Here is a 62,109-nt window from a genome sequence, read left to right on the forward strand (position 1 = left end):
TTGACAAAAACAGTCTTACATCTTAATGTCTAAAGCTGACATATCCTGTCCAATAAATCCATCTGCTGAGAGCGGCTTGCTAGGAAAAATTTAAATAACATTAGGTCAGCCGCTGAAGTGTGTGAGACAGTTCTATCCAATTGGTGGCCTCTTATCGAGTTCTCACGCATCCCGGATTGTGTGCTCAAATGCGTGTCAAATATTATTCAACGTGCCAGTTGAGACACACAGGACAAATAAGAAGCTGTTGAATATTTATCTTTGGCGTTTGTATTCTCCCGACAGAAGCAGGGCCACTCCTGAACTCCTAAACCAGATTTTAGACTCTTTACAAATGTTACTTGTGCACTACACAAATATTATAATCATCCATAAAAATCTGATCATTTTTGGAGCAGGCTACAGTCAATGTGACATTACCATCGAAATATACCATCTGTTTCCTGACCCATTTACTCCTTTATCAGAAAACTAAGCGTGATTTGGTATATTATCACTTAAAGCTATCAATGAGGTTTCAGCACTGACTTGGAAAGGCTTGAATGCACCTGGATAAATGTTTGATTTCTAATCAGTGAATGTTAACCAATTTTACAGAGAATAATGAACAGAAACTAAGTACAGACATCATACTCATGAATACATTGTCAGCTGTGTAGTAGACAGAAGTCGATCCTGTGATATTAAACCCAGAACAACAAACACATTTTTAACCAATAGTATTTAATGGTTTATGCAACTGTCTGCTAAGGCCCAATCTCCCCCACAGTACTTTAAGGTAAACCAGTCGCTTGCATTTCATTGGCCAAAAATAAATTCAAAACATACCTAAATAAATATGTGTTTATGGTAGGGAATATCAATCAAAATGAGAACAGCTCTAGTGAAAGGCAACTTGAAAAAACAACAGTTTTGTCCATAAAACTGGTTGCATTGAAAAGTGTTCTTTGAAAAAAAAAAAAAAAAAATGTAAAAAGGGGTCATTCCTCAACAGCTTCCACTCCAGATCACGTAACACGACTCTAAAACCATTCATTATAAAAACTGAGGTGGAACACTGCCACCAACTGGAAGTTAAAAGCTTTGGTCACAGGAGTCTGACGAGGAGAGGGGGGGGGCGAGCGTGGAGATGGGATAGTAGCTTCTGTCCCTCCTCGTCAAAAACTGGGTCTGGAATTTATGTGGGGCAGAGGATCCCAGAAACAGCGAGTTGGATAAAACGGAGCAGTAGATATTTAGGGTCCGATACAATAACAGGGCAGACTGGTTCTCTCAGCCGGGTTCAGGGAAATGAGAACAAACTAAATGTTTGAGCTGGGGGAGTTCAGACTACCTTGGAGCAGAATGGCTCATGCATGGTGTATGTGTGTGAGTGCGTACAGGTATGAGGCCTCCCGCAGTCCTTTTCATCTGGACGAGCTGAAGCAGTTCTGTTCTTCTTTGTATTTTCTTTTTTTCGAGCGGAGGGGAAAAATCCAAAACACTGAATCCCCCTTTTAACCAACATAGTGCCAAACCTCGCCCCTTGCTGTGTGAGTCGTCCAGGGCTTTGACCCCCAGAACTATGCCAGCCTTCTTTGAGAAAGGAGGACAGGTGAGTCGGGGTGGGTGGACATGAGAGGGCTGAAGGGTGACGTCTGTCTCCCCTGCCAACCCAACCAGGACTTCTCACGCACCCGCTGCTGTCGTCCGACCTCTTCTCTTGGACTCTTCCTGGCAAGGTGGGATGCTAATGGGAAGGTGGACACAGGTCGGTGCTGCCCCCACCCACTCGACTCTTTCACGTGGTTCAGGCAGTCAGTTCAGTTTGAGGCGCTGCTGTTGGAGGAGCTGGATGTGGAGGCCACGGCCGTGCCCGAAGTGCCCGACGATGCCACCGACTTGCGGATGTGGGGCATGAGGAAGGGGTCACTGGCCAGCTGGTGCACATCGATGCGGTCCTCCTTACGGTACACTAAACAGCGCCTTACAAAGGCCTGGAGGGAGAAAGAACAAAAGATTGCTCTAACTGATAAGCTACAAATACCAACTATTACAGTGTTTGAATGAAAATATAATAACTCATCATTAACTATAGTAGAAAGGGAGAATTAATGGAGGTTATTGTGCCAGTTGCAGAAGAGATGTGAGGGAGTCCATTACCTTAGCTTCAGGTGTGACTACTGGTTTAGGAGGAAACTGCACATCTGTTGCCTTCAGTATGGTGTTCTCCTGCAGGATGTCCTGCTGGGACTGGTTGTGACCGAATGGCTAGAAGGCAAAGAGAGGTAAAAAAGAAGTGTCATTGAAAACACGTTCAAAAAGTGGATGAAGCATGAATTAAATAAAGGATAGGAATAGGAACAATTCAATTCATGATACATACAATTAAAATGTAACTATGAATAATTTAACATAACATTTTTTTCTGTATGGCAATATAAATATAAGCTTATAGGTCAATAATAGCTCAAATGTTTATATTGTTTCTAGTTTGGGTCTCCTACCTTTCGGCCATACAAACACTGGTAGAAAATGACTCCCACAGACCACACATCCACCTTGTTGGAGATTTTGGGGGGTTCCTTCCCAACAACAAAGCACTCAGGAGGCAGGTACCTAAAGGAGAAGGGAATAGCAACATTCAGATTAGTGAAATTGTACATGACTTAAAGTACCATCTATAGAGTGTATTTAATTGTTTGTGTGCCTGGCAGTATGTTATATTTAGGGGACCTCAGGGTGTGCACCTCTACATTTCATTTTTTTCGAATAGATAATGTTTAAGCCCTGTAGGTTCATATCTCAAGACAAACATCAGTAATATTATATTTGCTCTGAGCAAACCAGCACATTGATCATCACAAAATGATCGATACTGTTTATTAATGAGTTAAATCTCTTTCTTCAGAGCAGTGCATTCATCAGCCGCATTCGCCCATCTGCCCCGGTTTCGGTGGTGCTGTGGCCGGACTGTGCACCTTCTCCCGGCTGTGAAGTAATCAGTGGTCTCTGCGTCTGTAGCCAGAGACTGTTTTTTTTAAGTCATATCGTAGTAGAGGGAATTCATTGTTAGTGTTTATTTAGTCCCTAAAATTGGAGACTAGTATCAACAATGTGTCAGAGAACTTAACTTGCAGACCATATTACATTGTGTGTGAACAATCTTTTGCTAAGAAAGGCTGAGGTATGCAGTGTACTGCAGTGTAATGGTTTTCATTTGTTATTAATAGCCCATTACTACTATCTGCAGATATAATCGCACTACACTATACACTCTGGAATTTATTATCGCTTTCGTTGCTGTTGCATAAAATGCCCCACGTTCGAGCAATGGAACCGTTGAGCCTCGAGTTCTCCTTCAGGCTAAACTAGAGTCGAACCGATACTCAGTCGCACATAATGACCATACTGGACACTACTGTCAAAACTCATGACATGTTTCGAAGGGGATCCCCTAACCTGCCATAACAGATTTAGGGCAGGCATTTTGGATATACTGTAAAATGTTAGAATGAGAATGTGTCGCAAGGCTGATGGTGTTCAGTTAGGAAGCAGTTGGAATGGGTTGATCATTCAGCACCATATGTATGATTTCTATTTCTTTATATTCTTTGCTGTGTTCTCTGGATGGATGTAAGCACACTTAAATATAGCTTCAAACTGTGTTCATTGCTCAAGCACATCTTAGTAATTTTTCTTGCATAAAACTTCTACAATTCTTATTAAGTCTCATGTGTTTTAGCTTCTGTCCCATTGCACAATTTACGTTCTATTCCTTCTTAAGCATAAAATGCCCCCACACAGAAAAATGTCAACTTCCCTCCTAATGATCTTCGAAAGTACTCAGGCACAGAGAAATATGTCAGGCCTGACTATCTGCAATAAATTTGACCTAGAGGCTCAAAAGAACAAATAAAAAGAACAATTTATCACATCACAGACAATGGCCCTCCTGCAGCAGAGTGTCGACTCCCACTGTACATCTTACCAGTAGGTCCCTGCTCCCTGTGACGTCAGCTCCATCCCGTCTACCGAGTTGTAGCTGTCGTCATCCATTATCTTTGAGAGGCCGAAATCTGTGATCTTGATCTCACCACATGCAGTGCCATTCACCAGGAGGATGTTGCCTGAGCGGGGGCGAGAAAATGAGGTAATAAAGCAAATGTTCTCACAGTTCAGATTGATATTTACGTTTCGAGTCAAAAAAAGACGATTATCCCACGGATGATTCAGCTCTGCTCAAAGCATAATGATAGTCTTCTTTTATGTTCAAAACAATCTTGATGGAATAATGGGCAGCAACTGGGTTAGAGGTCAAACTGTCTCACTCTTTCACAAATTATACCCGAAACTGTCAACAGAGCCAGATTTAATACTCAGTCCAACTTAGTCCAAATACTTTTAATGAATAAATAATAACTATTATTGGAGAAAGCCTGTGATCCAGAATAAAAACTCTGTCTTAACACTAACGTCACTGCAGCAGAGTCTCAGGCATTTCCTTTAACTGACAGTTTTACTTCTACATTAATATGCAGTAACCTCCAAAACAACATCATGTAAGCTCTCGGAGTGTAGCGGTCACTGTGATGTGTAGACTCACCAGGTTTAAGGTCATAGTGGATAATGGGCGGTCTGATCTCATTGAGGTACTTGAGGGCATTGACGATCTGCATAATGATGGAGCGGCCCTCTTTCTCGGACATGAGCTTGTGCTGCTTCAGGTAGAAGTCCAAGTCGTTGCCCTCGCAGTACTCCAAGACGGTGCAGAACCTGCACCACCACAAGGGAGAAGTCCATTATTAGAAGTAAAGGTTCTACATATTGAAAAAGTCCTCTGCATACACTCTGCATGAACACATGTTTTGGATGACATATTTTTGAGAGGAAAGGACTTACGAGTCAGTGTCGAGCGAAAAGTAGTCGTAGAGTTTAACTATTCGTGGGTGGTCCAGCTCTTTATGGATTCTATATTCTCTGCATGCATGTCTGAAACAAAGATAATGTTCAACTTTTACACAATTTATTTTAAATGCGAGTATCACACAGACACACGAACAGTGTAACAGGACATAAAATTATGTATTGCTTCAAAAACACAGCACTCACTTGTGATAATTTTCCTTCTTCTCATCCCTCCAGTTCTTGTTTAACTGGTGGATTTTGACCGCAACATACCTTTGCTCTGTTAGGTCAAAGGCCTGGAAAATAAATGTCTTTATTTAGTTGTGAGCGGCATTTGGCACAAACTTGTCATGGCTGCTATTTAGACTAACACAAAATGGCCTTGATCTTTCAGCACTTTTACAGAGGTGACAACAGATTCTTGGAATCACACTCACATTCTGACAATCATTTACTTTGAAATGTTGATGATGTCAACCGAGTGTAATGTAATGAAAAATGCATCTGGAAATATTTCCCAGAGTATCTAACACTGCAATGCCAAAAGACAACTTCATTTGAATCAACATCTGTCACCACACAAGCAGCGGAAAACTTGCTTTTATCGTAAATCTATTTGATAAGATTGCGATAAATCTACATTCTTGATATGGATCTGCTATCGTACATCACTTTCAAGTCTGCAGAGCTGTGTTCATCTAGTACCAACACTAGGGAATGTTCTGGCAAAGCTTTACACTCACTAGATGTAAAAGTAAAAATGCTGAATGGTTGACTTCTTTCTTCACCACTCTGGGGACAAAGAGCTTATTACTTCACTTGTTTTTCTCACCTTGTAAACTTCACTAAAACCTCCTCGTCCAAGTAAATAGAGGAGCAGGTAACGGTCATTTAGCGTGGGGTGATCTTTGAATCTGCACAGAGTGAAAACACAAGTTCAGGAATGAGAGAGAGCCCAGAGACACATCAGATCAACTAAGAAAGGACCATAGAAGAAGAAGCCATACTGGGAATTATCCTCATTGTGGATCCTTTTCAGTTCACGAATGTGCAGATTCCGCACTCGCTCCAACCTCTCGAGCTCCGCCTGGATCTCCGCCTCCTCCTGCAAAGGAAAACAATCAAAGCAATGTTATTAACCAAAAGACTAAACAAGGAAAGACCAGAGGAAGTGTGTCGAAAGCAAAAACCTGCCACTCATAAATGGGTATTACCTTCTTAAGATGCCCTAGTCGTAGCTTGAATATTTCCTCTTGTTCGTGGTACTCCGCCTGAGATAACCTGCAAGAACACAAAACCAACCCAAGTGCAAGTTCAAAAACACGAACACATGTTAAGCCAGTGGGTAATAAAAGAGAAGATAAATAACAAAATACACGTACGCTTCACTTTCTGCTCCGTTGGTCTTGCTTTTGCGTTTGTTTTGCTCCAAGCTCGGGGGTGGAGTCTGGGCCATGGAGGGAGGCTTGCGTTTGGCCAGTAGCTTCCTCTGCCTTTCAATGTCCTCTCGCTGGGTGTTAATCCTCTCTTGTTGTCTGAAAAAAGACGGTACATTGGTGCCACATACAAATCGAAGTAATTTCTGTTAGTCTGTGTATGATCTTCTGTAATATATCTGGCTCCCTGACTGAGAGGCTGGGTTTACCTCTTGTATCAGATAACGTTAACACATTAGACTGTCTGTCTAGATAATTAAGATAAATTAATCTTACTTATAATACATAGAGAAATCTGTTGTATCTTCTTTACCTCTCGAGCTAACATACATTTCAGCAGGGGCAAAGCATGAAAGATCCTCACTTGATAAGGTTTTGGAAGGCGTATCCATCCGTCCACTGCTCTGTGAAAGATGCTCCATGTCTCACTGTGGTGAAGTGACCCAGTCGAAGTCTGTCCTGCATGCTTTTGTCCCTGCATGCCATCTTCTCCTGTTTCGACTAAAGGAAGAGCAGGCCGGAATTAGAGCTTATATAACGAGGCCACAGTGATCAAATCACTTTGGCAACTAATAGCTCATAAATCAGATTGGTATTCAACGGACGTACTTTTTCAATCAGCAGCTTCTTGGACATGGTCACACACTTGTTTAAGCGTTCCTTGTATCTCTCCAGCATCCTCTGCTGTTCATCAATCTGCCGCCTCAGATCACAGTTTGCCTGGGGCAGAACATACGAAACGAAAAGCAAAAGGTCAGGTACTAAGAATTTAAATATTAGCTTGTTTAGACATGTACAGACAGAAGGAATGCATCAACTCCAACATGCATTGAGTAATAAGAAAAATCTAAATATTTCCAAAACCACTTGAAGAGACAAGCAGAGTAACAAATGAAAAGTAATGAGATTAGTACCCGGAGCAAATCGTCTATTCGGCCCTCCTTCTTCTCCAGGTCAGAGTTCTTGTTGTTCTCCATTGCTGTTAGTTTCTCTATGGTAAGGTCAGACTACAGAGTAAAGTGAGCACAAAACAGAGTTTATGTTAATGCTGCATCATTCTGTATCAGCGACAAATAGCAGTGCAACAAGTCATCCCATCAAACGATATTTTGGATTGATTTTGTTTTTGTTGATATGCCAAGTATTGAACAACTTTTGAATTACAGTCTCGTTAAATCAGATGAATGGCCATCTGATGGTGTGTCAGGTACCTGGGTGGCTTTGTGGAGCATGGGAGGAGGAGCAGGCTTCAGCGAACACGTCGAGTGCTCTGTGTTGGCCGAGCCCATTGAAGAGGGGCTTCCTTGCTGCACCTGGGAGGCAGACCAGTCAAACAGTAAGAAACCATACACAAACAGAGGGTATCTTAGTATGTGAATTTCAACAAAGGACATTAATTATCAAGAGCTGATACCAGTCATGATAAAACATGATATTAATCTGGCCAAATGTAAACACTCAAATTAACTATTAGAAGCACATGAGACTGTATAAATAAATAAAAAACAAAGTATAAACTCTCGGATATAAGTATTAAAAAAAGACTCAACTACCTAAACTATTTTTAATCTCATCTGAATGTCCATGTGTATGTGTATTTGCATTTCAACTATGTTACTTTCTTCGATTGACTTCTTTGGTTTTCGGAAAAAAAACCTTGGCTAATAATGACTGATGATGATGATGAGTTACAAAAACATAAAGACCAAACGTTCCTAAACAGATTCTTCCCGTTCATGAGAAAGTGCAGGAACAAAAGAATAACAGGAAAGAGTGTTGAGAGATTAACAAAAAAAAAATCAAATAAAAACACACAAGTCAGACCACAGAGCAAAGATGCTCACCGTGACAGGGGGGTTGGACAGGGAGTGTTGTGGGGAAGAGCGGACCACTGGTGGAATTCCCCTGGCAGGGCTGGTACCAGGACCGCTACCTCCCGCAAACTGACAGACATGTGAAGAAAGAGGGATAGGAAAGATGTTCAATGGAAAGCCAGAGATGGCTAAAACGAGCGGTTAAAAAATAAGTATGAAAAGTTATGCACCCGTTACTGAGGCATTTGAAAGTACATGAGCGCTGTTGGATATATAAATTCAGAAAACGTTCTGCCACTCACCTCAAAATAGTCACTAATTTTATGCCCCCTTGATCCGGCTTTGCCTGGATGAGAAAGAGCAGCGATGAGTTCAGAGAGAGGCTGACATTTGGGAATGCACGATGAAAGCATCGCAGCGGTCGACCAAACTTACCCTGGCTGCCGTCGAAGTGGTCTGCTTTCCGTTTTCTCACTCGCTGGTCCTTTTTCTCAGGCGTCTGTAAGGAAAGCCATGATAATCAAGCAATGTGCAATAAAAATGTGCGACACAGAGGTGGTTAGGATGAAGAAGAAAAAAAAACACTTCAGACTTACCTCTGGCTCTTTATCACTAAGGGAGCCCACACTGCATAAACTCTGATTGGAGGACTCGTTTTGACCTGAGCCCTGTTCAAATTAGGCAAAAGAAATTAAGCACAATTAGTTAAGAAATACGAAGATGCTTAAAAGACGAAAGATTTTGTACACACAAAACTGTATCCTCAAAGTACATGCTTGTGTACTTGTTGTGTTTGCACTTGTTAAAGAGAACAAGTGTGAGGTTTGGCTAAATAACGTCCCCAATTTGTTGTACCACTGAATCAAGACCTGCTTCAGTCCTGACGCTGGTTCCCTAGGTGATGCCTGTCAGTCAAATGAATCACATCAGAATTCAGCAGGCACTGTCCAATCAGGAAGAGATACTTAGTCATTCAGAGCACACTAGGGCTCTCTCACTGAACCCTCCTAAAATGGCTGAACATTAGGCATGCTGCTGGGGATGCATCCCTCCGTCTGTCTGTCACCTTTGGATAATGTCATCCATTTTTCTCCCTGTTCACCGGTCTTAACCATTCTTCTCCTTTCACTCGGGAAACAGCCAGCGAAAGATGCTCTGCCTGATCTTAGAATGGCTGCTCATCCCACACATAATCTTGGTTATCTGATATCGGGCCTGTTCAAAAGGAAATGCACTTTCTAGTCATTTCAGTGGGCCTTCGCTGCTCCATTACCAAAAGGCGTGCTACCTGTTTGTTATCAAAGGACGACAATTTTCCTTTCATCGATGTCAGAGAGAGCAGCAGTGACACGCAGCCGCTCAAGGTCAAGAAAAGAAAAACTCAAAGCTGCTCAGCGACACGGCAGGATTTTCAGACCACCAACCTACATTTCTTCACAGCCATTAGTTGACACACTTCTCTCTCACTTCCCCCCACACACATTGCATCCCTTGTCATATAGGGTTGCTATGGCATGATGCCTAAGCGAGAGCTGCCATTTTCTCTGCGGCAGCAGCCATGCCATGCTCTGGGCTCGGGCTCAGCTCTGCCTATGGCTGGCACGGGGCCCACTCCTGGCGCCGACTCTCGCTGCCTAACTGTTCCAAGATCACCTTCCACATAGGAAGCTCCATCCACGTCGGAAGCGAGAGGGCCGAGGGGTAAACGCTGCCTCCACTCACACCTGGTCAAGAACTATGTCGGCATTCCTCCTCTGCCTTCATTCCTCCTCCCCTACCATCCCTGTCCCGTCTGTGGCCTTTTTGGCAGGCATCGCCACTTGCATATACAGCCGCTCCATCATGAGCCAGGGAGAGATGCCATATCACACCAGCCAAAAAACACAGACACAGCTCAACCTTCTCCAGAGACGGACAAAGAAAAGGAGTGGGGCCAAGCCGGTCCAGGCCAAACAGCCGAATGATACCGAGGCAAAGTGAGACAAAGAGGGGAAGAGATTCGCAAAAACTGTGCAATCAAGGCAATCTGTAATTTGGAGCACGTTGACGGGACGCTCCATATCTGTGACATCTGCTGCAACACGAACCTTAGCCACACCAACACCGGTGAAGCGAGCCTCCAGCAGCTCCTGCCGTCGGGGGTCCAGGCTATGCAGTTCTTCCATCATGGCTGCAGAGACAAGAGCAAAGATTAAGGACGGCGTGGTGGGGTCTGGTGCGTTCAAATGGGAGTGACGGATCACTGTTTCAAAGGGCACCGGTTGTGATGAGTCATGGCTGTTTTTAGCTATATGGATGTGGAAAATTCCTGTTCTGAGTCATCAATAAACCTGACAATAAGGTTTGCCACTATCATGTGGTGGCCGCCGAGCAGTTTGAGGGCTAACATAAAATCTGGACCAAAAGTCTGCTCAATGACAGATATTATAGATGTATGCATCAAAGAAGTGGGCCAGATGTGTAAGAGTCTCTGCCTTGGAAATGAAATCGTCATGTGATAACGCCCTGGCAGCATAAGACTAAGTTACATGGGGCTGGAGTTTTGAAAGGTCACTAATGGGGGGGCTGCCAAGTGAACTTACAGCCATGGAAAAGGCCACAGTAGACAATGAGTGTCCAGCTTGTTAGCTTGTGTAAAGGTTGACGTTGAAGTTTCACGCCCTGCTGGGACTGTGACTCGCACGCATTCAATGAATAATGTGACCTGCACCACTCGTGTCCACTTAGGGACAGGTTCAAGTCCTCAGGTTGGTCTCCAGTGGGTTTGTTGGATCAGCTAACCATCTAACCTAATGGTTAGAAGCACCACCAGTGAGTGATGGAGCTAGCTAACACTCAATACAGGAGCTAACGAGCCTGTCGATGCTGGTCATCACTTAGCATGGCACTCCAGGAGCTAACGGTATCGCTAGCTAGCATCGTTAGATTCTGATTTAGAAGCGAAGCCAAAAGAGGGAAATGTTAGGATCTGTGTGGGTCAAATCAGAGTTGTTGTGTTGCCTCACGAGTCACAAAATGCAACACAACTACAGTCCGCTGCAGTCACCTGTATAACAAACATATAGAGGCAGGCTAACGTTAGGTAGCCAGCATGCTAGCGTCAACTCGTCTGTCAAAACGAAGCATCTCCTCGGTTCTGTGTTGTCAGGTGCCCGGGCCACGACGCCCGGGTCCACTCCATCGAGAGATACGTGCCGGGATATGGTTTTTAAACACCCGGACGAGATACTTACTGTAATTTTATATTTCCTCGGTCCTCCGGAGGGCCGGTGGTTAACCCTAAACCCGTCCCTGTTGTCTCCCCGGTGCTCGGCAGACCCTCCCGGGCGCTAGGCCGCATTCACAGCCGCGTCCCTCGAGTTGCTGCCTGTTCGCCTCCGAGACGCTGGAGAGCGGGGTGTAGCTCGAGGTAGACCCCGGAGGATTCCCCTCGGAGGCCTCGACGGCTCCGGGTATCCCAAACCCGCCGCTCGGTTCTCCTCAGGCGGGGATCCCCATCGCATCCCTCTCCCCGAGGACCATACCGCGGCTACGCTGGGTTCCTTCCTCCCACACAATGGCGACCCTCGAAATCCTGCGTTTTCCCACCAGGTATATGTGGTGTCTTTGAGCCAGTGTTGTAGTTACCCCCCCTTGTCTTCTCCTCTCTCCCCCGGCGGTGAGATGAATTTCGGGTGCGATCAAAACAAAGTTCGGCTGCAGTCGTCTCCCTCGCTGCGGGGGACAAACCAATCTGTTTCGGGGAAGTTGTGCCGCTGCGACTCCGTTTCAGCGGAATCCGGATCGATTCGGTTCGGTTCTCATGTTTTTGCAATGTAAACAATAATCAGTAAAATCTCACATTTTCTCGTGAGATTGTTCCAAGTATTTTCACCTTCGTTCAGTCGACGCCTGCCCCCAAATATCTTGTCTGGACCAATGGTAAATCCCCGAGTGCACAACACAATTTAACAGCGCCCACCCACACAACAAAATGATCACTTATCAGAAAGTTGCCATGATGTTCACACCCACATGCTCCACTTCCATGTTACAGGTAATTTGGAAAACTACTATTATTTAGCCACAGCATTCATTGCAATCAATAGAATTCAAATGTTTATATTGTTCGATACCAAGTAAAAATATTCAACATATTTACAGTTCAGATCTTTATTTAATTTTTCCGTGTACAAAAAGAGTTAAGTGTTTTTTGTTTGTTTTTTTTAAACATGCGATTAGTATCAAAACTTCAGCTCCTTGAAAAATCGCCTCGGGCAGAGTAGAAATGTTTATTCCGGGGTAACCAGCCCTTTCTCATCAGCAGGAAATGAGAAGTCATTACTCCATCAGACGTACTCGCCAAAGAACCAGTCCGTGGATGTTACAGGAGCAGGGATAGTGTACAGTCTTAAAAGTACATAAACTATCCATTTGTATGGCCTTTCTCATAATCACAATAGACCTTTTCAATTCCATACATCCTCAGAGAAAAAAAAACAAAGCAACGCCTTGACTTCAGCTGTGAGTTTCAGTTGTGGTTGAAGGTCACACGCAGGCCGTCCCTCTCCTCCGGCCTCAGTCCTGGTTCTCAGCCGGCAGAACTGGAGCCCTGCGGTACTTGCACTGGATCCACACCCTGTACATGGTGAGCTGCTTCCCTCTGTTCACCTGGAGCCTTCGGTCTACGAGGTTCTGCACTTTCTCAAGTCCTGCCTCAGCGAACAGCTCATGAAGCTCATCTGAAGTCAAACAAGAAGCACAGCAGTGTTTTTGCTAAAGCCGAATTCTGCAAATCATTTCTTTTTCAATATACTTTTTCTTTTATTTCATATTTTTACCTTGAGTAAAGAAATATACTCTTGTTCCATCACCTCGGACATAGAAGTTTTCTGACAGACACCTTCCTGTAAAAGAAGTAATGGGTCGAAATGTACATTATTTCCAATAATCATTTACATATTTAAAAGAAGATTACTTTGACTGTCATTAAAAATGCCTGAACACTAATGTAGTGGTTCGTACTGAAATACTGCGATCAGACAAACAGACCTCAGTGAAACACATTTTCAAAGAGATCCGCCATGAATAATGGATCTCTGAATCTTAACAGCTATCAGGACTGGACTCTTGCTGGATTTTAGTCTGATTAACCTTTCTTGAAGCGGAGCTGTGCCATGTCGTAGCGTCCGTAGTCCCTGAGCAGCATCACCCCCCCAGGCCTAAGGAGCCGCGCCAATCTACTGATGGAGGCCTGCATCCTGAGACAGGGGTGAAAACCAATGCAGTGTTTTAATGGACATTCATTGAGTAGAAACCAAAAAATAAGAGAGGGAGGGCAGAGAAAAAGTTCATACTTGTCAGGATGCAATGCTGATAGCACAAAGATTAGCACTATAACATCAAGGGTTCCATCGGGGACGGGGTACTTGGCTTCCACGTCACTCAAGTCACGAACAAAGGCGTAGCAGCGCTCAGGGTCGTACTCTGGATTAGCCTGATGACAAGAGGGCAATTTGAATTCATCAAGTCAGCCCACAATCCCAGGGATGAGTCCTAATCTGCACATCATTGTTACAATAACCTCATCATCTCACCTTCACTAACTCCACAGCAGTGCTGGAGAAATCACAGCAGTAAACAAAGAGGCCTGGGTCGCTGCAAAAAGCAAAGCTGCAGTTATGTACAGTAAAGGATTCGGCTTGCTTCACTGTACAGTTCAAACATGTTGTGAAATCTTAACGTGTCCATGTCTTGGCCGCGCTTACTTGTTGGTTTTCAGTATTGGAAAAAACGTGTTTCCCACACCGCAGCCAACCTGGGAAAACAAAAAGTAACATTTACAGCAGCCAGAGAGAATAAATCCTGCAGACAAATACAGGTTGATAGCGGTAGTAGAAAGTGTATAAATCTGCAATGGCTGAATAAATCTCAAAATTGAATTCAGTACACTACAGTAGAGCACATACTTCTGCCAAGGCCCCAAAAAAACCTTAATGTCAAGCTGCACCCAATTACACTCACTCGTAGATATGAGTCCTCTAAATGTGCCAGATTTTTTAAAATCAAGAGCCATGTATTTAGCTCCTGGGAAATCAGTTGAGATCAAAAAAAGTTACAAAACATTTAAGAAAATGAAAAGTCCCTGGCCCTGATTCGGATACGAAGTTCCAAGTTTCGTGGTGATCTGTTTAGAAGTTTTTGCGTAATCTTGCTTGAAAACAAACATACAAACCAGCCAACAAACAAACAGACAGGGGTGAAAACATAACCTCCTTGGCAGATATTAAAATATAGCCAGTTGTTTTGAGTTGTTGCCATCCACCTAGTGTGAGATCAGTCAGTGAGAAAAATATGGTTTTATTTTGTTTAATATTTACTGAGTGCAACCTTCCAAATATTTGCATGAGCTAGATTGTTTTATTCCTTTAGGTTAGTGCAGTAGGACATTAGAAGTAGAATAAAAATAGGCTTTTGACAAATATGGCTACCTTACACCAAATGTATTTAAATCTGCTAATAAGTTTTGGAGATTAGTTTTTTCATTTAGTGTGTGTGGTGAAAGTTTAGGTAACACATGCTCAAATTAATCTCTCACCTCCAGAATGCGATGTGTGGCAGAGGAGCCAGGAAAGTCTCCGTCCTCGACCTCTCTGCTTGGCTCTGGATCCGGACTGTCCTGCTGGACGCCATCTGTGCCGGAGTCTTCAGGAAGGGTTTCAGGGTTCAGGAGGCCGCTCTTCGGGGCCAACTCTGGGAACTCAGTGAAGAGCCAGTGGCGGTCTTTGAAGAACCGATTCTCGTGGATTGTGTAGAAATCGTTCCAGTACTCATTGGCCCGGCTGTCGTATTCCTCTGCAAGAGAAGGTCAGGCCAGTGTGATCCTGATAATCTACCACTTTCTGCCATGTTTACAAATCATCAATATGAAGATGAGTGCGGCCTGCACATGCAACAGTAATGTGACGTTTCAATTGTAGCTAGCTTGAAGCCAAATATTTAAACAAAGCCCAAAACAACCAGAACTTTGAGTATATTTATGCACAAATAAACAATAATGAGAAGTTAGAGTTCTGCTAATGGATCTCGGCAACAACAATGCAACCTTGTTTCTGCTGAGGTAGAGGCTGGCTGTTTTCCAAGACTTTGTTCTTAGCAGCTTCTTCTTGTTCCTCGCTCCACTCCACGTTGTCCCTGTGCACAACAGAAAACCTTCATCATGTGACATTCAGACAGGGCTGGGAAATCTTCCAGCATTACCATAAACAGGATAAGATACAATAAGATAAGATACTATAAGATACAATAAGATAAGATACAACAAGACAAAACAATCCTTTATTAGTCCCATAATGGGGAAATGTGCTGTGTTGAAGCAGCAGAGAGAAGCGTCAAAGAAATAGACAGCAGATAAGGTAATAAAAAAGTAAATAAAAACCCTATATAGAGAATAGAAAGAATATACCAAGAGATAAATATATTTACAGTGAAACAGGATGGCAGATTGCACACTCTGGGATAGTTGTATACTGGACTGTAAGAAAAACAAACGTTTTCAAATATTTGGTCGGATAAAAAAAAGAAAAGAAAAGACTTCACTTTAGATTTTGAGATCATGTTATATTAAACTATCCATTCATAATTTGATCAATTGCGAAAATTATGAGCACGATAATAAACAATGAGAACCATCATTCTTTGCAGGCCCTTTCTATATATGTTTGTATTACAGTATTACAAAGTGACTGGAATGACACTAGGACCTGAGGTTATCTGACAGGATCTGTCAGTTACTCTTCTATCATAACAACAGACAGACACAGAGCAGGAGCAGTGACAGTGATGCGTTCATGTCCCGTCCTGGATCCACTGACCACGCGTTGTGCTGGAACACCTGCCGCGGGTCCGTGAGCAGCCGAGTCCCGAACTGAGGCCTCCTCACGTCCCCGGTGGATGAATCCTTCAGAACCGGCCCCGTGTCCCCGCTGCCTGCCTCCACCGCGACCACGGCATGGGGCGCCGCCATGTTGGATCTGACGCGACGGAAGAAGGGCCGGGCAATGTAGTGTGCTGCGTTCACTGACACACAGGAAATAAACACACTTGGGAAATAAAAGACAGACAGACAGACAGACAGATACATAGATGTATAGATGTACAGATGTATAGATGTAGAAGATATAGATAGATAGATAGATAGATAGATAGATAGATAGATAGATAGATAGATAGATAGATAGATAGATAGATAGATAGATAGATAGATAGATAGATGTTGAATGCAATAATTGTAAGTCGCTTTGGATAAAAGCGTCTTTGTGTTTGGAACATGTATTTAATTTGACGAGGACTATTTTACTTCTCAACCCTTTCCTCTTTTTAAAACTGGTGAAATACAATCATCGGGACTACGTCTGCTAACATAACACACAGCACCTGCTTTAGTATTACTCACGTCCAATGCATTACTTGTTTATCAGGAGCTGACAGCAGCATAAGCTCCTGTCTGGGCAAAACTGCTCTAGATGTTCAAATGTACGATGCTCTGCGAGACACGTGAAGGTGACAGGAGTCTCTGTCCAGATCGATAGATCTGTGGTCCAGATGTACAACTCCCCTGATCCACTGATCCACATAACCACACTATAAGCACACATGCTGCTTGACAATAGGAACACATAACACTTCTGTAGACAGGCACAACTTCTCCTGACCACATCTGATCAGTGCATTGTTTAAACACCAGAGGGAGACAAATACCATGATTCCTTTTGCTGAGACACACTGACCCACATGAATGAGTAGAATGCTAGGAATGAAATTACACAGAATGACTTCATGTGCATCAAAGTCTTTCAGCTGCCCAAATAAACAAACAACAACACTACTATTACTATTAACGTGAGTCGAAGTTAGTGAAATGATTATCAGAGTTCACACCTAAACTGGTCAACATGCATTTTTGGACAGTTTTTTGTCACCACGTTTGGACTCCAATGAAGGGTTTAAGCAATGTCTATGCATAGCATACAACAAACTTTTTAACAAGTATATATCTAATAATATGAATTGCTTAGAGGTAGATATTTACGGGTCATGGTAAATTGACTGTTTCTGTGTAGTACTTATGTCTCATCGTCTACTTAAAGTCACATGTCATGGGCGACTGTGGCTCAGGAGATATAGCGGGTTGTCCACTAACAAGACGGATGTCAGTTTGATCTCTATCTCCCCACTGTCTTGCGTGCTGGTGTCCTTGGGCAGGATGCTGAACCACAAATGTCCCCTGACAGGCTTGTTGGCAGTGTATGACTGATGTGTGACAGAGAAAGAGCAGCACATAGATGCGCTGTATGAGTAGGTGTATGAAGTGTGAAAAAGTGCTATAAATAGACAGACCATACACATTTAATCAGCCCTATTTTCAGTATTTGTTGCCCAAGGGACTTCGGAATGTGTGGAGGTCTCTGAGATCATACCGCCGACATTATTGTTTGTGGACAACCCGCTCTACCCCCTGAATGACAAGAGACCAGTCATATGCTAGTGCCAAGTTTCACTTTGAAATGGGTTGAAGTCTATGTGTTATGGTTTTCTTTTCTACAGTTTTAAGCAGATCTAAAGTAATAGCTTCTGCATGCAAGGGCATCTTTAAAATCTTTCTTTGCATGACTGAGAACAATCTCGACTTGGTTGTTGGAATGACTTTCAAGTCAGGAGGCAGCCAGTTACCATCTGGACTGAGCAATTCGATTTGCAAAGACCTCCTCCCGGCACTGCCTATAGAGACGCTAACCATTAAGAACGAGGATTTACAGTGCGATTCGGCTGAAAACAGGAAAAATCCCACTTACCAAGGATCAAACCCTTTAAATTACTGTATAAGCAACATGTAAATTAGGTGTCTAAAGGATTAAACATGCACAGTAATGTCCCTAAAATGATCAAATCAAACAATGCACATGTTTAGATAATGATAGAATATGCGTCGGCATATTTGATGTACACGTAACCACTAAGATAAACAGCAGACTCTACATATTTGTCAGAGTCGTACATGTAAAGACTGACTGTTGCCTTATAGGGAATTTTATATATCAGACTGGTGTGAGCAGGATGTGGTTGTTTGGCACTGTGCAGAGTTATGTGTCTTCAGTTGTAATCACTTTGAAAAAAAGGGAAGTGAACCAAATGCAAGAGGGTGATAAGGCTTAATTTTGATGAGTCGTACAACAGGAAATATTCTATGCCGTGATAAAAGTGTTATCAGACAGACATTCTGGACTCTACAGACTGATGTTAATTTTAGTAGTTTTCCAACACTCACATCATATTGAACTTGTTTGAATTGTAGGCAGGAACATAGCTGTCTAAATCCAAGACACATGAATTAAAAATGAGGGTCCACAAACATCCTCAAATGTTAACACTTTGAAAGTGATCTTCTCACAGAGTAATTATTGGAGTTACAATCTCTGTTCAGATTTCTAAACTGATTGGATCTGAAACATTTAAATCTTTCACACTTCTGTACTTCTGCTCTTGATAAAGACTAAAATCAGTTTTGACATTTGTTGAAAATAACCAAACTGAGGAAGTCATGTTTTGTACATCTTTATGTTTCCCACGGATAAAGGAACAAGAGATAAACCAGTGTGCAAAAACAAACAAACACACAAAACAGACAGTGTATTTTTGTACCATGTCCTGAGAGGATCAGAGCTGTTCAACTAGAATACACCTCACACTGTAATAGTATTACCTCCCGTAAACATAAAGAGCTTAAGGAGTAAGCGCAAGTTTGTCATTCACAATTCCAACACAATGACACAATTTACAGTTCAGCAATGGCAGGACAAATCCCTATGTACAAATACAACAAATAGAAAAACAGCCCAACAAGCACAACAAGAGGTGGCGACGCAGTGATAAAGAAACATGTCATGTACCAATAAAGTTACCATTGCTGGTGTGCATTTCAAAAACAATATAGACCATAGGCATTGTAATGCAAGTCATTCTAAACACACGCTAGGTTCAACCATTACTATAAACTACTTTGTATTATAAAAAAGAGATGGTAATGTATATGAACGGCATTGGAGATTCAATAGTGCACATTTTAGTTATTCTAATAAACTTTGTTCTGAATGGTCTGATCACTGCCTTTTTTAATTCTGTGAAAAGAAAAGTTTAAAATAGGCTGCAGCTGCACTCTGACACAGAAAATAACCACATTTTAAAAAAAGAAGAAGAAGTGCTGAGAGAAGGCTGCCGACATCAACCCAACCATCTATACAAATATGTATATTGCTTATCCTGTGAGGGTCGCAGGAGGCCTGAGCCAATCCCTGCTGACATTGGACGGGGGGGCGGCGTACATCCTGGACAGGTCGCCAGCGTATCACAGAGCCAACACACAAACAAACAAACATACACATACAGACAAACAACCGTTCAAGCTCACATTCACACCTATGGGCAATTTAGAGCATCCAATTAACCTAACTCCAATGTGCATGTCTTTGGACTGTGGGAGGACCCGGACAGAACCCGCTCACTGGAGACATGACGGTGTAAAACAGATACTGAGGAGCATGCAACCCCTTCATGTGACTCATATTAACAGTTCTCATTATTTTTTATAAATTTCATCAGGCTGTTGACAGCAGTACTCCCTTTTCAGTTACAGTAGCTGGTCACATGACAGTGTAAGCTTCTTCCCGTCCATTTCTGTTCTGCTACATTCCATCTTTGTCACTGACCCCTGAGTGTTTCTCTTTCCATTTCGTCCTCACTTGCCTCGGTACGCCACGTTGGTGAAGGTGGAGGTGGCTCCCTTGTACAGAGGGTTGTTACCCTGGGAATTAAAACAGAAGTGAGACTGGCTTAATTCAAACTCACACTGAAGTCCCAGCTTTTTGAAGGGTTACGTCGACGCCCATCACAGGGCAGCCACATTCTGTTACAGTACTCCATTCATCCTTAAAGCAGGAGCAGTTAATGTATGTTATCATTATGTTCCAATTATGAATATTTCTCACCGTATCCCATTTGGCTTTGGCTCTCTCCTCCTCAAACCTGCCAAACTCTTTGCGATCGTGGATGGTGACCAGCAGCTTCCAGATGAGGAGGCCAACCAGGCCCAGTAGCAGAATGGCTCCGACCACCCCCATGAGCACAATCAGGAGGTCCGGGCCCTCGGGGCACTCTGAGAGAACAGAGCCAAAAAGATAGTTAATATCTAAAGCTGGTTTCCATGATATTTTCTTTTAAGGACACATTAAGTTAAGCAAACACTGCAGTACTCCGGTGTCAGACACTCTGCGGCACAACCAATGCACCATAGATGTATTGCATGAATGTGTGTGTGAATGGCAATAAACTGTACTGTAAAGCTCTTTTAGTGGTCATCAAGACAAGAAAAGCGCTATATAAATACAGACCATTTACAACAAGTCACTACACTGATGTATTTGGGTTTCTGTGGTGTGGCATAGCGTAGCTGTAGTTATCTGGCAGATGATGTGTTCTTTACCGAGGAGAATGTTATTAGATGCCCATACTGTTCCCCTGAAGCTTGCCAGATACAGACTGAAAACACATTCAAGAACAAACCATTCTGTCCTAATAATGTAACCATTAAGTTTGTGCACAGAAACTCAGACAGTACCTGGCTCTTTCACCACAAACAGAATGGATTTGCCACTTTCATCTTCGTAATACTGGAAGTGCTCCAAGCAGTCATTTTCGTCTTTGTATGAGCAATTCACTGCATTTGTGTTTTGGAGAACTGCGGGATAAAGATGAGAAGAAGAAACAGGGTAATGAAAATGATTTCAAGGTACGGTGAATTATCTTCAATATTTATTAGTACATTATAGTCTGTTGCCACTATGTGCAAAGAAAGGCTCCAGCCACTTTCAAACTTCTGCAAATATGATCAGAAAAACTGAATCATTTCTACAACACTCAGGGTTACACTATGAAAGTAAAGAAATTAGAGATTGTAGATTTCTCACCCAGTTTATCCACTACTCTGATCTCATCTTTGCAGATCCTGTTGCAGCTGTTGTCTGTGGTGTACTGTCCTCTCTTGAAGTGCTGACACTCAACACACGCTCTGTGGGTGAAAGAACAGAAATACTTAAGTGAGGGCCGAGGAGAAGGTTGATGTTCTCCAGCTGTACGTGAAACTACAACTAAATTTGTTGCGTACGTGTGAGGGAGTTGTTGGTTATCATCCTGGACTGTCAGTACATCAAGATAAAATAATACATTTTTGTGGCACGGCCTGAAGACGGCATAGTCAGATGTTTAGGAACAGGATAATAACAAAATCTTATCTGATGTCACCATCAGGTCAAGATAATCTCCCACATTTCATTGCATATCATGTTACAGTTTATTGAAAACTAGAGGATGAGTTCCATTATTTTTCTTTCTCTGGTAATTCATATGTCATGTGTTTTTTTAATCTAATGAGTTTAAATATTCCTGGTCTCCAAAGGACCAACCCTTTCCCTTTTGAGCTCTCCTTTTGCACCACCCTCGGATCAAAATGTCAACTTTGGATCTCATAAACTAATTCCATGGTAGACTGTATGAAATTTCTCAAGCACACTCACGCTCCCAGGGAAATAAACCCTTTGGCATTTCCTTTAGTCGAGTGCCAACCTCATGTTTATTCTCTCCATATCATAGATTCCAGAAGAAGGGACTCTTTGTGATGGAGAACTCACTTCTTTATGGTGCAGGAATCCGGACAGGTGGGGCACTTCTCACAGGTTGCTCCGTAGGCCCCGGGCTGAGTGCACTGACAGACCCCACACTCACAGTTCCCCCGGCCGGTGCACAGCAGACCAATGCTGGACATGCAGGTGTCAATGATTGTGCTGCAGTTACAGTTTTCTCCTTTCCAGCCGGCGTCACACTGGCAGTAGCCACAGCTACACTTCCCATGATCTGAAAGAATTAAGAAGGGCATGAGGATGTTGATAATAGTCACAAGATTTAAACATTACATCTTTATCTTCAGCATTATGGTTCTTGCTTTGGTCTCCCTGTGTGTTTCTCTGTGTTTGCATGTTGTCCACCTGTATTTGTGGGTTTTCCCGCGGTTACTCAGAACATGCAGATTTAACTGAAGACTCTAAATTGACCGCTGATGTGAATGTCAGAGCGACCCATTGTTTTGTCGGCCTTGCGAAAGACTGGCAATCAGTAAAGGGTGTAGGACGCCTCTCACCCAGTGTCTGCTGGGATTGGCTCCCGCCCCCATGCAACCCTCAAAGGATCAGCGATTCAGATAATGGATGACTGATAATCACACAGGTGAGGCCACGCAAACAAAGCTATTAACTACAAATTACTCAATTTGAAAAATGAATCAGAGTGTGTGTAATTTATTGTTTTGGGTGTGAACTGTGTCTGAGCTGTGTGTCTTAGGAAATCATACCTGTTGCCGCATTTGTTCATTAAGCAACATTTAATTGTTGGTTGGGGGGGCCTTAATGTTTATGAACTTATCTTTTATTTGTTACGTTTACAAATGAGGACCTTTGTTGTAAGCGATATAACTTTAATGACTCGGTACTGGTTCATTTAGAAAAACAAAACAACTAAGCACCCGTCTGGATTTTAAATAACAATGATCAACATCAGACGACAGTGGCCATAAATTTATGCTGCTTCATTTGGGTAATGAAAAAGTACTTTTAATAGCTGTAATTACGTAATCATTGTGGGCAGCTTTGTTTTTACAGAACATATTCTCTTAAAAACAATCAAATGTACTACATTACTTTGTGACTGTCTGTTGTTTAAGTGAAGTCTAATCTCAGACAGGAACATTAGAGGGAAATATCTCACAATCCTCCCCATTGTTCTACACTTTATTATTTCCACCCTTCTCATGACAGATGCATACCCACCCACACCCACACCCACACACACACACACACACACACACACACACACACACAAACACACACACAGGCGTTTCTCCATGACTTCAGAGGGCCTTACATGACTTATAATAATATCCTGCTTTCACCATAGTTACCACTTTCCTAATCCTAACCCTTACCCTTACCTAGTCCAAACCTTATCCTAACTTTAACTTTAAATTAACCTTATTATATGTCTTCATCTTAAATTCTCATGATTTTCTTTATAAGAATTTTCTTTTTGTTCCCATTAGGTAGAGAAGTAACAAATAATGTGACTGCGTGAACAGATTAAGGTCCCCACAACACGAGTAGTACCTGGACACACACACACACACTCACCCACACACACACACACACACACACACACACACACATACACATACACATCCTGAGGTAAGTGTAGAAAGCACAGAAGCAAGGTCCGTCAGTGTAGGAAGAGTTTTACAGCAGTGGAGCCATTTGTTGACAGAATCTGGAGGCACGCTTCTCTCCGTCGGGTCACAGAGAGCCGCGCGCCACATCAGCACATTAGAAACAAAGGCAGGACCCAAGAGACTACAGTGTTCTTTGCAATAAAACAAACAGGATTTGGCACTGGATGACTAAGAGCCAGGCGATGAGTCACATCCAAGCTGCTGGATCAGACTGGGGGAATCACTGGTCATGAAATATCGCAGAGGGTCCTATATGGTCCCTAATTCCAGGGCTCAAAACAAATCGTCCGTTGTTGAAACCTCGAGGAAAAAATTCCCCTGAGTCAACACGCAACAGCTTCTCGTTTGAACTGCGTTAAGAGCGGTGACAGGATCAGACTGTTTACTGGTGGTGGTGTCACTGGTTAATGGTTAACACGCTTACATGTAATGTTTGTCATAGCGTTGAGTAATCTCTCTTACTCAGTCTTAAAGATAGCAGCTGAGACGTGTAGAGAAAACCTTACAAGACCTTGTAATTATAACAATGGACATTTTTTAATAATATTAATTAATGAGAGTAAACTTCTATCTTTGCTGTCGTTATTTTAAAAGTTGATTCGCACACTTAAAGGAGAGTTTTTATCTTAGGTTCACATCGCCCTGCTCTGTGAGACTGTACAGTAATCCTGCCCATTAGTCACATGCCTTGGCTTTTAGAGAGGGAAAACGTCGGGGGGCCATGATAAACGAAGAGAAACGGGGAGAGAGACAGAAAAGTCAAACATTACACAGCTGGATTGAGAGAGACGGGAAATGGTGGAGATAGAGAAGTACTGAAGAGGGAAGAGTTTGGGCAAGTTGCCAGCACAGGAATGCAAACTTTCCTGTTCTCTCCGTGTCCTCATATTTATGAGCCCTGGGGCTGCGCTCGGCAGACTGTTGCTCCCTGGGCCTGCACCAGTCCCAGGGCTCCTCGGCAGGAGAAGAAATACACAGCCTCAGGGAGTATCCTAGACCTGGAGCTTTTTGTTGCTCCAGCCGAAACAACGGCATGACTGCACTGAGACACAGTGACTTAGCGGTCACAAATTGAGCTCTGTGGACTGACATCCGACAGTTATGATGTGTGTTGTTGTGTGGGTGATCAGGCCGGCACCGAAGCCCTGGGTTTCACCACTGCGTGACTCAAAACCTGTCTCTCAGGAAAACAACCTCCAAACTCCTCCTTGTTAAAGAAATTTGGCTTTCCATATCACATTTTATCGTCCAACTTCTCTGTAAGGTCATGGTGCACCCACAGGGAGAGCTTAGTGAGGCTGCGATGATTTAATACTATGCACTGCTTTGGTCTGTCTTGTCAAAGAATCATTCATGGAAATCACTGTGGAACAGAATTCAACTTTTATCTTGAGATTATCTCGTGGAAATTAAGAGCTCAACAAGTAAAAATCCCATTCATTTTCTGGATTGAAATGTACTTTTCACAAGCTATGAGGCCTGGAAAACAATTTCTGTTGCTCTGAATCAAATGTTTCATGCTCGATATTCATCTCGTAGATTTTCTTAAACGTCAATGGAGAAAATTGGAGGAAGCACTGTACTGTCACTGCTACTCTCTATTTACTATTGTGCTGTCATAAAGTTCAAAATAAGTGCAGGTCCTCTTCCAATGATTCAACTTGGTGGTATCTTTCCGACCCTCTAGTAATCACACACATCTTTCAAACTTGAAGAACCCGACATTTTAGAGTCCAAAATGAGATAATGCTGGTGACATCACTCATTATTCATCCGTTTTAATCGTTATTTTAATAGTTTGACAGTTTTCCTAGTTTGATATTCCTACACCGCCGTCCTTGCAATCACAGGCCCAAACTGCTCTTGCATTAAATTAACCAGTGACGCAGCAGATTAAAGTTTTATTGCTGTGATTGAGTAACTCTGCACTGAGCTGTACAGACTTGTAACGGAGAGAGATAGAGCACCGTGCTGCTGTGAGGGGTAAGAGCCCATCCATCAAACTCAGGCAGCAGTGACTGGGTGTGTTCTTCTCCGACTATCCTTTAATGGAGGAAACGTTACAAGTTTACAGGCCTGACAGAGAACAGGTCATTTACAAGCTTCACTGTTTATGCTCTGCAGTTGAATTGTGCAATTATTTACACGTCTTTTACAAGCAAGCAAAGAAGGCCATAATAATAATGTTGACCATTGATTTGTCAAGCTGAGTAACAGGAAACTATGTAAACTGGCAAAGATGTGTTTACAGACTGAGAGGGATGGAAAACAGACAGAGTGTGTTTCACTAAGACTGGATGACGTGTCCGAGGAGCAAAGAGTGATCAACAATGACACTATGTAACTCAGGGCCCCCCGGGCCAATCTGTGGGTTGGACACTGGAAATAATAATGTTAATTAAAAACCTATTTACAAGACGAAGAATATCTAGCAACAAATTATTTGTTTTTTTAAAATACAGCACTTTTGTTTGTTAAAAGTTGTGGGTCCCGGCTGTCAGTCAGGCCATTTTTCAGTGGAAATAATCTATTTATTAAAACTAATTGACCTGATGTATGATGAGGAAGACAATGATTTAAACTAAAAGACCTAAAGTGAATAAGTTATAAGTGTAGACAAAAGCTGGTCTATCCAATGCAATGCAGGTCCCCCAAACTTATCCTGCTTTAGGGTCCCCTGATGCAGCGGGCCGGCCCTCACTATAAGAAAGCATGATGAAGGAGAATTCTACTGGGGTAGAAATTGATTGCCAACCATTGCAACATGTTTTATGTTCAGATCCATGAGACAACCTCCCTATTTAGAATTAATGTTTGCAAAACTGCAGAGAAAAATACCGGTGATCTTGACAGAAAGAAATGCATCTTACTCACCGGAGCAAAGTGCCCCTTTGAAGCGCAAGCAGTTGAAGTCGTCACAATCGCAGTGCTTCCCCCACACCTGGCCAAACTCATTTGCGTGGCAGGAGCACTGGCCGCACAAGCAGTCGCCTCTCCCATTGCAGATTGGGCCGCCCGGCTTTTGGATGCAGTCAGCATCGTCTGACGGTCGGTTTTCCTCCAATGAGCACTCACAGACAGGGCCCAGACGACCCGGGTGACACTGGCACACACCACACTCGTAGGTGCCGTTACCGTTGCTGCAGTGTGGGCTGTTGGCTTCTACATCTGCCTCACATTTGCAACCGCAATCGATATCCACCGTGACCTCCAGGGCATCCTTGAAGCCGAGGGGTTTGATGGTAAAAGTGCTGCTCTTCTCCTTGGGGCAGCCCTGCACCTTAGCCTCCACGCTGAATGACACCTGAAGAGGAGGACATATGTCTCTGTGCATAGCTTTGTGCAGATAAAAGACATGGGACATTACTCAGCGAACACGTACCGTGTCTCCAATGTTGAGGCCAGTACAGGACTTGAGTCCGACGGTGACCTCTCCGTTGAGGCATGTGGCATTGAAGGAGAGTTGCAACTCCTCTGGGACTCCCACCAGCTCCAGTTGCACTGTAGCGCGAATTTTCTGCACAACATAAAGTCATCAATCACACTTCATGTAGTTAGTTGTATGACACAAATGAAATAACAGACCTCAATTCTCTCACTCTCCTTACCGCATAAGCCTCCCGAATGAGATCAATAACATTCCCAGAGTCGGCGGATAGAACTCCCACTGTTGTGCCTGGGATGAGCTTACTGAACTCCTGTAATAACAACATGAGTTTGAATTTTTTTAAATGACAAAAGCTTAAATAAACTTATGCTGCGGCACAAGAAGAGCCGTTTATTCACCTTGTAGAGTGGCTGCACCAGGTCGGTTACAGCAAATATTAAATTGATGTTGTTTTCAGCCATTTTCTCATGCATGAGCGCCAAGGAGGGATAGTCCTGCAAGACACAGGACACAAATAATCTTGACTGAAATAGAAACCCTCTGTGAATTACTGAAATAACTTAAATGTATGCCTTTACCAGCACAGTAGATTGGTTATAAATGTTGTCATTATCAAGATGACACTGTCCATCATTGGGCTGCACTATGCCAGCTATACGCCCGTCCAGTGCAATGTGAGTTACGGCATCTGTGGTGAAAACCAGTAGGTGTGAGGCATCCGGACGCCAGCCGATTTTCTCCTTATGACGATGGACAAAGAAAAGAGTCAAGTAAACACTCAGTGCTGCACAACATTATGAATGTGGTTGTTTCTCTTTTCTCTTGAACAATTGACATTTTTCATACCTTGCACACCACGGCCTGCATGATGGCATCAAATCCACCCTCTGGAGCATCTCTATTTCTAGACACCTGCTGCTTCGCCACCTCCTCAGTGAAGCGTGCTACCTGCTCTGTCAGTGGCAGCACATGCCTGAACCCGAACTGAGGCTCGCATGTCTGACTTATACTGCATATATTGAATAGATGAGGCAAGGGAAAGAGAGGAAAAAGAACGCATTCTAAATTGTTGAACAAGTCTTATCAGAAAATCAGAAAATCTCCACCTCAGTTCCATTTCCGCCTTGGAACCCCCCCACCTACCCATAGCAAGGGTTTGCAACCGCCTCCGGAGGATAAGTGTACATGTAAGGGGAAATGGTTTTGTCCACAAAGGCTCCGAAGCCCATGCGTAGGTTGCTTGTGGTCTTGCCCATGGTCTCGGCAAGCTCATTGCCCAGCGTGAGAAGGCGGGCCAAGTCATCCTTCATTGAATACGAAAGATCCATAAGATAGTAGAGGTCCACTGGGTAATCCTCCACCTGTTTCACTGACACAGTGAAACGCTTGGAATCGCCTCAGAGGGAAGAAATTACAGGCAGGAGATAAGTGACAGAGGATCAAACACTGCAGATGGTGATAGTAATGGCACCATTGCATGTATCTTGTTGTCTAAGGTTGTAAGTGCCTGGCTCTATTGTTATTTCTGGTATTGAGGATGTGTGTAAACGCACCTGGTCTTAGTACAATGTGAAGTTTCTGCGGCCGTATCTGAGTGACATCATCAGCTGTGCCAGAGGCCTTGCTGCTGAGCGGAAGATCCTCCTGAATATGAAGTTGGCTGGAGGGAAACTCCAGATTGGATCTCATGCAACCTCCATCCACCAGATTCTCCGGCGTGTCGCAGCGGGACACACTGGATCCTCCCACTCCAAACGACTTCAATAATAAAAAGTAAACACATCCAATCTATTCAGCACTCGAGACATTGACGAGTTAGCTTTTTAGGTTAACTGTTTTTCTATCCTACAGCTGGTTTAGGTATCTCCTGAGTACAGGGGCCCCATGGTGAGTCATTACGAAGCAGTACTGTATAAACATGTTGAAGAATCAGCATGAACTGCTGGGAGAGGAGGTTTCTGTCACAACTTGCTGCGATGATGGATGGAAGGGAGAAGCTACTGGATGTTGTGTGTGTGTGGTGCTCGTACCTCCTGGTAGCACCATGCACAGCTGGGGTGAACAGCCAAGCACTGCTGACAAGTGGTGGCTCCTCGTGATGAGCAGATGCTGGAGCCTGGGAAAGATCACGTCCGTCAACATTTGTTTTTTTTAACTGTTGCTGAGCTGAGGCAACTCTGCCCAACTTCCTTCAACGCTGACACCAGCGCGACCACACATGTTCACACATCTACTGCTTGGTGAAGTCACAGTGCAGCTCACTCTTTACAGTAATACTCCTTATGCCTTCCAAAACTTATTTAACTGTTTTTGTTTCCCCTATCATTTTGCAACCTTTAAATTCATATTGCTTTAAACTCCAAAATCTAAGGTCATCCATTTCATTGTATTTTAATTAAGTCTCATGTCTTCTAATAGCACCTCCTCTCTTTCCTAATGATTATACCCAAACCTTTAGGACTTTGCGGTGCAGGTCTTTACCTGATCTGCCACAGGTTGTGTTTTTAAACAGATTCAGCACTTATACTCACCTACTGCACTGAAGCCTAGTCTCACTTTGGATAAAAGTGACATGTAAACACGTCAAAATCTTCATTTGATGCCAGTCAACACACTAATTTAATCCAAACCCTTTTCTATGTGTTATCTTGTGTGGCCTATGGGTGTGGCTCACTAGAGTGAAACACACAGTCACTACTGCTAATTCACTTTGATAAAATCATACATTAAATTAAATATGGAGCAAAAACAGCAATCTGACAGAATACATGTATTAAATTATACATAATAACACTTGGATTGCTACCGGAAATCATGTAAGCGCAATTCAGCTACGCCTTCAAGGGCCCCTGAGGTAAACAGGCCCATAAGACTGAGCAGACAGCACAGTGTGTGTACACGATTTCTGTTTCACATGTGTATACATGATTTATGATATATAACTAGATAGAATAGTCTATCACCGTGTTATATTTATGCAGTTAGGTTTTGACATAATTGAAAACAAGTCACAATCCACATGAAACCACCCATTGAATACCTGGTGAGCATTCTGAGTTATAAAGTAATCATTAGAAGAGACATGTAGATTTTCCCGTGAAGGAATTCTACCTGGACAAATCCACATCCTGACCATATAAGGAAAAGGTGGCGAAAGCTCCATGAAGCGCAAATACAACCAAACAGTTCAACTAACAGGGACTGATTCAGTTTTAGAACATACTAAAAACCGTGATCATCATTTATCACACTGTTTCCTTCAAAGAAAGCACACAACAAGTCGAGAAGGAAAACACCCTCGGTCTGCCTGAGCAGGTGAAAGTTTCTCTGTAAAGAAAAAATCCTCCTCAGAATAAACATGATACCAACACAAAAACATCTTACTGAAAACTTCCGCAGCGGAGGAGAGCAGCAGAAGCAGCAGCAGTGGACGGAGAGTCAAAGTTCCCATGGCTGAGGAGTAACGGAGCGCAGCCGACCTGAGTTGCTTGTGAGTTGCCTGTGGGCTCGTCCTGCGCTTTTCCTCATTCTTTCCTTGACTTGACTAAACTCGTGTTGGGTCATAGCTGCGGCTCTGCCTCAAACACCAGCCCCTCCGAGCCGTCAGTCTGCCGGGGAGCAGAGGCAGGAGCATGCTGAGACTCGCCTCTCCGTGCTATGATGATGACCTTATACTAATTTCTAATGAATACATTAAAAAAAACACTTCGTTGCACAAAAACAACGAAAAACCGCTTCCTTCTCTATACTGTAGAAGGATTTCACATAATGCATCTTATGCAATATGTATTTAGTCATCATATTCACCATGTCACCTGCTGTGCAATAACCCTCATATTCATCATACCATTTAAATACACATTTATTATTTACAGTAATTATCTACATCACTGCTATAACCCACCCTCCTAACCTCAACCAGTGTTTACTTATATTTATCTATCTATCTATATATAAATATATATATATAATGAAGTTCATGAATCTTGAATCTTAATAAGTGAAAGAAGATTCACTTAACCGGAATAAAACTCAATTTGTGATGTCCATTTTTCTGCACTTTTGCTTTACACTCAAGTTACAGATAAACTAGTGCTTCTCACACCGTTCAGGAAAAGAAGTCCAAAGTCCACTTACATCCTGTTGAATACAAAATAAAACTGCTTTGCATGTCACCCTGTCCTCTAATGGGCTGAAAACAGAACAACATAACAGTTAATAAAGGTTTCAAATCATGTAAGTGGAAGATCTGCCACGAAACTCCATTTAAAACTCTGAGCTCAATAAATGATTGAGCACAGAAACCTCAAGAATGCAACACTAAGTTGTGGAGTTGTGAGAGAAGGACCCCTAGTGGGGAGAACAAATTATTACGATAGGATAAATACAATGATGAGAAGCAGTTGTGATCAGGGCCCTTCGGCTTTGGAGCGATCCTCCTGAGAAGATAAGACTCAGAGTCAGAGAGTTCTTTTAAATCACTTCTTAAAACCCATTCTTCTAGATTTGCTTTCAAGTGATGTTGTCTTTTTGGATCATCTTTCTATCATTTTCTTATCACCTTTATTTTATGTATCTAATTCTTTTTATTGTCCCTCTACTGCCTTTATGTGATCAAGTTTGCATGTGACATTTTTTATGACCACCTCGATGATGATGCCTGGGCCTTCCTTTCACATTGCTTACTGCCGATTGTCATTTCTCTTGTATTTGCCTTTTGCGGTTCCATATAAATAAGGTTTATTATTATTATCATCAGTGGTTTGTCGATTCTACAGGGTTTAAAGAGACAATCTCTGTCGCATAATGTTGCTGTGTTACATCTCATCTTCACTAAATGTATGAGTCTGATAAGTTACCGCAACAGAAAACCTCTCCCGGTTTCGATGAATGATGGAGAAGCTTCTAACACAGGAGGAGGGTGAAGGGATAAAAAGAAAATGAGGCAGAAAATAGGATAAAAGCTCAGATTGCTCTAGAGAAATGAACTTTTGGGAAATGTGTGTGGTGCTGGTTTGTGTGTGTGTGTGTGTGTTTGCGGTGAGTTTCAGAAAGCAGCACATGATGCTTCTTATCGCTCACTTGGCCATTTATTGAATCTTTATCCATTTGCCCTGATCTTATTCTCCAGATGGTTGCTAAGTTACTGCCACCCGTGTCCAAGAATTGCGGCTAGGAGAAATGACAGAAATAAGTAGAAAAGCTATAATAGTCAACTGTACTGCTGGCATTAAGCTTTCAGTGTGGGCGGATGGTGCAGGTAATACACTGTGGGCAATAAAAAAACCCTCTCCAGTATTGACTGATTGGGATCTATTGGTTCCAACGACTCCTGCGTAGACCACCCCCACAGATGAATGGCCTTTTGGGAAGGGCATAGCGCCAGTTGTCCTGTATAAAAAGCCAGAGACTGGGTCAGAAGGCGGCCAATTAAGACCAAAGGCGTAGCGAGAAGAGGAGGGGTGGAGGATGTAAGGGGGATGGAGGAGTCCTGACCTGTGCCGAGAGCCAATACCACAATACACTCAGACAAAATCTGTGTTTGGTTAAGTACGGCTGGTTTCCCCCTTTCCTGCTTTGCCGAGTGGATGGGTCGTCTGGGTAGATATGAGTTTTGCTCGGGTGAAGGGTTCGCTGGCTTATGAAATGTGCCCTGGAGTCACTGACATTAATGGACAAAGTGTATTTGTGTTATGATGCTTCGCCTTTTGGCCCTGCCTCCTCCTCCTGCTCCCTCTCCGGATCTGCAGTTTAAATTCTCTCAGGGGAAAAACGGCTCATATGCGAGAGAGACTAAAAAATATATAAATAAACTGCGACCACACAAGGGAAAGAAAGAGGGCAAGAGGGGCATTTCTGTTCTTGTGTTTTTTTAATTGCAGTTTATCCAGACTTCAGAACTATGAGAAGTCTAATGAAGCCTGTTGTTTAATATAGAAAAGAAGAAAAATAACGGAGAAGGCACAAAGAAAACAAACTGGTCAAAGCAGTAAATGGAGGATATAAAGTACAGATGATTGTGTCCTGCGTTATACTGTGGAGTGAGGGAGATGTCTGTACTCAGGGCTGAGCTTTCTTTAGTTAGTTTGTAATGTGTATCTCAAACTAATTTGCCCCAGCCAGTCAAACAGACGAGCTGCAGGTACACATTTTAAAGGAGGTCTAATAATAAATATCTATATCCCTGTGCAAACCAAAGCAATGAAGCCATTACCTCCTTAAAATAACATTAATGACTGATGTTTGCTTAGCTGTGGGTTGACGTGGAGCATCTCTCTGCTGTGGCATCGCATCCCTGCAATTAATGACTGTGTTTACATCGATGTGATTAAGAGCCCGAAATGTAATAAAACCCTCAAGGACACAACACGGCCTCTAACCCTTTCCTCCGCATCGTGCAGAACTGGATTTCTTCAAAAGTAATAGCCAAAAGGCACTTTTTTGTAATACGCAGTGACTTCAAGGTGCACTTACACTCCTTACCAGCACAACACAAACACAAACACACTCTGCACACACACACACACACACACACACACACACACACACACACACACACACACACACACACACACACACACACACACACACACACACACACAGTGGATTCCATGCTACCCTGTGTCTGCTTTGATAAGATAATCTGTTAATTGAAGGGAGGGAACTTGTGAGGAAAGTCTGTACACTAAGGGCTCAGGATGATGATGGTGATGGTGATGGTGATGATGATGATGGGCAGAGGGGAGGTGGGTGGGGTCAAACGCCTCTTCCTTGTTGCTAGGGATGTCTTCACTTAGTTTGGGTTGCTAGGCTGCCAATTCCCTCATGTTAAGTGGAAAAGTCCCCCCTCCCCTCCTCGCTCTCTCTGTCTCTCTCCCTCTCCTCCGTCCAGGCACCTCATCCCCCCCTCCCTCCTTCTCCTCTAAACCAAAATAACTTCACCAACCATCTGTCACTGGGCTCACAGGTCTACTGTTGCTTAGGAACAAGTCAGACACTCGCATGTCTATATGCATCCACAAATGAATATATCTTCATATTCCGCTATATATTGACAATAACCACTTGTTAGAGATGCACCTCTGCCAGTGGCCGCTACATCCAATGAAATGTGTGGCATTCGCAACCAGTTTAGAGCTTGTGACATTCCACTGAGATGATGGAATTCACAGGTTCAGCAACAGGTTCTTCAGTTTTCAGCTTTTAAAGGGAAAAACTTCTTGAAAGTGAAACACATTTTCTAAAAAACGATATTGATAATTAGTTCTAAAGAGTAACATTTTCTTTGAGGTTTCCAATTTGCATTAAATTTCTCCTCATTTGTCAATTCTCTGAAGTTTAAGCCTCAGATGCATTGTTTTTTTTTTTACTGTAGCCAAGGATTTACATATTGACAGAGAGATGAAGTGCAAACTATTCTCCATAATCGCCCTGCAGTGAATAATAGAGCCAAATCCCATTTCACAGCATCGATTCACATGCTGCCAATTAATTTACGGCAAATCCGTCTGCGGAGGAGATTATTTGATTTTATTGTACACACAAAGAACACACAGTACAATGCTCCTTGTTGTGTCTTATGGAAGGTATTTGTGGCCGGAGCTAATCATTGTTTGTGCACATGCTCGTCAGTTGCCGGCTGAAAGCTGCTTACCCAGACATACGGAGCGTGTCTAACAAATTGAATCTCATGGCCTTTGTTTTTAGACAAACAGCAGATTAATGTGACGGCCTCCACTGTCAGAGCTTGAGGAGTCATTTCAAAATCAAGCTGTCTAAGTTCATCCCAATTGTTGACATTTTCTCCATACACGTGAAGCGAAGGGATTAGGATAAAATCTGAAAAGACAAATTCAATGTTTAATTACATGATATTTATAGTCTGGGGGACAACATACGTAATCCTTTGGTGATGTAATTAGATAATACATATTAAATTGGTTCCCAGTCAGCCCAAATTTGCTTTTAGTTTTTAATTTCCTTATACAACCCTTTCTTCCTCCTTTCTTGCTGCATTTACAACTTCATAAAGATATGCACTGACAGTCTCTTAAATTGGAAATCTCAAAGCACAAATGGAAATCACATCTGTCACTTTGTTTTCATGCACCACTAAATTGTCTCTTGGGTAATTTTCAAACCCAGCGGGCAAGTTTCCATCTATCAAGTACAAAACTGTCTCCATGTCTAATTGTGTGAAATAGACGCAACAAAAGAAGTGAGTATTTTTCAACGAGGGAATGAATGCAAATCAACTTAGCGGTAATAAAATCAGTTATTTTAAAACTACAAGTAGGACTGATTGTGACAAATTAGCCGCTATTATATTATAGAGGAGCAACTGTTGGATGGAGTAAATCATCACTGCTATTTCTGTCATTAAAACACTGACAACATAAAATTAAAACTAACAATGCATAAGGAGGCAAGTGAGTGCATGAAAAATAAATGGCATCATTTAGATGTCTATATATATATATATATATCTATAGGTACAAAGCACCTTTAAGACCAAGTGATAACGTTGTCTAATAAAAATAGAGCTTCAGTGCTTCTCAGGAGTTTCATTTCAGCTGCTGCCGAGGAAAGGAAGCAGCAGGCGCAGTGAAGCCAATATTTCGGATAAATATTTGCCATGGTTCAATCATAGTTTATTAATTCATACCTTCATTTAAAGTTGCTGTGTTTGGTCTACCTCTCAAGGCGCCTATATATAAATCATAGGGACAGTTTCCTCAGCAACCTGCAGTAAACTCGCCTGTCAAAGTTTTAATTGTCTTTCAGAGCAGATAGAAATCTGCCTCTCATAGTTATTCTTACTGAAATGAACGTTTTCTGAACACTTTCATGAGAAGCCATTCAAATTAATGTATGTCTGAGTCAATATTGATTCAAGGCATTATTGATGTGCATAAATTAACCTATATCTGTGAAGAACACACTTCAAAATATCCACATTCATGAACCATGTGGCCTCATTCCTCCTTGAAAGCCAATATTTTGAATTAAAAAAACATTGACAGGGAGTAGCACTTGTTTGAAATTCATTAACTTTTTGAAGGTTTTTTAGGAAACACTTTGCCTCCTGAAAGAAAGAATAGGTGAAGAAGAATAATGCCAGATTACTACTTCAAATGAATATATATATATATTTCATTTTATGTCTGTATCTTTTGTACATCTGAGGAGCGGCGCATTATCTCTGGCCAGCCGACTGCCTCCTCCAGTGATATAGTGGTGTGGTCCACAGGGAGCTCATCATCACTTTAAAACGCACCAGAGACTTGGCACAAAAGAAGCGCTCGCAGGCGAGCACGGGGACTGTCTGTCTCTTATTACATCAGAGGGGGGGACACGTTTTGCACCTCGCTCGCCGTGTAAGAGGACTCACCCAGAGCCGGGAACACATGGAATCTGAGTTGTAGAAACTTACTTTGAGTTGCACCTGTAACTGCGGAGAACGGTCCAGTGATGCGGATGCGGTCATTGCGCTGCGGAGCTGTGCAAAACCTCGATGCTTGACTGTGAATCTGGAATTTAAAGGCGTTTGTTTTTTCGCTAATTTCCCTCTCATCACTGTCTGAACAGTCACATGACGCAAAGTTTTGCTTGGAGTGCAGGTTGGTGAGACCGTGCGCCTGACAAGTGGAGTCTTATTTGCTGATCACTCGCAAGGAATCATGAACGTCTCCTTCTTCGACGTGACCCAGGGCGCACTGTTGAACGGGAGTCAGACCCTCGCCGGAACTCTGGCCACGTTCTACGGGAACGGCACCAGCAGCGTGGTGACCGGCGACGGCGGAGGGTCGCTGGTGCTGCTGCAGGAGGAGCGCAAACTCTTTGTCATGCGGGTGGTGCAGATCGCGGTGCTGTGCGTGCTGTCGCTCACCGTCATGTTCGGTATATTTTTCCTCGGGTGCAACCTGATGATCAAGTCGGAGAGCATGATTAACTTCCTGGTGAAGGACCGCAGACCCTCCAAAGACGTGGAGACGGTCATGATCGGCCTCAGCTAGAACAGGAGGAGCAGGTGCAGCGGGGAAGTGATGGAGCGGGGAGTCGTGGATGAAGATCAGGTGCACATTTCCAACCGCTGCTCAAGATCTGCATCAGCATGTACTTCAGAGACGTTCTCCCTGAGCCCCGGTGAGGACAAATATGCAAAAACTTCACTTTTGCTTCCGAAAAGGACCACAGGAAACGGGTCCAGCGACAAATGTCCGTGCGTAAAGTTTGTGCGTAAAAGACAGCCAATTGTTTACACGTGGGCCGGTCTGTTGAATCTTTGGAGTGAATTTAATATTGCCAACTTGAACAAAGTGACGAAATGTTTACAAGCTGTTACCTCATTTTTTTGTGAAGTTAGTTCCCTTTGGTTTTGTAAATTTGAAATGATTGTTCATGAATGTTTTTTAACTGTCAAAAAGCATGATTGTGAATTCGTATAGTTCCACGCATCTGCCAGTGTTCTCCGTGGACTTGATGGATATATGGGTAATCGCTATACAAAGTATTTTTCTCGGTCTCGTTTGGTAACTACTGAACTCTTGCACGTTTTCCAACAGACTCCATCTCAGCTTTATGGAGTGGTTCTGGTCCTTCTTGGCATGCTCGCTAATTGATCTGTAGTGATTTTTGGACCTGTTTTGCACTTTTGAAATCACTGATGCTGCATGAATTATTTTGTACCAAAAAAAACTTTAACTTGAAATTGCAGCATGCAATTAAATCTCTGAAATGACCATATCAATCTTATCTCTGTCATCTGTTAATGAACATGATACACATCACGTCAACTTAACCATGTGTGCAGACATTTCTGTGAGGTCTTTTTTTTAGACAATTTTGTCCGCAATGTGTTTTTTCTCAAATACTGTGTTAAAAGTGAATGACTTAACTCAATTATTACTAATTTTCAAACTATGAATTTGATTCAAAACTAATGAAAGTAGACTTTTCTCTCACCATCTCATCAAGTCAGATTTTCATTTGCACAAGATGAAAGCAGTGAATCCAGGGTTGCATTTCGAAATGATTAGATATCTTATTAATGTTAAATAAATTATATGAAATTATATTACCCAGTGCTATGAAGACAAAAATGGCACAATCACTCTTAAGTACAGAATGAGCAGCATATTGTCGAGCTCATATTGGTTCCACAGCATTTAATCTGCTCGCTCTGGAGAGTGACCAGCTGAATTCCACACACCTTCATGCTCACCCTCACCACCTCCTTTCCCAGCAGCCCCCACTGCAACTAAAGGAATTAAAGGAATCTAGAGAAGTTCACGCTCAACTTTTTATTTTATTCCAACGGAACAAGCCGGCGGTGAGAGAATATTTAATACCTCAGTGCAGCTTTGATGCAGGATTTCACAGAGGAGAGGACAAATAAGAACATTCATGAACTGTCATCGCACTTAATGATGTCATTACTTTTCCTGCAGATCTGTCAGCAGATAGCAAGCGCAGCTTCCATTCATTGAGAACAAAACTTTGCCAACTGATTCTATTTATGTCAGACAAAAGATTCTCATAAAAAGTTCCATTCCGGCAGATATTAGGTTTTGATTCAATATTTGGTTCAATTTCTCTCCAGTTTCTTCTCTCTTTCTATCTGCTCTCATCTCATCTCTCCTACGTGCCCCACTCAGAAGCAACCGATGTTCTCATTATTATTTCAGTACTTGTTAGGAGAGATGGGGCAGATGAATCCTTACAAACACAGCCATGCATTCACATGTGTACCCGTTCACCGTGCAAAACATCGGACACTGATGATCGACAGACCAGCAAATTTTGACATTGAACAAAAGTGTTTTAGAAAGCAACGCAGATAAATAAAACCCTTAAGAGAAATAGACTTGAACAGCATTAAACATCTCAACAATACAATAGCAAACATGTAAAGGTACTGCAGATTGAAACCTGTTGACACGGTGACCACTGAAAACACATGTAAAGTGCCTCATTTTTTGGAGCACAGCAAAGAGTAATTAAGATGAAAGCAGAGATGATTATTCATTGTTAAAAAGCGCAACATTTCTAGGTTGTGTGTCATATTTTCCTTTGATACAGGACATCATGAAGCATTTGTTTATTAGTCGGCTTATGATTTCACATAAACTATCAGATTTTATATTAAGAGGAGGTCAAAGAGAGATCTGCTATTAAAATAATTTATTACAGTTCTTAACAAACCTCATCCTTTCTTCCCGAGACTGTAATCTAATTCTCTGTGGAAAGAAAACAAGCAAAATCGTTCTGGTATTGTTGCCATGCACCGGTGAATGCTTGCTGGAAACAAGGAGGCACGCATGCTATTTTTAGAGACAAGATACTTAAATGTTCTGTTCTTAACTTGCTAGATTGAAACTCAGTTTAAAAAGATATTGTGTTGTAAGTGGCTCATTCGGTTCAGCCAGGACTGTTCGGTGGCAGAGGACCAGAGCTGGAATGATGTCTCACTTTGTCCAGAGCCAGAAGGGTAGCAACAGAAAAATGGCATCAGGGTTAGAAGGGGGTAAACACATATAAAGTGCTAATTGCAGCTGCTTCCACTCACATCTGTATCAACCGTAGACTAAAAGGACATAGGGATAAAAATGCAGGAGTGCCTGATACCTGTATTTCCCTTGAATACAAAAGGCAACTCCACTGGTTGCAAAAAGAATAATGTTTCTATTGAAATCTACGGGAAAACAAGTCTTCTCACTTGATTTATAACAACAGTAAACAAAGGAGTTTGAAGTCTTCTTCAACACAGCACAAAGTTCATTTGATAAGTAACACTAAAATATGCTCAGAATTCATAGAGACATGACTATCATCTGATTGACAACTATTACCATCCAATGGGTCCAGGTCGCAGGTGTAGGTGGACAAACAGTGTCCTCAAGCTCTCAGTGAGGCTCCACTGTCCACTACCCCAAATATGGTCACTTCTGGTTTAGAAAAAAACAAGATGGCGCTTGACAAAATGCCAAACGCAAGGCTTCTTAACGGCAGCTCATAAAGTCACGGGGGTTTCCCACTTGATATCAACTGAACTTGACACAGATGATGGATGGATAGATGGAAAAAAGGAACCGAGGAAACTCTGTCTCATCCGTCGTCAGGACTTGTACGAGTGGACTGAAGCATCCACATCCCTCAATGACACCCAAACATGAAGTTGAAATGTCATTAGGAAACACAGGCAGGCCCAGTTGCCAAATCACACCTGCGTTATACCTGGAGATACCAATGAGTTTTTTGAGAATTTAAGAAAAGACTAAATGGCAAAACAAAAAAATTTAAAAACAAAAGGAAAATAAATATAAAGATGTATAAAAGAGAATAAAAACCATTCAATCTAGAAGAGAGAGTATATATCAAACGTCCAGTGTGTAAGATTTCGGTGAAAGGGATTTATCGGCAGAAGTTGTATCAAAAATAATCCTAGTTCTGTTTTCACTAGTGTGTAATTATCTCAATTGTACAAATTGTTGTTTTCTTAACTTAGAATGGGCTCTTTATATTTAATTATTGTATACTTACATCAGGAGCGATCCTCTCTACGGAGGCTGCCATGTTCTTTACAGTAGCCCAGAGTGGACAGATTTAACACCTTTTGAGTTTTCAGGACAACTGAAGGCTGCCACATGTTCTCATGATTGAGATGTTTGGATGTGGAGGTGAGGGTTATTCAGCTGCAACACTCAATTTAACCACCAGATGTCAATACATTAGTGAAATCGAAAGATTGCCATTATAGTGTTAGCTTGTACAGATGGTCTAAATGTGACAGAATCAATTTAAACATTTTGGCATTAAATACATCTATCAGAGAATATGCAAAACCACTAATGTTGACGTTATACTGCACCAAAAGGAATACCACATAGCTAATATTTGCAATGGCACGGAAACTTTCAGTGAACATTCATTGCGAGTTACAACTTGCATCAAGAGAATGCAGGTTCTGAAAAATAAACTAAAAATTAGATATTATGACCACATTATTACTAATAGGTTTCAGCCTCCTTATGAGCTGATTCAGCTATCAGGAGGCGTTCATGCAAACATACATTGTTTTTCTCTGGTTCTTCTGTGCGAGTCTCTTTTTTTACACTCTTCTTTTGACTTGGCTGGATGAAGATTAAATTACTCACCATCTTGCTTAAGATCCACTCAAAGTTCCATTTTTCTCACATTTCGGAGGCACTACAAATCGCCCACTATACCACTGAGCATATGCTAAAGAGTAAGCATGGATCAAACCGTCCATGTGTCCACAATCTGTTGGGTACACATGCATCCTCTTTGGTGCTTCTTCATCACAAACTGAATCATTTGCAATAACCACACTGTACTATTTTGAGAAGAAAGATACTGTTTGTACAGTTTTTTGGGTTCAATAGCTCGACAAAGAGACACTTTTTTATGAAGTGTGTGACTGCGCCATCGAAGGGTAAGATGCAGTTAATTATAATAAGTGCATGAAGAAAATATTAATAAGCTAATATTTTGGAGGGAGCGCGGGAACAGCGCGTTAACATGTTAACCCCTCGCCCCAATCAACATGTATGCAGTTGTGCAGGTCTGTGTGTGTTTCAGGCTCCCTCTCTCCATAATGCTGCTGTACGTTTGCTTGTCAGGAAGCGACACCACTGACCTTTTACAACAGAGACCTCACAGAAAATAATGAACCGGGCACCGGCCATGAAATCATGAGAGAAATAATGGTGATTAAACCAGCGGTGGCATTTAGCATTTAACTGTGAGGGAGACAGCTCTCCCACGAGGCTCGGCTTAAAGTGAAAATACCTAATACATTACGGTGACGGTCTGTTTTTGTGTTTTGCTTTTCCACCGGAAAAAGTTTAACACAATAGCGATTTGTCCGCGTGGGCGACACTGTGGTGCATTTGTTATCCCCCCAGTGTTTTTGATGAGAGGGCAAGATGCACAAAAGATCTGTCCGCAATGCTGACACGGGTCCCACCAGGTTGAAGTGGCCTTTCTCAGTCCCATTCAATTTGTTTCGAATGGGGTGTGTTCTATTCAATGGAGGAAGCAATAACAGTGCACGCAATGCAGTTAAAGAATGGAAACTGTATCTCACACAGGGGAGTGGATGGGAACACTCACTCTCTCTTCCTTTAGGACAAACACATATACACACACACACACACACACAAACACACTGTAAGTGATTTTCAAAAGCTGTCACATTACAGCATATTTCGCTAACATTTTTCTTTCTTAAAGTGACACATTGCAAGAGTTGCTGTCGGGCTCCCTCCTACAGGTGGGTTGCATACTTCTAAGATACATTTATTTATCCCACACACATCCACAGACATGCACAAGCACACTCATGCAAGGAGGGAAATGTAACCTCTGCTTTTAACCCATCTGGTGCAGGACACACAGAGCAGTGAGCAGCCATGTACGGCGCCCGGGGAGCAGATGTTGGGGGAGTAAGGTGCCTTGCTCAGGGGCACTAGACAGGGTAGGGAGAATCCTCTTGGATTGTTGGACAGATCAATCCAGGTTCGTCTTTTTGTTGTTTCTCCGTGGAGTTGAACCAGAGACGAACCAGAGACCTTTTCTGCCCATAGTCCAAGTTTGAGTCTGAGCCTCCCCATGCACACAGCTGTACACACGTGCGTTTTTTGACAATTTGACGGAGGAGAACCCTTCAGCCTCTGAAGCCAAAGCACCATGTTGAACGAGGTAGATTTTTTACAGACTGGTTTTATTGGTTGTGACATTGGTGTTCCGGGCATCTAATGATAAACTATAGTTTGTGGATAACTTCACTTACACAGCCCAATGTCAAGCATGTAGAGCAGCACAAGATATAGCAAACAACCAAAAGTCAGGTCGGCATGTGTCCTGCATCATTTGGCCTCTTTTAACTCTCATCAATGGGTCAAAAATGCTCTGATATTAAGTCTTGTTCGGTTTCTTACTCAGGCACTTTCACTTTTCCTCTTCCTCTTCCTCGTCTCCCTTTTGATTTCTTCAGTGGCCCTGCCATGATGTCCACTCCGAGAATGGCAAGCTAGTTATCTCTCATACCTATCTGCTAGCTCTAGCTCTGGTTGTTAGTGTTTGACGTATGCCATAAACAGGCTGTACTGTTCCGGTATGGTACACTAGAGTAACAGAGGGCAGTTGCAGGCATCCAGGGGGCGCTGTAGCAATGACAGACATGCAATTCTCTATAGTTTGGGTTTGTGTAGCATCACAGCTGCTATTTCAATGTATAAATACTCCCAAGTTTGGCTTTAAAGTTCTTCCCTAATGTTGCCACTAGAGCACAATGTTTTTTCCAAAATGAATGATTTTCTTGATGCAATTTCATATTGGTTTTATCGTCCTTGTGCCCCCCAGTGGTTTGGATCCATTAAAACTAGTGGGAGTTTTAACACTCTAAACACACAGGCATCCATGCACAAAAATGCACACACACATACAGACAAACATACGCACATCTTTTCTCCGTATCACTGGGGCAAATTGCGCCACATCCAATTCTGCAGGGAACGGATAGTTCTTGCATTTAAGCTCATGAAATTTTAAATAAATCTATTATGTGCAGACAAATGAACAACAAACAACAAAATTGCCTCATTCTTCATAACCCACAACACTGAGAAGTTGAAAAGCTGGCTACTATGCACTCACACTCACACACAGACACACACACACACACACACAGACACACACTCTCTAAACTCAATTAACGCATTTCAGAGCATCCACAAAATGATACACCTACATCATTTCACACTCTCAAATGTGGTTTCTTTGCTGCACATATTCTCAATGTGAACGCGAGCCTCATTTTCCAATGTGACTGCAGTTGATTTCATAATAAGAAATGCTGTCAGCCTTAACCCTGAGGCTTTCTTCCATTTTTGGGCTGACTTGATGTGTCGCTGTGGTTTTTTTTCTTTATACCTGCCCGGTCCTGAACTTGGCCTGTCAGTGTGTCAGTGTGTTCCCACTCCACCAGCTCTGTTCCGTTTTCTCTCCTGAAGCTTTTTTTTATCTGTCTGTGCTCTCAAAAACCGGTCTCTTTCTAGGACACTACAGACTAGCAAGGCTACTGAATGCACATAAAGGAATAATGGATTAAACTGGGAATAAATTAAGAAAAACCAGAAGCGGACAGTGATAATAGCCCAATGTTTGATTTTAAAATAAGTCAAGTGGAAATATGGCTCTGGAACATAAAAGAAAAAAGAACTGGCAGGAAACCACAAAAGGCAGTTTGAAGTATAAAAGAAATTAATTATGCTCCTTTATTTGTGCACTTTTAAAAGAACAATATTAATAGCCACTTTAATCTTAAGGAAGTTGTGGTTCAAACTTTTAAAAAGGTTGGTCTCATAAATCCAAACCCCCCAGTCCTCGCCCTATGAGTCATTACAAACAATATGGAAATGAACGCTTAGTATTCACAGGGTCGACTCTCACGTGTGCCATTTTGTGTAAAAAGCTTAATCATATTCAACGGGAGCAGATGTCTGCAATAAAATAAGACAAACAGAGAGAAAGCCCGTGGCAGTTTTGTCAGGTAGACTGTGCGTCACTGCCACTGAGAACGAAATGCTCTTCCTCAAGCGCCCCAAACTCTCATTGAGGAAATCATAAACTATTCTCAATTAAGTTATCTGATGAGCCTCCAACCTGAAGTAACATTTTTAGATGGAGTATGACGATGCTGCGGCTCGTTGTCTGCGCCGGCCTTCGGCTGCGAGGTTATGACTAATTCTTATGAGCTATGGAGAGTCGTAGGTTGCAAATGAACCCTCTTTCATCTCCGTTTGTGTATTTAAACGGAGATCACATCTGGATACACACACACACACACGTACACACACGCACAGATCCGGTCAGGTTGAGGAGACAGCTCGACACTGGGGGATTTCAGAGGCAGGCAGAAGGAGGGAGCTTGGCACAGGTTGTGTCTGATTAAGTCGGCTTTTCAGCGAGAGAGCAGGAGCTGAGACACAACGACACCAGCTCGGCTGCCTTCGAACGGAGACAGCCACCGTGGGACTAATCAAGGCCCCAATAAACACAAGGCAAACAGAACGGGAGCTCACTCTGTCGAAGGCAAATGGTAATTAATATGCTCCTCTCTTATTGGCTGCATCCCGTTAGGAAGACAGTAGGTGTCTCATCCCATTGATTTCCGCCGAAAATCACTTGTATTGACCACAAGCTGGTGCAGCGCTCTGCGGTCTCACCGCCTACAGCACACCTCCCCTTCCACTTACATTGAAATGGCAAATGCAAGATAATTGGTGTCTGTGGCTATAGCTTACTTTGTTGTGTATAAATAAACTGTGCGGGGTAATGTGTTGATTGGCTCAAGATGGTGGTAGGCACTATACGAAGCTTGCCCACAGCCGAGGGAGGAGGTGGAGGTGCTGGGGAGGGTCTGTCAGTCAGCGCTGCTCCTCAGGGAGGAGGAGGAAGAAAAGAAGAGGAGATATTTTCAAAGACATCGCTTCTACGGCTGCCTTTGTACTGCCAGAGACGGAATAACTTTCACCCCTCTTCCGATGTCCTTCACTTTGTTTCAAATAGTCAGCACTGTCATGTCACTGTTTGGTTTTTGATCTATCTGTAGATATCATCTCTTCTTTTCTTTCATTCATGATGACAGAAGATTGCGAATGAGAATTCCTCCGAAACCTCTGCCTCCCTGAAGAGATCACAGTGACACGGAGCCTTTCTGAGTGTCCATTGGTCCTGATGGGAGGCATGCTAATCACCTGCCGAAGGGGTTCAACCGGGAAGAGTTACAGCAACACAAAAACTTAATACAACCAACACACAAACAGATACGAGAACTATAACATGTGAGCATCTGCAACAACTTTAAAGCTCTAAGTTTAGAACTCGGAGAGGAAGAGGATGATTGCAGACGTCATCTAAACATATCTCAGCTCACCATGAACACACATCCACATGTGATAATGAACACACACACACACACACACACATACACACACTCATTTACACACACACTGCTACCACCACATAAGGGCTGCAGGGTGGTGTTGCCATAGGAACGGGGAAAGGTAATGGCCATGTTCTCGAGCTGATGCCGCAGGGGGTGAGGGGCAAAAGAGGTGCGCGCATGTGTGTGTGTGTGTGTGTGTGTGTGTGTGTGTGTGTGTGTGTGTGTGTGTGTGTGTGTGTGTGTGTGTAAAGGGCGGTAAGTGAGTCACACTTGTGAACTAATGACAAGAGTTTTAAGTTCAAATTTTCAATCTCTCTGTCACCATCAGCGAAATGATGGTGCCAACAATTCCAGACAACACCAGCGTACTAATAGGATAACATTTTTAAAAAAGGCAATGAGTTTTAGGCAACAGCGATGACATGTTATTTGCTTTTAATGCACCCAGCTAATGTGGTTAATGCTTTCAGCTTTGATGCAGAAGGGAGCTGCCGGTCGTCTTGATGCACAGCCGTCCCTCACCACCCCTGGGGTATGAATAAATGATTCCTAATGCAAGGAGCTGACCCTTTAACCAACACCGGTGATGACCACCTCTGTGTGTGCATGTGCACGTGTGTGTGCCTGTGCATGATTAAATATTACTGAGTAGTGCAAATAATTTAATCATACCTCAGCAGCCCGGTCCCTATAGAGAGATATTTAAGTGTCAGGAAGTTCCAGGGTCACATTCAAATTTGAAATACATCAGTGATACATACGTGCCTCCTGAAATGTTCTAATAATATTCTCAAGATGCCGGAGTGTGCATCATGATGCTGTGTGACCTCACTGTGTGACATCGCCTTCATGATCCCTAGCCTAGGAGATTCAGAATCAGTATGTTCTCCTGTACTGACATGCACGTCATAGGTAACACCATAACCCAGAGGGCACTCAGTACAGAGAATAACTCTGCCAGGGCTGAACAATCCTATGATTGTCTAGTTCAACAAAATGGTGGTCTGGTAATCTAAAGGATTTATTATCTGCACCAGGGAGGTTATGTCCCCATCTTGATAGTTAGCAAGATTACGCAGAAACTACTGGATTGATGGATTCAGCCCTGGGGAGTGAGCTCAAGTTCACTGAGCTCATTGAGACTGTTTGAGACTTTTTGCTTCTTGATGAGGAGCATTATCATGATGGAAGGAGCCATTAGAAAAAGAATAAACTGTGGCCATAAGATGATGAACATAGCTGAGAAAAATACTTCCTCTTCTCATTTTTTTTTTATGCGTGGGCTTATTAGTCTTCCATTATACAGCTAGTCACACAGTGGGGGTTATCATTAAACTTGTGCCTAATTCAACTGTGTTTCACAGCCCTGTCTTACGTGACACAAACACTTAACCCATTCAGTTTTCTTCTCGAGTCATTGTTATGTTTTTGTCTGTCTGTTTGTTGATTAGTGGTGATTTCTCAAAAATATGGTGGAGGGGTGTGACATGATGACCCACACAAGAACCTTTATAATTGTGTTGCAAATCTGGATCAGGGTTTTTCCCCCACTTTCTTTAACATTGTGAGGTAAGATATATTTTAAAATTTTCATTGATTTCTCAGAAAAATTTGTAGTGGATATTGATGTTAAAATATCAGACATATTTAGGGGACTTCAATTTGGTGCAGATCAAAATCTGTAATAAGTTCATTCGAATGTGGTTCCATAAAGGGACATTTAGGGCTTGGCAGAGGTATGATCTCTTCTATGAGACATTTTAGTGTTGAAAAATGCAATCCAGATTAGATCATCAAAACAATATCACATCAGTTAAGACGATAAATCATTCCATGGCGGCTTGGATAGCTTCATTAAACGCTTCACTCTGGGATGTGAACTCATTTTCTTCACTGCTATTTGCACTGTACTTTTCTCTCGTTTTCTTTTTGCTTCTATAAATAAAAACTAGGTGTTTCTCTAAATGAGATGATGCGAGCTGTGTGGGCTGCGCTGGACAACCGGATGAGAACTATCTTTGGGCCACGTTGCTAATTAAACACGGCTTATTAGTTCCCCTCATCTCTCACAGAGTTGGTCATCACCTGCTGCTGTGGTTGTTCCTGCCCCCCCGAACCTTCCTCCTTCTCCGCCTCCTCTCTCTCTGCTTGATGCCTCCCTTTGTGTCACTTTGCCCACTCGACGACAGGGGGCTTTTTTAAAAATAGAGACGATCCACCCAGATTACAACGTTTTAATTACAGAGCTGGAGATGCGGTGGGGGTGCGGAGGGGCCCCTCTCCACTGACAGGGAGTGCTGGTGGGGGTGAGGAGGGGAGGAGAGTTGGAAGGCACAGTGAATGTAAACCGCGTGCTAATTAGTGTTGTCTGCCATGGAGCAGCTCTCGGGCTGCAACCGTCTATTATACAAGCATCGTTGGCAATGTCTCACTCCGAGTGCTCCTCCAACGCACACCTGTGGCCACAGCACGTTTTAAATATGAATGCTTTTTAAAAATGACCTGTGGGGAGACTGGGAGCCGTTTAATACAAGGATCCTGAATCACACTCAGGAAAGAACTGGAGCTCAATACTGTTTCCTGTCAACATCGGGAGAAGAAATAGAAATATGGATTTAGACGTGTGAAAGCTTTAGTTATATCTTCTATTAATACAAATGACGAGTTCTACGGTGTCAAACAGTTTGTTTGGTTTCTAATGATAATGTTCTGATGTGGTTAATTCTATAAAATCGATTTCTGATGATTTCTGATGATCATTTCCTCTGACAGGTTTACAGTGTGCTTATAAAGTATGCATTTTATTTTTCCTCATGGCCTTTACACTTTATATAAATTGAATGGACTTCTCCACTTCCTCCCACTATCCAGAAATGAAGACATCCCAGATATGAACGCTGCTATGTTGCGCATTTGTAGCCAGGGTCTGTGTAGTATAGCGACAGGAAATAGAGCGATAGAGCCAGGTCAACACACCGGCTCAACCAAGTCTCGGCTGCCAACCAACGCATTTCACTTCTTTTTTACAGCATCAAATAACTTACTACAACTAAACTTACAGGAAAAACACTTGAACAAACACCAGTGTGATAAGAACTACCTGTACTTTGACTTTTGAAGTTGGTCCGTGTCCAATCCATTAACATGGACGAAGCAGGGTATATGACCTGAATCGCAGCCAGCCACAGGGGCGGCGATCAAAATGATTATGGGGAGCTGGCATGTCTTCCATCGACTGTATATACACAGTCTAGAAGTTAAACAGACTGAAGACTTTTACCATGTGTACCTATATATGCATTTATTAACTCGTTCTTGTATACTTCACAACACACGTATATAAAACAACCACAATTTAGATCTTTTTGTAATTACAATGTCACGCTATGAACCTTATATTTACTGTTTAGTACTGATTAGTACTAAATAGTAAATAAGGAGTTAATCTGAACATCTGTGTTTATTTCCAGGCTGCTGATTAAGGCTGCAGTCTATATAATCACCTGTTGCAATAGTGCAGCCATTGGCCAGCACATACATATTTTATTATGTAACCGAGCCACTTTGCAAAATGTAAGCAGCACCTCCTCTTTGTGTGTGTTCACTTACCAAGATGGAACATTTTTATGTTTTGTCTTGAATGAACAGAATCTGCATATGATACCTAATAGATGCTGATAAACACAATGGGATATATATATATATTCCATTTGTTCCTTTTGACCGTGCCAACAGGTCACGCTCTCAGTGCCTCAGTGTTTTTTCACCTCTTCATCCATGTTTATCCTCATCCTCTTGGAGGGCATCTTTCAATGTCCTCAGTGATCTCACTGAAGTGGCCCTGCCTCCTCTCTGCATAGTCTAATCCTCTTCCTCTCTCTGGAGGAGCATAAAATATAAATATAAATTTAATCTAATTCAAATATAAAGGGCCCAAACGATAAAAAGCCATTCGTACAATTTAGATGATTGAAAACATCACAAGGATTATTTTATATAAAATTTCTGCCAATAGATCCCTTTCACCTGAATCGTACACACTGGACCTTCAATAAAGAGGAATGCACCAAAGATGAATAAAGGTTACAAATTAAATCTTTGGCAAAATTAAATATATATATATATATTTCAACCTTCTCTCTGTGCACTGCATGGCTCAGTCTTGCTTACTTTCCAGTATGGGCTCGACAAGCAGAACAGAAGGTGAACTGTCACACTCTGGACACACTGGCAGCGTGGGTCAGAGAGCTCCGGGTGCTTTTCAGTCCCCAAAAATAAGTTTTGTGTCATCGATCCTTGACGAGTGTTACGAAAGAGTTTCTTGCCTGTTGCAAACTGCGCAGTATGTGTGTGTGTGTGTGTGTGAGAGAGAGAGACAGAGAGAGAGAGGGTATAGATTGGTTATCTAGCTCATTTGGGGCTGTTGAAGAATGCTTATGTAGCTCATTAGGGTTGCTTTTCTTTTGGGAAGGGGGGGCAGAACGCTTCTAACAGCGCCCCTGTCTATATCAAGTCCTTGAGGATCGCAGGGGAGCCAAACCCAGCTGGCCCAGGGAAAAGCGAGGCTACACCCTGGACAAGTCGCCAGGACAAGACACAAAGACCAAAAAATGTATTTATTCATTAGTCTCCAATTAAACTCACACCTAATTTGCATGTCTTTGGACTGTAGGAGGATCGGCGTGGCCCGGAGAGAGCCCACGTAGACACGTGGGGAGATCATGCAAACGCCACACAGAAGGACCCCCGGCCTGAGCTGGGATTGAAACCAGGAACCGTTACACCCCTTGATTCCATCAAATTCTCAAAAGTTTTTGGATCCATAAACTGAGGAGCACCAGAGGAGCATTACTCCTCACACACTTGTAGCAGTCCCAGCTTTTTGTTTTTTGACTGAATGATTAATACATCTTTGATTTTTTTTTAAAGCCTCTGTTCGATTAGAAAAAACATAAGTGGTTCTTCTCTTTTTTACCCACGACTACTTGAATAGCTCTGAGAACATTGAGGGAACACGGACACATGTAATGAGTCATACATCAATAGAAATGTATTTTTCTTTACACTCTATGATGCTAGGTTGTTAAATGAAAATGATTTGTTTGATCTTATTCAGTCTTGTTCTGGAAGAAATATCTCATTAGCACAATAATTGTTTCTTTTTAATTGGTTGTTAATTAGCTGCTGACTCATATACTTGAGTGAATAAAGTCTCACCTCATTTGAAACTATTTATATCCACAACACCTGCCTGTGTGTTTATTTAAACTGTAGATGTATTTATTCAATACACGCACATCGATTCACTGTTGTAGAAGCAGTAAAACATACAGAAGTCCAAAGTGGGTGATTACTTTTTATAGTATCGTAGTTTTAGTTCTCTGAGTTACGAGCTTCTCGGCTGCGAAAGTGGTATTTATCACACAAACTGCGTTCTGTAGGTCAGTGTAGCGAGCACAGACGGAGAATGTGTGTGTTGTGTGGGTGTGTGTGTGTGTGTGTGCAGACTACCGCTTGTGTTTTGGCACCTTGGCAACCTGCTATTGTGCGCACTTCTGCAATCAGGATATAATTACTTACCGAGTATCAGCTGAAGCTCTCACGTATGGCGTGGACAGAAGATATTTATCCACACCTTCAGCCCTGTGATCCAAACACTTTTCAGTTATTTCCTGTAACGTGTGCGATGTTCTAATTCTCTGACTGTGGCACGTTCTTCCCAAACTCTTTATCTTGCCGACGATTAATCCACCGCTCTTTGTGCAGCTCAAACACAAAAGCTATTCTCGAGTGTTACACCATCACACTTTAATCTCCGCTATTAGAAGGAGTGATGGCTTTAATATGGTTTGCATCATTAGCACCAAGAAGGAGGTTAGGTTCATGTCTGTGATTTTGTCTGTGTGTTATCAGGATTTCATAAAAAAAACTACAGGTCAGGGTACCACAACATTTGGTGATGATCCGGATTTGCAGATCCAGGATGTTTTCCACTCTCTGTAACATTGTTGTTCAACATTTTCTGTTATTTATCAGAAAACCATTCTCTTTAGGGGGAAGAAATCATATTTAGGGGACTTTTTTAATCTACCTAATTTAAATGTGGTTTAATAATGGAACTGTTATGCTCTCTCTTAGAGCCCCTCTAGTTCTCTGATTGTGTCCCCCATTCCCGTTGAGTAGAGCTTCACCTCCTGTAAAGGTAGATGCTACATTCTATTCTCAGTCCCTGTGCCTCGAGGCATATAGTGTCTAATTATGGTCCCATCTCTCCCAGTGTCCTCAGCAAGCCCACCACCTTCTTGCATCAGCTCCCGGTGACCATGATGCCTCCTGGCTGCGCTCCATCCATTAGGCCTGCCGCTCACGTCAAGGAAGGTATGGCAGACTGTCACCACACACAAACTACATCTCAAGAATTTTTTCCCCACTCACAGCTGTTCGCGTCTGCCTGTCACATTACCAGCTCGCTAGGAAGCACTCAGATATATTATTTATGGCTTACTCTGGAGCTTGGACATGCGTTTGTGAGTTGATTAATGCCGTGTGCTGCAGCGGGTTTGAGTCAGACCTGTTTATTGCTTCCAAAGTCATCATTCACTTACTTAGAATGAGGTGTAGTGAGTCTGAGTTCAGAGATTCAAAGCAACCTCTATTTGTGACGAGCAACCATTAACTTCAGCTACATGTACATCGTGTTCTCAAAGTGTCAAAAAAATGTTACCGTCCGCCTGGATTTTAGGAATCAGTTATAATGACTGCCTGAGCCCAGCGATGGTGTCACAATCCAGTGCTATAACTCAAACTGAATCTTCTCTCTCTTGTGGTTTTTGCACATGCTCTCGGCTGCCTGAAGCAACTTTACATTTGAGTTGCAAATTTCTGACAAAGTTAAACCCATGCCATGACACCAAGATTTGGTAATTTGATGATTGCATAAGTTACTGTGACTGGAAAAAGGTGAATGCTGTTTTAACAATTTTCTCCCAGATGCTTTATCACGAAATCCAAATATATAGTCACTAGCACATTGTTACCTCTGCCAAGGAGATCAGGTTTTCTTTGCTTGCCTGTCTGTTAGTCAGCAGAATTGGACGGATTTCCAAGAAACTCTGTGGAAGGATGTCGTGCATTTTTTAACATTTTCGCTATTTTCGTCGAATAATTCATAGATCTTGATAAGCATGTTTTTGAGTGTATGCAATTTGATGCAGATCCACATAAAATTTACTGGCAGTGTTAAAGTACATGGGCTGACACGTGTGAAATTGTTTATCTCTTAAAATTCTGGGTTTATTATTATGGGGCTGTCACTGTGAACAGGTGCTGAACAACAACAACACAATCACTAAAACATTTTTAAGTCAGGCAAGGAAACTTTGCAATTGCACATTACCTAAATTTTTCATTCATGCTATATTTAAGATATGTTGTGCATATGACCGATAAGGCTAATCCGGCCCAACCAGCCATCACATGTTTCACTGAGTCACATGCTCTTCACATAAATAGTTCACAGACATTATCGCTATATCATTCATCAGACTTACTTCACCTCTGCAAGATGGTGAAATATCAGAAAGTTTGCCAAATTACTTATTGTTGCATCACCCAGCTGACAAACAACTTGCTCCCAGAGATGTCGTTCATGTCGACTGGAAAGCATTTAATGCATTTTCAGGGTGACGAATATAAAGTCATGTATTAAATAAGCTGTAAAATGACAGTGGGATTTAATAGACTCTCATCAGGAGGCATATTTACAGGATATTGCTGGGAAGGAGTTTAATAGTTTAGCCAGATGAGACATTGCCAAATGAGGCGAAAAAACCTGAGTGACAAGGAGATGCGAAAATGAATCTTGGCACCTCATTCACCCCCTCATTTCCACACAATGCAAGTTAATCACCTCGTCACCCAGCGGGGAAGAAGACTGAATAGGGGGCTGATGGAGGAGCTAAGACAATTAGGAGGATATTGCTGTGTTTGATTTTCTCACAGACAGAGCTTGTGGAGCTGATGATGATCCAGAACGCCCGGATGCACCAGGTCATCATGAACAATACGTCCATGTCGGCTCTCAGGTCGTGGGGATACGCCGACCTGAGAGCCGGGCCCTGAGGTGGGTGGATACCTAACAAGGGTCAGGGTCAGTTTGGTTAATAAATGTCCTGAATTTTGATTAGAATATGTTTGGAATTTTACTTCGGATAAAAGAAGTAAAACAAAAGATAAAAGTTGTCATGGTGTTAAAGTAAAAAAACAAGTTTGAGTGTAATATCCCTTTTGAAATAATGAAGTTGCTGCTCACAAGAGGATCATCAGGCAGATTTTTGCTCTTATTCGCACCTTTTTGACATTCATAGGGGGGTTCCAGACTGGAGGCCTGTTGGTGCTGATTGTCTTCCCAGATAATCCTGATGAAAAAATAATCATTATTTTACTGATCGAGTCGGAGGCTTCACGATCTCCAATCACAAATATCAAACATTTTTACAATAATCAGCTCTGACAGAAACCAATGAGAGTGAGCAGAGAGTGTCACTGAATGGATGTTGTGTAGTTTTACAGCAGCGACTAAAATGTTTAAGCCAGAAGAAGCATTTCATATACTTACCGGCTCCACTGTGTGAACCAGATTGAATCTGTGGATTCTCCCATAAAAATCATCCAGATAATAGATTTAATTTAGTTTTATTTACAATTATTCTGTCAATTTCTGAAGGAGTGAGAGGACTTTATTTAAGCGAAGCTGTGAGAAATGTTGTTGGTTGCATCGTTGTATTATTGTAAAGCTTATGTCGAACTTATTGATATATGTTTTGACAATGTTTGTCAATTGAGCCTCTGGGATCGTTGTTAGCAGTTCTGCTTTTATGTACTTATCGATGTGATGACTGTTATTCTTGCCGTACTTGAAGCTACAACTTAAGTAAGGAAGCATATGCCTCCATAAAACTTTCAATATACCACATCCACTGTCAGCACAGTTCACCTGAAAATGTTTTAAAGAGATATTTAGGTACATTCATGGAGGCAAAGGAGGGGATGCTTCACTGCTACTGGGCTGAAGAACTTGAACGACCTGTTCTCACCTTTTTGGGTAAAGAACACGCAGCCCCAAAAAATCTGTGCAACTAAGTTCTTTTCTCACAAAGTATAAGACCTGAATTCAGAGAAGGTCTTTGTGTTCCTTTACTGCAAAATGGATTTCAACTTTATTAAATCACTACAGTAGTAATATTTGTGAATGTGGTGTTATCAGGCCGACAGTTCATCCTCCTACTCCTCCACCGGTGGGACTGTTGGAGTCAACGTGTAAACGCACGGCAACATGCACACAACAGCTAAGTAATGTGGTGACTATCGTGACAACAGCAGGGGCTGAAGAGATTACAGTACATTACATGTTATTTTAGCTGACGCTTTTGTCCAAAGCAACTTACATTTTTATTACACTCAACATTTATGAGGGGCCATTTAGGGGTTCAGTATCTTGCCAAGGACACTTCGGCATGCAGATGGGGTAGAGTTGGGATTGAACCGGCAACCTTCTTGTTGGAGAACACCCACTCTACCCCCTAGGCCACACCGCCCACTCTGATTACTTCTTCAGATTCTCCAAGACTGTATAATATTTAATTTTTCTGTATCTTTTCATAGAAATACTATCTGCTGAGGCAGAAGCAGAGACGAGGAGAGCGTGATTGTTCATCCGATCATCCAAAAGGTTTATAATGAGCATTTTGGAAGAATAAATAACACTAATGCTGATTAAAATTAGATGTCTTTAAAGGCTCAGTGTGTAGAATTTAGTGACATCTAGTGGTGAAGGTATATGTTGCAGCTGAATACCTCTCGAATCACCTTCTCCTTTTAAACATGAAAGAGAACCTGTGGTAGCCTTGAGTTGTGATAAAAACTCAAAAAGGTTTAAATTGTCAAGTTTGGATGACTGTAAAGAAAAACATCGTGGCCTCCATAGAGAGGACATGTTCCAGATTTAAAATAGAAAGTAGTAAAATAGAAAGGGCTCATTCTAGGGTAAATAAAACAACATAGATAATTACACACTTGTGAAAACATCACTAGGATTATATTATATTCAATTTCTGCCAATAGATCCCTTTCACCTAAATCTTACACACTGAACCTTTAAGTAGATACAAAAAAAAAAAAAACAGTAAATATATGTTACTCACTATGCAGTTCCTGAATTATCCAGCAGGGAGCAGCAACAGATTTTAATTGGGATGGCAAATAGACCTCAAGCTATATAGTGGAGCACTCACAGTGACTCTGTATGCTACAGTGCTGATGTTGGCAGGCACATACCACTGTGAGCAACATAGCAAGCATATGACAACACATTAAGATCTATTTTTGTGTAACCTTATCATTAAATGCACTGCGACAGATACTTCAAATAATAAGAGGCGTCTCACCACTCGATCCCTGCAGGTGATGGCAGAAGAAAACTTGTAATGCATGAATTAAATTGAATATTTTCAAGTTAGAAAAACAGTTGAGGATATTGTGTGTTTTTCTTGTGCCTAATGTACAATTTGCGACCTACTGTCATAAGCATTGCATTAACTTGCAGTTGCAGATTGTTGGGTGGGACTTTCCAAATGGGACAATACAGTACAGTGAGCGGGATGCAGCTGCGACAGCTGAGCCTCTGGAAAGAATTTCAATGTCATTTACGTCGATTTGTCTTTGACAACAGTCAACAGCTCAATACCCACATTCCCTTGGCCTCCACTGAAAATAGTTTCAGGGTTTGAAGTGTTGTTTGGAGTTTGCGAAGTGGATTATAACGTGACAGTGCGGGGCGACGGTCACATTGCTCCAGCAGCAGCGTGGGAGGGTAACTTCAGAGATAGGGAGAGAAGGCAGCACAGCCAAATCTCTGATAAAACACCAGGATTAAGAGTTCAAACGAGAAGAACGTGCCAGTGCGGCTGGCCCTCCTCTATCTCCGGGGCAATGCCAGTGTTTACCCAGCTATTAATATCAAACCAACACACGCTGCCGCTGAGAGGAGAGGCAGAGGCACAATAGGTCAGGGTGGGTTTAAGAGACAAACATGATTGTGAGGATGGACGAGAGACGAGCAGCTGATGGCAGAAGTAATAAGTGATCATTTAGGCTGGAGTAAATTGAGATTTAGAGAGTGCGATGATGTGAAGCTCTGCACACTGCTAATGGAACAGTGTGCCCTGTGTTGAAGACAAACACGGGGGACATGAAATCTAAATGAGGGATGGAAAGTGTTGATGAGAGGTTTGTGCAGCATGTGGAGGACGCTGTGACAGTATCCAAATTACAGGAGACAGATCCCCAGCTATCTATATCAGCATATCTGGCATTTTTTCCATCACTTTCCCACCTCAAAAGCAATATTTCTTACAATATTTTAATCAGTATCTTACGGCTTGCTAGTGTTTTCTAATTTAAGGCTGGTAGCTAAGAGTGAGTCGGCTTTTGACATCAGGATCCTAAGGCTCTGGAACTCATACCTGAGGAGATTAGAGATGCCAGGACTGAACCTGTTTTTAAATCATTGCTTAAAACATTATTTGATAGGAAAGCCTTTAATGCCTGATTTTGAGCTTTAAGGGATGTTGTTTGTTTTTAATATATGTTTTTCTTATTTTGTGTTATTTAATTCAAGTATTTTGCAAAGCACATTGTAGCCTTGTTTATGATTAGTATACAAATGATTTATAATTCTGATATATTGTATTGTAGCCTATCGAATCACATCGTATTTTATCGTATTATTTAATTCTTTATGTATTCTTAAACATTGTATCCTAATCGCATCGCATCGTATTGTATTTTATAGCAACATATTGTATAATATCATGTTGTAGGTCTATCCTATTGTATGATAGGCAACTATTTCGTATCGTTAGCTACCATATCATATTGTGTAATGTTGTAGGCAATCATATTGTATTTTATTGTATCGTATCGTATTGTAGACTATTGTATCGTGTTATATTGTAGCCCACCATATTGTTTTATTGTACTGTATCATATGGTATCATATCTCTTTGTTGATTCCCATTTTCCTGTGCCTACAACTCTCTATTTAAGGGACTCATCTTAGACAGAAAAAACAAAGTGTTGAGCAACTTAACCTTTATTTGTAAAAAAAAAACAAAAAACTAGGACAAACAATTCAACATCATCACACACATTTCAAATTCATTCACTACAGTGTCTGTTCCTATTGGATACGAAAGAGCTGCCACTCAGCTAACAAAGCAGATCAGTTAATACACAGTGAGGAGCAGGTTATTCATTTTGTACGTCCTCTTCATTAGAGGTGTCTCACTCGCTCACACACGTATGTACAGCCACAGTGTGTGTGATCTCTCAGACTGTCGAGAGTTTCCGGAGGCCTGACGGTGGCTCTCCGAGCCCTCGTCTCTCCGATTCTCTCTTCCTTTTTTCCAACCCTCTTTTTACAGTTTGTTACCTCCCTCTGCCTTTCCTATCTGTCACTTTCTGCATCGTTGACTTCACCTCATATTACGGGAATACTCCATTAGTCAGGTGACCACAAGAGCACTTTCATTTACCTTGTCAGAATATATGCACGTTTCAATACTAAAGAAAGTGCACGGTGCATGCAACAGTCGGGCCACAGTGATTCCAGTGAGAGGTCAGTGTGTGTGCCCAGCCGGCCAGCACGGGCACACAAAAGCCCCTGGCACAGCTGAGAACACACACCCGGACTCTCCCTCACAAAGCCAATACCTTCACACAACCATTCCTAATACCACTCACCACCAAATGCCATCATTGACAAAGCGTGACATTTATCTGGTGCTGTGCTCACCAAGAGACACAGACTGAGCTCAAACAAAATCTACAGTATGAAGGTTTTTTTTGATGAATGTCACTAGAGATAAATCTATATACATCTAGTCCTTCCTGACTCGCTCTGCTCAAAGACTATCCTCCTCCATTTGTCACACTTCTCCCTATCATCATCTCTTTCTCTGTGTTGTCCCTTGGGGTCTTTTCACCCTCTCTGAGTCTCCACGGACATGGAGCGACCCAGGGCTTTGGGCGCCTTGGAGAACTCCATGAGGGTGGGCTTGACTGGGGGCAGATCTCTTGTGATTTCGTCCACAGTCCTCTTGCCGGGACAGGCTCCGTCTGGTTTGGGGAGGGGCTGCAGGTCCTCCTCCGTGTGTGGGGCTCCGCGTCCCAGCCTGATGCCCAGCTCTGCCGGGACGAAAATGGGCAAGGGGAGGGTGTTTCTCTTGGGCAGCAGCTGGTGCTCCCTCACCCCTATTTCCACGGTGCCCACTCTGAAGACCCCCGAGGGGCAAATCTGTGTCAGGGATCGGGCCTGCCACTGCCGGGACAGAGTCTCCCTGCGAGATCTGTCATTCATGTCCATCGTCTGCCTGAAGGAATCAGAGAACAGTTGAAGTTAGACTCAATCAGACTAATTGCCTGCTCATATGAGAATAGTTAGACCTAGATTACAATCACACCAAATCAGAGGGACGTTTGGTTTTGTCTGAAACTCTCACCTTTCTTGAGGCTGAGTTTTTTGACTGATGCTGTTCCAGTCAGCGCTGTAGGTCTCTCTCTGAGCCTTGTTATCCTCCCGTACGCTGCAGGTCAGCTCGGCTCCCACCACCACACCATTACGCTTCTCCAGGATGGAAGTGATCGGCATCTTCTCTGTCTCAGATGTACCTTTCCCAGTAGGTCGTTGTTGATCAGTCCCAAGCTCTGGCCTCGTGTCTCAGAACAAGGATGCTTCAGCTGGCTGTATCTCCTGGCTCCCACTGCCTCTCTTTGTGTCGTCTGCCTTGGCTCGGGTCAGACGGCGGCTTTTATAAATGTTCCGCTGCTATTTCTGATCCGTGTGGTCACTCTACAATCAGCGTGCGCTGACATGCGACACCGAGTGCTCCGTGTCTCAATCCCTGTGAGCTGGAAGCCCCTCTCAGATGGGGTTAAAGGTAATTGGACTGGAAATCCCTTGATTCTCAGATTGTTCACCCAGTCACCTCCGTGATGACTCAGCCCAACATTTTCCACTTCAGCTGTGATCACAGAGTGTCGGAAGGGGGCGAGTGTCACAGAGACCCCCAGAGTATACAGGATTATAAACGAATGTGGACAGACACAGACAACAGGTTTGGTCTTTGGTCCGAGAGGAATCTTGATAAGGTCTCAGACTTGATGTATATGAGGCAGCTGGTAACACCTCGATAACTTAGAAAGCAAACAGTGATGCAGCTGCTCATACACAAATAAAGATATTTCAGGCCTTTGGATCGAATATGTAGGTTACGGATCAGGAATGTCACTCACTTGGAGGGGAAAATCTGGAAGGAGAACTTTATGTGCTGGCTTCACCACACCCTACTGACTTTTTATGCCTATTAAATGGTTCATTTTACGACAGCTGTGCTCTGTGACAACATCAAACCCCCTCATTAAATGCCAATACAGTGAGCCGCCTCACAGTAGCTGCGAGAACTCCGTCCCTGGTGATTCATTACCTCGGCGACAAGAGTGCCACGCAAGCCATAATCAACTCAGGTTACAGGCTGTGAAGCGCGCACACACACTCACACAAACATTCACCTCTGACAGTTGTCTGCTGGTGTGATGTTACAACCAGTCCCGGTGCCTGACTCATTCATCCACATCAGGTACTGATATCATCAGATCGCACATATCAGATGTACCAGAACCAGAAGCATGACAAGAGGGTTGATCGATCACACCGTCTTTAATAGTGTATGACATTGGCCTGTGTACTGCTGGTGAATAAATGCTGCAATCTGCTGAATCGGAGCCAAATTATAACAATAAATCATCATCTAAGTGTTTTTTTATAATCTCTGATTTAGTAAAACAGCTGTTTATACACCAGCCTTCACTGAACGGTGCCCAGAGGAGCGACTGATTATAAACAGAAACATTAATAACTACTTTTTTAGACTATTATGTGCGTACAGCTACATAATAGTGGGTTTGAAACCATTTATTAAAGTAGGAAATTAAATAACGTCCCTGTCCACTAGTTAGACTATGTCCTCTATATGTCACACAACAGTTAAGAGCTAATTTCCCTCTGCTTGTCAAGTGTGGCTGTATTTCAGCTTTCTTTCTGCAGTTTCTGGACATCGCATATGTGAACTAGAATATCAGAGAGAGAGCACCAAAGGCATCCCTGGGGTCATGTGTTCAGCTTTGTTGTGACACCATGGCAATCATAAATGCCATTTAAGAAACCTAGTAAGTGTCTAAGCAGGGTTCTTCACTGTTGAGATCACTTCTTTTTCGAATCAACATGACACAGAGCAATACAGTCTTAAAATAGTAGACAGGCCGGTGCCTTTAATTCTATTTTCTTTGTTGATAACTTATGAATTCACTTAGTACAACCGCAAGACGACATATGTCAAATTACTTTCACCTCTTTGCTGTTTTTTTGGGCCAGTTACTCTCTTCTAGTGAAGCCAAGTATGTGGACAGGTCATGGATCAGCCCTTTCACAGCCATCAACCCCCTCTCCTCTGCCACTCATCCCCCCACCTGCACCAAACCACCGCCCGGGCCCGGAAAAAGAACTTTGTGTTGCGTAACAACACTGCCGGGAAGTGACATTTAAGTAAGCTGTCATTGGGGAAGAGACATGGAGTGGGAGGAAGGGAAAGAGGGGCTATTGCAGGATAAAGCCCCTGGCCTGTCAGGAAATGGTAAATAAAGCTACAAAGATAAATATTTATATATAGTGAGAGTGTAAGTCAGTTTTAGTCTTGTTTTGTGACAGATGGGTGAATTTGGGAGGACAGAGAGGAGCCTCGTACACATGTCGACTGACACAAAGTGCTTGCTTAGCAGTTCAGTAGAAACTGAGGGAAGTTCACTTTCTATCGAGTCCTGTTTGGATTCTTGCACAATCCTTAGCGTGACTCTGGCGTTTTACTTCGGCTCCACAATGCGTCACTGGTACTGTGTCTGCTTGCAGTGTTAAACCACGTTGCTCAGCAGAGTGTCTCTCTTGCATAACAACAACAACATGGAGCTGACCACCAAACACCATAATCACTTTCCATCGTGGATCCCGTTCCAGTCCCGACGGGATGATCAGATGCAGGACAGGCTGCACCAGGCCAGGAATTGTGCCATGTCTGTGGATCAGCGTGTGAGCCAGCCATGGGTGCGCAGGCGGCCGGCCATGTGAGTGCATAGTA

General features: G+C 42.6%; 5 protein-coding genes across 6 annotated transcripts; 1 reads left to right on the top strand and 4 right to left on the bottom strand.

Moving 5' to 3' along the window:
* Positions 1–952: 952 nt before the first annotated feature.
* On the bottom strand, positions 953–12,039 carry tlk2 (tousled-like kinase 2). Of its 2 annotated transcripts, XM_061090318.1 has the most exons (21): positions 11,371–12,039; positions 10,225–10,307; positions 8,734–8,805; positions 8,573–8,636; positions 8,440–8,483; positions 8,168–8,266; positions 7,535–7,636; positions 7,238–7,330; positions 6,933–7,043; positions 6,688–6,824; positions 6,270–6,422; positions 6,102–6,168; positions 5,895–5,992; positions 5,720–5,801; positions 5,092–5,183; positions 4,882–4,971; positions 4,586–4,755; positions 3,971–4,109; positions 2,487–2,598; positions 2,143–2,250; positions 953–1,976 (listed from the first exon to the last, which is right to left on the bottom strand). In XM_061090318.1, the coding sequence occupies exons 2-21, from the start codon at positions 10,303–10,305 to the stop codon at positions 1,803–1,805; spliced, it is 2,088 nt and encodes a 695-aa protein (XP_060946301.1). In that variant the 5' UTR covers positions 10,306–10,307; positions 11,371–12,039; the 3' UTR covers positions 953–1,802. The 2 variants fall into 2 exon arrangements, with proteins under 2 accessions (XP_060946301.1, XP_060946302.1); XM_061090319.1 differs by lacking the exon at positions 8,168–8,266.
* Positions 12,040–12,273: 234 nt separating this feature from the next.
* mettl2a (methyltransferase 2A, methylcytidine) lies at positions 12,274–16,148 on the bottom strand. The gene is made up of 9 exons (XM_061090028.1): positions 15,991–16,148; positions 15,222–15,310; positions 14,715–14,971; positions 13,885–13,934; positions 13,714–13,774; positions 13,474–13,613; positions 13,271–13,377; positions 12,958–13,023; positions 12,274–12,858 (listed from the first exon to the last, which is right to left on the bottom strand). Exons 1-9 carry the CDS (start codon positions 16,140–16,142, stop codon positions 12,695–12,697), a joined length of 1,086 nt encoding a protein of 361 aa, XP_060946011.1. The 5' UTR covers positions 16,143–16,148; the 3' UTR covers positions 12,274–12,694.
* Positions 16,149–18,714: 2,566 nt separating this feature from the next.
* itgb3a (integrin beta 3a) lies at positions 18,715–30,362 on the bottom strand. Its single transcript, XM_061089699.1, has 15 exons — positions 30,274–30,362; positions 28,920–29,005; positions 28,443–28,647; positions 28,033–28,285; positions 27,736–27,898; positions 27,468–27,629; positions 27,288–27,383; positions 27,110–27,199; positions 26,884–27,018; positions 26,376–26,805; positions 21,859–22,081; positions 21,139–21,239; positions 20,790–20,909; positions 20,161–20,327; positions 18,715–19,976 (listed from the first exon to the last, which is right to left on the bottom strand). The coding sequence occupies exons 1-15, from the start codon at positions 30,338–30,340 to the stop codon at positions 19,911–19,913; spliced, it is 2,364 nt and encodes a 787-aa protein (XP_060945682.1). The 5' UTR covers positions 30,341–30,362; the 3' UTR covers positions 18,715–19,910.
* A 6,207-nt stretch (positions 30,363–36,569) lies between these two features.
* Positions 36,570–36,905, top strand: rprml (reprimo-like). The gene has a single exon (XM_061090880.1). It carries the CDS (start codon positions 36,570–36,572, stop codon positions 36,903–36,905), a length of 336 nt encoding a protein of 111 aa, XP_060946863.1.
* A 21,996-nt stretch (positions 36,906–58,901) lies between these two features.
* On the bottom strand, positions 58,902–59,570 carry tcap (titin-cap (telethonin)). The gene is made up of 2 exons (XM_061089316.1): positions 59,422–59,570; positions 58,902–59,292 (listed from the first exon to the last, which is right to left on the bottom strand). Exons 1-2 carry the CDS (start codon positions 59,568–59,570, stop codon positions 58,902–58,904), a joined length of 540 nt encoding a protein of 179 aa, XP_060945299.1.
* Positions 59,571–62,109: the final 2,539 nt, after the last annotated feature.

This window comes from Limanda limanda, chromosome 17 (assembly GCF_963576545.1).
Source record: "Limanda limanda chromosome 17, fLimLim1.1, whole genome shotgun sequence".
NCBI lineage: Eukaryota > Metazoa > Chordata > Actinopteri > Pleuronectiformes > Pleuronectidae > Limanda > Limanda limanda.

Excerpts from the sequence above, each read along its gene's own strand:
- tlk2 (XM_061090318.1), bottom strand. The coding sequence starts at position 10,305 with ATGATGGAAGAACTGCATAGCCTGGACCCCCGACGGCAGGAGCTGCTG. Across the intron at positions 4,972-5,091 it reads AAGAAGGAAAATTATCACAA|ACATGCATGCAGAGAATATA; the intron begins GTGAGTGCTGTG and ends TCTTTGTTTCAG. Across the intron at positions 4,110-4,585 it reads CCACTATGACCTTAAACCTG|GCAACATCCTCCTGGTGAAT; the intron begins GTGAGTCTACAC and ends GCCCCCGCTCAG.
- mettl2a (XM_061090028.1), bottom strand. The coding sequence starts at position 16,142 with ATGGCGGCGCCCCATGCCGTGGTCGCGGTGGAGGCAGGCAGCGGGGAC. Across the intron at positions 15,311-15,990 it reads GTGTTCCAGCACAACGCGTG|GGACAACGTGGAGTGGAGCG; the intron begins GTCAGTGGATCC and ends TGTTGTGCACAG. Across the intron at positions 12,859-12,957 it reads AGTATATTTCTTTACTCAAG|ATGAGCTTCATGAGCTGTTC; the intron begins GTAAAAATATGA and ends GTTTGACTTCAG.
- itgb3a (XM_061089699.1), bottom strand. The coding sequence starts at position 30,340 with ATGGGAACTTTGACTCTCCGTCCACTGCTGCTGCTTCTGCTGCTCTCC. Across the intron at positions 20,910-21,138 it reads CAGAGTAGTGGATAAACTGG|TTCTCCAAAACACAAATGCA; the intron begins GTGAGAAATCTA and ends TTTATCCCGCAG. Across the intron at positions 19,977-20,160 it reads CCAAAGCCAAATGGGATACG|GGTAACAACCCTCTGTACAA; the intron begins GTGAGAAATATT and ends TTTAATTCCCAG.
- rprml (XM_061090880.1), top strand. The coding sequence starts at position 36,570 with ATGAACGTCTCCTTCTTCGACGTGACCCAGGGCGCACTGTTGAACGGG.
- tcap (XM_061089316.1), bottom strand. The coding sequence starts at position 59,570 with ATGCCGATCACTTCCATCCTGGAGAAGCGTAATGGTGTGGTGGTGGGA. Across the intron at positions 59,293-59,421 it reads AAAACTCAGCCTCAAGAAAG|GCAGACGATGGACATGAATG; the intron begins GTGAGAGTTTCA and ends TGATTCCTTCAG.